At 51.8% G+C, this 50,571-nt stretch overlaps 7 protein-coding genes across 21 annotated transcripts; 4 read left to right on the top strand and 3 right to left on the bottom strand.

Annotated features, from left to right (window-relative positions):
* Nucleotides 1–2,019: 2,019 nt before the first annotated feature.
* LOC114784449 (catechol O-methyltransferase domain-containing protein 1-like) lies at nt 2,020–4,944 on the top strand. Of its 2 annotated transcripts, XM_028969864.1 has the most exons (8): nt 2,020–2,044; nt 2,377–2,472; nt 2,556–2,680; nt 2,758–2,863; nt 2,991–3,109; nt 4,302–4,356; nt 4,436–4,569; nt 4,632–4,944. In XM_028969864.1, exons 3-8 carry the CDS (start codon nt 2,582–2,584, stop codon nt 4,782–4,784), a joined length of 666 nt encoding a protein of 221 aa, XP_028825697.1. In that variant the 5' UTR covers nt 2,020–2,044; nt 2,377–2,472; nt 2,556–2,581; the 3' UTR covers nt 4,785–4,944. The 2 variants fall into 2 exon arrangements, with proteins under 2 accessions (XP_028825697.1, XP_028825698.1); XM_028969865.1 differs by lacking the exon at nt 2,020–2,044 and having other exon boundaries at nt 2,392–2,488.
* Nucleotides 4,945–5,667: 723 nt separating this feature from the next.
* LOC114784947 (voltage-dependent anion-selective channel protein 2-like) lies at nt 5,668–9,695 on the bottom strand. The gene is made up of 9 exons (XM_028970851.1): nt 9,555–9,695; nt 8,935–9,006; nt 8,784–8,833; nt 8,283–8,435; nt 8,147–8,199; nt 7,830–8,057; nt 7,590–7,740; nt 7,448–7,505; nt 5,668–6,299 (listed from the first exon to the last, which is right to left on the bottom strand). Exons 2-9 carry the CDS (start codon nt 8,999–9,001, stop codon nt 6,208–6,210), a joined length of 852 nt encoding a protein of 283 aa, XP_028826684.1. The 5' UTR covers nt 9,002–9,006; nt 9,555–9,695; the 3' UTR covers nt 5,668–6,207.
* A 442-nt stretch (nt 9,696–10,137) lies between these two features.
* On the bottom strand, nt 10,138–17,715 carry LOC114784946 (sphingomyelin synthase-related protein 1-like). 4 transcript variants are annotated; one of them, XM_028970847.1, is made up of 6 exons: nt 17,594–17,715; nt 14,725–15,300; nt 13,461–13,556; nt 12,402–12,519; nt 12,166–12,316; nt 10,138–11,277 (listed from the first exon to the last, which is right to left on the bottom strand). In XM_028970847.1, exons 1-6 carry the CDS (start codon nt 17,698–17,700, stop codon nt 10,973–10,975), a joined length of 1,353 nt encoding a protein of 450 aa, XP_028826680.1. In that variant the 5' UTR covers nt 17,701–17,715; the 3' UTR covers nt 10,138–10,972. The 4 variants fall into 4 exon arrangements, with proteins under 4 accessions (XP_028826680.1, XP_028826681.1, XP_028826682.1 ...); XM_028970848.1 differs by lacking the exon at nt 17,594–17,715 and adding an exon at nt 16,718–16,881; XM_028970849.1 differs by lacking the exon at nt 17,594–17,715 and adding an exon at nt 16,057–16,507.
* LOC114784948 (dual specificity protein phosphatase 13-like) lies at nt 17,388–20,127 on the top strand. The gene is made up of 3 exons (XM_028970852.1): nt 17,388–18,361; nt 18,741–18,958; nt 19,713–20,127. Exons 1-3 carry the CDS (start codon nt 18,234–18,236, stop codon nt 19,922–19,924), a joined length of 558 nt encoding a protein of 185 aa, XP_028826685.1. The 5' UTR covers nt 17,388–18,233; the 3' UTR covers nt 19,925–20,127.
* A 154-nt stretch (nt 20,128–20,281) lies between these two features.
* LOC114784949 (dual specificity phosphatase DUPD1) lies at nt 20,282–26,313 on the top strand. Of its 5 annotated transcripts, XR_003748968.1 has the most exons (7): nt 20,282–20,444; nt 22,328–22,465; nt 23,199–23,416; nt 23,870–24,071; nt 25,069–25,238; nt 25,308–25,440; nt 25,767–26,313. XR_003748968.1 is itself a non-coding variant. In XM_028970854.1 (5 exons), the coding sequence occupies exons 2-4, from the start codon at nt 22,344–22,346 to the stop codon at nt 24,052–24,054; spliced, it is 525 nt and encodes a 174-aa protein (XP_028826687.1). In that variant the 5' UTR covers nt 20,282–20,444; nt 22,328–22,343; the 3' UTR covers nt 24,055–24,071; nt 25,069–26,313. The 5 variants fall into 5 exon arrangements, 2 of the variants coding, with proteins under 2 accessions (XP_028826687.1, XP_028826688.1); XR_003748969.1 differs by having other exon boundaries at nt 20,282–20,440; nt 25,308–26,313; XR_003748967.1 differs by having other exon boundaries at nt 25,308–26,313.
* A 1,006-nt stretch (nt 26,314–27,319) lies between these two features.
* LOC114773216 (dual specificity phosphatase DUPD1-like) lies at nt 27,320–30,087 on the top strand. The gene is made up of 4 exons (XM_028965725.1): nt 27,320–27,401; nt 27,784–27,998; nt 28,799–29,022; nt 29,137–30,087. The coding sequence occupies exons 2-4, from the start codon at nt 27,814–27,816 to the stop codon at nt 29,379–29,381; spliced, it is 654 nt and encodes a 217-aa protein (XP_028821558.1). The 5' UTR covers nt 27,320–27,401; nt 27,784–27,813; the 3' UTR covers nt 29,382–30,087.
* Nucleotides 29,470–49,285, bottom strand: LOC114773162 (histone acetyltransferase KAT6B-like). 7 transcript variants are annotated; one of them, XM_028965712.1, is made up of 17 exons: nt 49,095–49,285; nt 46,164–46,945; nt 44,809–44,917; nt 42,474–42,589; nt 42,287–42,368; nt 42,064–42,193; nt 41,042–41,979; nt 40,361–40,482; nt 39,590–39,705; nt 39,366–39,507; nt 39,117–39,278; nt 38,942–39,035; nt 37,793–38,024; nt 36,127–36,286; nt 35,412–35,642; nt 34,544–34,814; nt 29,470–33,506 (listed from the first exon to the last, which is right to left on the bottom strand). In XM_028965712.1, the coding sequence occupies exons 2-17, from the start codon at nt 46,770–46,772 to the stop codon at nt 30,724–30,726; spliced, it is 6,297 nt and encodes a 2,098-aa protein (XP_028821545.1). In that variant the 5' UTR covers nt 46,773–46,945; nt 49,095–49,285; the 3' UTR covers nt 29,470–30,723. The 7 variants fall into 7 exon arrangements, with proteins under 7 accessions (XP_028821545.1, XP_028821543.1, XP_028821546.1 ...); XM_028965710.1 differs by lacking the exon at nt 49,095–49,285 and adding an exon at nt 48,750–49,065; XM_028965713.1 differs by lacking the exon at nt 49,095–49,285 and adding an exon at nt 48,176–48,196.
* Between the last annotated feature and the right edge of the window lie 1,286 nt (nt 49,286–50,571).

The following is a 50,571-nucleotide window of genomic DNA, read 5'->3' as shown; positions in this document are numbered from 1 at the left end:
TGTGTAATCGGTGTTATAGCTCATATCATAACTCTGTGTGCCTGTGTTATTAAGCTGCGTGAAAACGATTTAAGGGATTTTATGGTTAGCGCGTTCGAGCGTTTAAAAAACTATTAAAGGCAGGATGTGGCAGTATCTGACATCGGTCAATTCTGAAAAGTATATGGACGTACTCCCAGAGTTAATAAAATCGCTAGTTACCAACCAACGTATTAGGATGAGACCTGCAGACCTGAAAATTCCAGTATTTTCGACCAGAAATATAAGCGGCCAGTCAATACGTGTGGGTTATTACAAGTGGTGTTGAAATTAATCGTATAGTCGATGCATCGCGATGCAGACATGGACGATATTCCATCCATGCAGAACATGATGGATTACATCATAATGATGTTGCTCTGTGGTATAAAAATTCCCGTTAAAAAGTAGTGCCGGTAGCGACTGTGGCAGCCTGATCTGAGTACAGTTGAGTTGAAATTTGTTGAACCGTTGTGAGGGAAATGTTTTAATGTAAAAGAAAAGTGTTCCTTTAATGTGCTTCATCCAGCTTGAATCCTGAGGAATGTGTAAGATCCTGCTCCATGCAGATACCCCCAGGCACAAAGATAAACATCAGTGCTTCACTGACTATATATACCATCACTGTGTTTCAACCTAGGAGGGGTCTGTGTTCAGTCCACGCTCACCTGACGCCAGGGACGTCTGAACCTGTCCCTGTAACTACTGATTGTAAGACGCTGGATAAGGCCGTCTGGTAAATGCTGTAAATGTACATGAATCTGTATTGTACAATAAATAACACTGGAAAATTGGAGAGCGAGCATGAGACATTATCCCCCTGGACTACGTGTACCTTTGTGGAGCTCTTGACCAGTGTCCGGCCTACACTGCATATATAGCAGGCCCCGCTGATCAATACAATGTTGGTGGAAAACCTCCATGTTCTCAAACACATCGGCTTGAAGATCTCCTTCCTCAGGGCATTTCGCTCATCTGAAGTAAAGATGGCTCTTTAAACTACTCCAGTCTAGTTTAACTAGGCTTTAACCCAGTCTACAGCCAGAAGGAGATGGTGAGCTCCTCCTTCAACAAAGTAAAATCCATGATGCTGATATGACCATAAGCTCAACTGGGGAGGAAGATTTGGCCGCTGCTGACCTGAGCAGTCGTGTCCTTTTAAGACACTTTCAGCAATGCCTTCGGTGGTGTTTTCAAAGACCTCTGTCTGGGCAGACAAATTATTATTGGACAAACCATCACCAGCCCTGCACTGACACCACTTGCAGGCTCACTCTACCCAGGAAGGGCGTCCCTCTCTATTTCACTCCTTCCCAACGTTTCTTCCGACCTTTTTTCTCTCTCCTACAGGTTTTTTGTGTGGAGTTTTTCCTTGTGTGCAGAAGGGTCAAGTGTGTTGGGTGTCAACTGTAGGGCCCGTCAAAGTCCATTGAGACGTACTGTATGTGATTATGGGCTTTATAAGAAATAAATGTACTAATGTACTAAATGTACTTGACAAGATTAGTACGTGCTCAGCCTCGCCCGCTGTTTAGGGCTCTAACAGGCTCCAGGCCTCTGCACCAGCCATAGTTGAGCAGTGGAGCGAGATGGACCGACGATGAAAGCAGTTAACGGCCTTCCTGTCCTGTTCGGCGGCTGCTCCAGGCCAGACACCAATCCAGCCGTCACATGCTTGGACGCCGGGGGATAAAGATCATGTGACCGATATCACCAGTTCTGTGAATGTGAATGCATTCATCCCACTTATCAGCTGCAGTCACGCCTCTCTTCAGCCTTTTTTACAGAATTGGAACTTTTCTTGCTTTATGAAACCCCCTTTTTTTTAAACCTACTGCCACATTTGTTCTTCATCTACGAAACGCCCACTTTATCAGCCTACTTGACCGCGATAACGTGAGAGTCCCTGCCCACCGTGTGCATGTAGAGTACCCGGCCAGGCGGGAGTTAAATACGCGCGTCTCCGCCCACCGAGCGCCGCTTAAAAGCGGGATCGGCCACCGGCGCCGAACCAGGACGCAGCGCGGTGAGTTCCGATCCGCTTTTATCCGCCATCGCGCCGCTTTTCTGCGAACGACGCTACTTGTGCGCACATGCTGCTGTGTGTGGGATCGCATCGCTGGATTTAACTATACGCGTACATCTATATAAGCATTTTATATAAATGCACGCACTAATTGTTACTTTTAAAAGCCCAAAACGAGTTACGTTGCCTGTGCTTGTTACGTCCGTAATCATAAAAAGCAGATATCATTTTGTATCGTGTCGCTTTGTGATTGTAATATGGTCGTTGTGTCATTAACCGTAATCCACCTACTACTGCACCCCCTTAAACGTACGTTTACCGTAATAACCCAGATTGGTGCGCCGCGCGGTCGAGCCGGTCCTATGTCGCTGAGGGGTGTCAGTAAGGACGCGCTGGTCGCCAGTGCCACCATCGGCCTGCTCCTCACGGTGGGGTATTACGTGGGTAAATGCGTTAACGTCATTACTAACTCGAATTTCATGCACGTTATCATAATGCACTGTGTCAACAGGCAAGAGAAGATCTAAAGCCTTAAGGATGGATATTTTTAAGAGCCACGTTGGGTCCAGTGCCTTGATGCAGTATGTCCTGGACAACTCCATGAGGGAGCATCCGGTCCTCAAGAAGCTCAGACTTGTAAGTCATCGGTCACCATAAATGGCTTTTGCGTGTCTGGTTGGACCCAGAGTTTGAGGAGACTGTGTGTGTTGCAGAGGACGATGGAGGACGAACTGAACAGGATCATGGTGGCCTGTGAACAGTCGCAGTTCATGGCGAACCTGGCCCGACTGATCAGAGCCGAGAAGGCCATAGAGATCGGTGAGGGTCACCATCACCTGTAACCATCTGCGTTATGCATTTAAATGATGGAGTACAGGGTGCCGTTGCCTCCAGTACGTCAGATGAAGAACTCTGGTTCTGATCAGTGTCGGGTTTTATGCCCCAGGGGTGTACACTGGGTACAACGCCCTGAGCATTGCCCTCGCACTGCCACAAGACGGCCGGCTGGTGGCCTGTGATGTCAGCGAGGAGTTCACCAACATCGGCAAGCCCTTCTGGAAGGAGGTGAGAACCCGGTGGGAGCGGCAAACGTTGCGTTTTAAAGGTCCCCTATCATGAAATGTATTATTTATCGTTCCCCGAGCCTGTCTATAGTCCTGCAGGGGCTAGAAATGGCGATGGTTTGGTCATTCTGCTTCACCATTCAGAGAGAGGCAGCTCTTGAATTTGTCCCCTTATGATGTCATAAGGGGAAATTCTTTTTCCCACCCCTCCCCTAAAACATAATCTCCACCTTCCGTCATGGCTTCCAAACGTGTGCAGCACTGCAGTTGCTCTGTGGTTGGATGTAAAAATGAGCACCAACGTATTTTTTAGTTCAGTCACGCGAGACGGCGACACGACTTCCTGTCTGTACCAGACATTGTGGTTGGTGGACGGTGTTGATGACGTCATATCCGCGAATGTCCCCTCAACTTCTATAGGCCGCTCTCCTCCTCGTCCCGCTCTCTCCTCCTCATTAGCATATAAAGCCACAGACGGTGAAGCGGCGCGTCCCGGGAAACTGGGTGTGATCCTAGTTTCGTAATTCTTGCCCAGACTTGACAACTCGATGCAGCAGCCTGACATGAAATTCAAGAAGTACAAAAATGGAGGTTCATGGTTTTTTTTCCCTCATCTTTCGTGAAGTGATTGTTGCTGCGGGTAATCGATGTTTTATTCTCCCCCCTTTTCTGAATGCTGAGTGCAACGCGCCTTCGCCGCTCCAAAGTTCGCCGATTAGGTTAATCATTGATCTGCTAATGGCACCGCAAATAACGAGCCATTAAAATAAAATGGCAGCCAGGCCGCCCCTCTCACCGCGCCCACGTGTCCTACGCCCAATCAGCTCTGGTCTTTTTACTCACCTGCGTGTTGCTCATCGAAACGGGAATATTTAACTCGTTCAAGCAACATCCCTCTGAAAGTGAAGTGAACGTCACTTGTGATACACAGCGGCACAGCACACGGTGCACACAGTGAAATTTGTCCTCTGCATTTAACCCGTCACCCTTGGTGAACAGTGGGCGGCCATGACAGGCGCCCGGGGAGCAGTGTGTGGGGACGGTGCTTTGCTCAGTGGCACCTTGGCGGATCGGGATTCGAACCGGCAACCTTCTGATTACGGGGCCTCTTAATTAAGCACCAGGCCACCCCTCTGAGAAGAAAGGTCATTTCCTGCTGACAACCCTTCTTTGAAATTCTTCTCTGTCCATAGGCCGGCGTTGCCCATAAAGTGGACCTTCGGCTCCAGCCGGCGCTGAGGACCCTGGGTAATCCCCCGCTCCGCTCCGCGGTGCGCGCCGGGCATCCGGGCGCCAGACGTTTCACTTCTCTCTCCCCAACGCGCAGACGAGCTCCTGGCCGCCGGCGAGGCGGAGACGTACGACTTCGTCTTCATCGACGCGGACAAGGAGAACTACGACGGCTACTACGAGAGGTCCCTGCGGCTGCTGAGGAAGGGCGGCATCATCGCCATCGACAACGTGAGCGCTTTCAGGACTCTTTCAACAGCCTGTTAGTTATTGATATGTGTGTGTATATATAGGTCCTGTGGAGCGGCAGGGTGATCCGTCCCGCTGAAGACGACCTCGAGACCAAGTCCATCGACCAGCTGAATAAGAAGCTGCACAAGGACGCGCGGATCAGCCTCAGCATGCTGACCGTGGGGGACGGACTGACGTTGGCCTTCAAGCTGTGAGACACGAAGAGGCGCAGCGGCACGTCTGATTCAGGGTCACCGTTAAACCAGCCCCGCGTCGCTCATTATGCACAAGCAGAGAAGCAGTGGACCAATCACAGAGCTACATTTACTGGCATGTATTAGCTTACATGCTAATAAAGTTGCCCAAATAATCGAATCTGCAGTTTACAAGTAGTCATTTATAAGCAAGACTTTTAATAAAGGCCACGTTTCAAGTATGTATGTGTGTGCATGTACAGTAGAAGCCAAAAGTTTGGACACCTTCTCATTCAATGTGTTTTCTTTATCTTCATGACCATTTACGTTGGTAGATTCTTATGTACTTAACAAAAAGTGGAGACCTGACCTCCACAGTCACCGGACCTGAACCCAGTCCAGATGGTTTGGGGTGAGCTGGACCAACAAGTGCTAAACACCTCTGGGAACTCCTTCAAGACTGTTGGAGAAGCATTTCAGGTGACGACCTCTTGAAGCTCATCGAGAGAATGCCAAGAGTGTGCAAAGCAGTAATCAGAGCAAAGAAACTAGAATATAAAACATGTTTTCACTTATTTCACCTTTTTTTGTTAAGTCCAGAACTCCACATGTGTTCATTCATAGTTTTGATGCCTTCAGTGAGAATCTACCAACGTAAATGGTCATGAAGATAAAGAAAACGCGCTGAATGAGAAGGTGTCCAAACTTTTGGCCTGTACTGTATATATATATATAAATATATAATCTAGTCACACCCCTCCAAGGTTGTAGGTTGGAGTCCCGCCCTGCTGTTTTGTGGGTGGGGTTTACATACTGTCGCTGTATTTCCTCCAACGGTACGGCACAAGGCAGGTGGGTGTGGGTGGTGTGACGGGACCCAGATTAGGAATAAGAAGTGATGGAATTCGAGTGGGACAAATGTAAAGAACTTTATTTTCAAGCTGAACAGCACAAGGTTAACTAGCAACATCCCTGTCGGCCACGTACACACGCAGAGGTCCGCGCTGGCCGAAAATCCGCTTTTTTTGGCATATAAAAAAAAAAAAAAAAAAAACACACACAGACGGGACTGACTGGAATTACAATATGGAGGGAGGAGCAGAAAAAAAAAAGAAAGAAAAAGAAACAGACACCTTAAACGAGCAGAATAAGAGGCGTAAGTGAGGATGCTTGAATGTGTGCAAAACGGGTCGAGGTACAACAGGAAGTACTGCAGTGCAGGACAGCTGAGGTTCAGGGAGGAGGACGCCACGACACACACCCCGGGACAACAAGAGGTCACTCGCAGCCACCGAACCGAAGCGTCCCTTTCTCTTTTACTTTGGGAGGGGCTAAAATCTCGGATCAATGCACAGCGAATAACTAACAAGGAGTGAACAACACGGACGGCGCCGGGTGTCGCGTGGCTTCGTCCCAGAATTCCCAGAAAGTGTGGCGGCGGGCGTTAGGCTTCCAGTTCCAGCCCCAGGCCCAGCTTGTGCCCGCCGGCGTTGATGCTTTTCCCGTCCACCAGCGCCGACAGAGTGAGCTTCACGCCTGCGGCAGACAGGAAGTCAACGTTAGCGGCACGACTACAAGTTAAATAAATGAAATTTATTAAATTCTTCAAATCTGTGTGATTATTCAGTAAAACTATAATGAGCAGACCAGCGTCACCCCGACCCCACGTGACCCGATGGGTCGGGTCGAGGCTTCATTTCCACGTTTTTAAACCAGCACTCAGGTGATATGGTGAAACAGCGGCTGGTCCCCGGCGAGGCGTGGGAAAATATATCACCAATAAATAAAATCAATCAGGGACTCGTTCTGGACAACGTGAAAGAGCTGTGCAGGATTTGTAGATATTTTTAGAAAAGAATTTACTTTTCTTTTTTTTAATAAAAAAAAAAGTGAAATTTACCAGAAAATTGTTCAACTAAATCTATGCCGACCCCAAAAAGCTGAAGCGTATCGGCAGCGTTTCTTCCTCCGAGCTGCAGTACCAGGGACCCAGTCGGGTCACCAGCTGTAATGTACGCTGTGGAATACGGAAGCAGCGCAGCACGCGCCGCGCCTCGCTACGTACATCCAGCGAAGGTACCGCAGACCTGCGCTGCTTTTAAACGTCGTACAGGAGAAGCGTGCGCTCCACGGCGTACGTTCATGAACTTTAATTGCTCGTTTCGTATTCAAAAATATTCCATCATTTTCCAGGTTTTTAAATGGCCGTAGGAACGCTGGCTGCGTGCGTGCGGACATTTGAATAAAGTGGCGAGTTTTTGGCGAACCGGGAGGAAGAAACGTTCGCCACTCATCTTAGCTGGAACAAGAGCTTTTCATTGGTAGAAGCTGGTGGGCGGAGTCAGCAGTATAACCCGCCCACCTATGTTAAACTGTCTTTGACCCCCATGTGACACCCGAGCCGCTTCAGCCTCGTAAGTCTGGCGCCCGTTGCGCTTGCAAGTGAAAAAGTGATAAAATTACGTGATTGTCATTGCGAGACACAGCAGCACAGCACACGGTGCACACAGTGAAACGTGTCCTCTGCATTTAACAATCACCCTGAGTGAGCAGTGGGCACCATGACAGGGGCCCGGGGAGCAGTGTGTTGGTCCATGCCTCCTCCGCCGCAGTGATACCGGCTGTAAATAGAAGCTTCTGGAGAGACGCCGCGTTTCGTTTTAAAGAGCGCGTACGGTACGTACCCGGCCTGAGAGTCTGAGTGTAGCCGACTCCGACCAGGCTGGTGTTGTTCACTTTCGCCTGTCGAATTAACACAAAAACACAGAGAGATTCATTCCGGAAGCCAGAACTCGGAGACACGCCGCGCGTCTCACAGTCACTCACGCTAATGGCGGCGCTGGCGTCCAGCTGGTACTTGGCGGCGATGCCGAAGTGCGTGCCGTTACTTCCTGCCGTCCACGCCAGGTTAACCGCCGTCTCCAGCTTGTCGTTCACTTTCTGGTAGATGGAGCCGCCGAACGCGGTGCCGTCGTTGCTGCCGAAGCAAAACGCGCCATTCGTTAGTCGTGCGAGTAACAGCTCGTGCGCGGCGTGACGCGGCGGGGGAGGAACGGGGGCGCTCACACGTTGGTGTGCAGCTGGAAGTCGCTGGTCTTGTAGCCGATGGCGAAGTTGTTCTGGGTCATCTTGGACTTGGCCGTGTCGAAGGACATCTGGTAGCCGGCCAGCCAGCCCTCGTACCCGAGCACGGCGGCGCCGTGGATGGTGGGCCCGGCGAAGTCGAAGTCCACGTCGCAGCCGAGGTTCACGAACTCGCGCTTGTAGGCCGTCTTCACCTTACCGCTCTTCTTCCTGTCGAACACGAACAAAAAAAAACTACCAGTTCGGACCCTTCTTACTTGGAGCGAGGGGCTAAACACCACAATCGCGGTGACGTTTACCCAGTATTTGGTGAGAAGGTCGTGTCAAACGTAAGTTTGAGGCCTTTGGTAATCTGGAAAGCATAAGAAGTCGTCAAAAGCCACCCCAAAATCAGCTCCACTGGACATTTTACCAGCTTTTCACCGCTCGTCACACCTGATCCTCGACGGTGATCTCGGTGCCCAGGGTGTTGTCCGTGTTCCACTTCTCGGTGAAGGTCAGCCCGTACTCCGCCCACTTGTACTTGGTCTCCAAGTTCCCGGTGACTTTGCTGGTGTCGGTGTTGGACGAACCGGATGTTTTGAACTCCTGACGATGAGACAGACAAAAAAGGTCACGAAAGGTACGAGGAAGACGCTCATCTAGACTCTTCTCCGTCTTGGCCCCTCGGTGGTGGAATGAACTTCCAGCTCAGTCACTGAGCACCTTCACACGGCAGCTCAAGACCTTCCTCTTTAGAGAAGATTTAGATGAACTTGTAACCTTCTTCTGTATAGAAACTAGAACAGAGTGAATAAAAAGATTGTGTTCATAGTTGGGGGTCCTGGTGAACCAGAACTGACCACTTCATCCATGGTGACACGGAAGCACGTTGTAAGTCGCTCTGGATACGGCCGTCTGGTAAACGGCGTAAATGTTAATGTAAGACGGACGTACCACGCCATTGGCAGACTTGGTCTTGACGTCGAGTTTGACCAAACCAAAGCCTTGGGATTAGAAAAAAAAAGAATGCATATTAAAAAATAAATAAATAAATAAATAAATAAAGGATATTTGTGAGCGATAGAAAATCGTTCGGGTGTCGTACCGTAGCCTTTGTTGAAGACGTCCTTTGCCGATTTGCCAAGGTCGCTGAATGCTGGAGGGACAGCCATTTTACCTGCAACACAGGTGTAGGACACGGTCACGCAGAAGGGGACACACCCACGGCCACACCCTCGACAATGCGTGCAAAAAACCCACAATCTATGTCAGTGTTAACTTTCCAGATTTTAATTCTGAAGTTCCGGTTCCAGTCTGGGTAAATGGAGCTGCCAGGTAATTAACTTTATTTCCACTAGAGGTAGAGGTACCGACTAAAATGGTTAAACACAGCAGCGCAGCACACGGTGACACGGTGAAACGTGTCCTCTGTATTTAACCATCACCCTTGGTGACAGTGGACACCATGACAGGCGCCCGGGGAACAGTGTGTGGGGACGGGACCATCATCAAGTGGACCTCGGTGGCACCTTCCGATTACTGGCGCTTCCTCGCCCGCCGGGACACCCCTGAGGAAGTTCTGTTTTTTTTAAACGACTGTAAACGACTCCTGAGACGAACCCCGAACCGGCGCGGGTCTCCCGGCTCAGGTAGCTTAGCACGCTAGGCTAACGGAGAAGGGCGGCCGGACGAGAGCGGAGTTTCCGCGGGGCGGCCGGGTCCTACCTGGACGCGGGGGTGAAATAAGTCCTTCTTGTGCCCGGCTGACGAGGAGCGGCTGCGGCCGGAGGGCGACGAGAGGGCGGCGTGAAGGAGACGCGTCAGAGTCGCGGAGAACTCTCGTAACCCCGCTAGGACCCCAGCTGGGAGGCGAGGTGCCCCGAGTCTCGCCGGACTAAAACTCAAATATGCAGCATTTTAACACGATAAACACTTCGTTTTTATAGCTGCGTGTGCGTGTATATATACATACACACTTTTAAAAATGTTCTTTTTTAAATTGTTTGCTAACCGAAAGTGTTTTTCAGTTTTTCCTCACCATTAACTATGTTCATCAAATATACACAATGAATGAATAATTTCCTTTTTTTTTTACGCGATCGTTGTCGAATTATTAAAATCTCTGTCTGGACAAGTACAATTATTCTGTTCCCTTACAGATTTCCATGGGCTCAGTTGATTTCTTCTGAACATTAACAACAAAAACCCATAAAAGAATGTAGGCTGATGCACATGTTCAGGTTTAATGATGACGTTTGACTGAAATAATATTTACATTTTTACTTTGTATTCATTGGAGGAGATCAGCTTGATGGTCAAACATACTTTTATTCATTCGGAAACGGTTTGATAATGGCAGATATTCCGTTTTTTTTTTTAATACATTAGAGACCTACAATACAAACGATAACCAGAAGAGGTTAGCTTAGTTATTGCTACTTTATACATTATAAAGGTAAATTCTACAACAAACCCGAATCCTGCCCCGCAATAAACTAGTACCAGACATCACTATTAAAACAGTTAAAAGACAGCAAAAGGGTTACGATAGCAAAGGATTCGCTTCTTACAAAAACCCAGACGGGATCCAGCAGAATAGAATCTACCTGTACAGTGTAAACACGACGACCACGCCCGGAAATGTGAGACGACAGCAGCAGCAGCAGCACAACAAAGTTATTACAAGTTAAAAGAACACTGTGCCACTCGAATCAAACGTCATTGGCAAACAGAATGACCATTAAGACAACGACTCGCCGCTTTCATTCCGCTGTTTGGCGTCGTTCGGCCTTCAGACACGTTGGTAAAACTATAAAGCAGCAGGAACGCGGCTCAGCAGGTCCGCAGAACGGGATTTCTTTGTCTCTTGGCAACTGGGTCCCTGCTTTGACGCGTTTCGGACGAGGTGCGGCGAACCGGAGGCCGGTGCCGGGTCCATGAGATGCTACTGTACAGTAAAAAGGCCCTCGATACGCTAATACTGGTACGGTCTGCGGCTGAGCAAGCTGTCGGGAGAAGAGGGAAGTAATAAACGCATGCACGTCCCCTTTCTAACGACCATCCCAAAGAGAGAAGACTCCGCGCTCGGCGTTCTCAGTCCGTCTTATGGCAAGTGAAGGGTCTAGTGAAGGTGTCGCCGGGTTCTAGCCGATCAGCCTCCTGAGGAAGGCCGGTTTGGAGAAGGGCCAGCCGTACTCGTTGGGGACGGGCCCGTTCACGTTGCACTCGAAGAAGGAGAACATGGGGAACCAGATGCGCGCCCGGCGGCTCTGCTGGTAGGCGCGGGTGTTGGCCAGGGTGTGGTAGTAGAGGAAGAGTCTGGTGGTGATGTAGAACGCGATGAAGACGTCGATGGAGTAGTGTTCGTGCGCGGCCAGGATGAAGAAGATGCCGAACAGGTTCAGCACCCAGGAGAGGGTGTGGATGAAGTTCCAGCTCCTCGGGGTGTCTGCGGGCAAAACAAGCGGGCTGTCAACATACAGGTTCCACAACCAGAGGACGAGAACTCATTCCCACTACGGGGAACCGAAAGTATGAAAGAAAGTGAGGTGATTGTCATTGTGAAACACAGCACAGTGAAATTTGTCCTCTGCATTTATCCCATCACCCTGAGTGAGCAGTGGGCGGCCATGACAGGCGCCCGGGGAGCAGTGTGTGGGGACGGTGCTTTGCTCAACGGCACCTTGGCGGATCGGGATTCGAACCGGCAACCTTCTGATTACGGGGCTGCTACCCTTACACTAGACTGATGATACGTCACAGGCCACGCCCACTACGTCGTAATAGAAAACGCTTGGTCCCTCCTTTTAGTCCCTGTTGTCTTTCTACTTGCCACCTGCCACTTTACGTTCTTCTCCCGTTTCTTCGTACGCTTTCTTCTGGTGCACTTTTTAATTTTTTACAATTTCGTCCATATAGCAGCGGGTCAGTAGTGGCCTAGCGGTTAAGGAAGCGGCCCCGTAATCAGATCCGCCAAGGTGCCACTGAGCAAAGTATCGTCCCCACACACTGCTCCCCGGGCGCCTGTCATGGCCGCCCACTGCTCACTCAGGGTGATGGTTAAATGCAGAGGACACATTTCACTGTGTGCACCGCGTGCTGTGCATCACAATGACAATCACTTTCACTTTTTACACTGTAGCTACTGGACCGGCACCACGCTTCGTTCCACGGGAACCGGCTCAGGGTTTTAAAACAGCAATAATTCCTCTTCGGTTGCATAATTCGGCGAGAAGAAACGTCCCCGCGTCCTGGTTACAAAATGAGTGGCGGATTTGCAGCAATCTGAAAAGTTTAATCTAAAACGATCCTCATAATCATCGGCGGGGACATTCACATTCGGTGACGAAGAAGTTGAGCATGGTGAGGACCACGGTGTGGCCGCTGAACATGTAGTCTCCGCAGGTCTGCACGCCGGTGAGGGTCATGCCGAAGCCGCTCCAGATGGCCACGGCGCGCTGCAGCTTGGACCACATGTCCCCGTAGGTCTGGAAGAGGAGGACAGACGGTCAGGCGTCCTTCAGAAGGACAGCGGGCCGGGCTTCCTGCGTTAAATGTACGTGGAGGAGGTACCTTCCCGGAACACTGCAGGTGCTGCCCCGGCACGGAGAGCGAGGTGACGAACATGGTGATGCAGCGCAGCATGAAGACCGTCCCCATCAGGCTGCACAGCCGGCGCAGCAGGATGGACCTGCGGGAGAAAACGTCCTTCAGGGCTCTGCTCTGGACGTCCGCACGAACCGAGGCCAAAGGTCACGTCTGCGGTCCAGACGGCAACAGCTGAACCTCAGGAAGTTACTCAACAATGCGAGATCCAAGTGTCCTGCTGCCCTCTCCCAGCGGGACAAGAACTTTCCAAACAGCGAGGACGCCATTTCACCGAAATAACGGCAGAGGACCACAAATACTGACCCTTAGCATCATTCCGGGGCGGTAGTAGCCTAGCGGGTAACACGCTCGCCTGTGAACCAGAAGACCCAGGTTCAAACCCCACTTACTACCATCGTGTCCCTGAGCAGGACACTTAACCCTGAGTGTCTCCAGGGGGGGACTGTCCCTGTAACTACTGACTAAGTCGCTCTGGATAAGGACGTCTGGTAAACGCCGTAAATTTAAATGTTGTGGGTGTTAAAAACGTTATATGGAACAATCGTGGTGGTTTTAACGGCTTCCTTTGACCTCTGGCCCTTAATCCACTGCTGTGGCCCTGGTGACCCTGGTGACCGTCACCCCTTCAACCTCCGGCCCTTAATCCACTGCTGTGACCCTGGTGACCCTGTTTACCTGTGAACGTCACCCCTTCACCTCCGGCCCTTAATCCACTGCTGTGACCCTGGTGACCCTGTTTACCTGTGAACGTCACCCCTTCATCTCTGGCCCTTAATCCACTGCTGTGACCCTGGTGACCCTGTTTACCAGTGAACGTCACCCCTTCACCTCTGGCCCTTAATCCACTGCTGTGACCCTGGTGACCCTGTTTACCTGTGAACGTCACCCCTTCACCTCGGGCCCTTAATCCACTGCTGTGGCCCTGGTGACCCTGGTGACCCTGTTTACCTGTGAACGTCACCCCTTCACCTCTGGCCCTTAATCCACTGCTGTGACCCTGGTGACCCTGGTGACCCTGTTTACCTGTGTCTGTGGAGGAGCAGCACCAGCAGCCAAATGTTGCACAGGATGACGCCGCACGCCTCGGCCATGGCGAAAGCCCACGGGATTCTGGGAACGCTGTGGGAGAGAGGGGCGGCCCTGGAGTTTAATCGTCGGAGACATTCGGTGAGGACGCTGCCTGGTCTCGACCACACGTGGGGCGGGGCTACACGAAGCCAGACTTGTGGACAGGATGGCGGCGAGGCAAGGACTATTGGAGTTGGGGTATAAGAATGGGAGGGGGTGGGATCCACAGGATGTGTGGGGCGGGATTACATATAGATGTGTAGAGCGTCTGGGGGCGGGGTTACAGAGAGAGTTACGCAGAAGGGTGGGGTTAACCATGTGAAGAGAGGGGCAGGGTTACACAGATGTATAGTAATGGTGGGGGCGTGGTTACACAGGGACGTGTAGAGATGTTGGGGGGGCGGGGTTACAGATACACGTGTATAGCAGGTGGGGGCACGGTTATATAAAGATGTCTAGATGGAGCAGGGTTTCACATACACATGGAGAGGGTGGGGCAGGGTTATATCCAGACATGTAGGGTGGGCGGGGTTCCACACAGACGTGTAGAGAGAGTGGGGGCGGGGTTACAGATACATGTGTAGTGTGGGGGTGTGGTTGCACAGGTACATGTAGAGAGGGTGGGGCCGGGTTACAGATACACGTGTGGACTGTGGGGGCGTGGTTGCACAGGTACATGTAGAGAGGGTGGGGGCGGGGTTACAGATACATGTGTAGTGTGGGGGCGTGGTTGCACAGGGACGTGTTGAGATGTTGGGGGCGGGGTTACAGATACACGTGTAGTGTGGGGGCGTGGTTGCACAGGGACGTGTTGAGATGCTGGCGGGCAGAGTTAAATATACACGTGTAGAGTGTGAGGTGCGGTTAGACAGGGACATGCTGAGATGCTGGTGGGCGGGGTTACATATACACGCGTATAGCAGGTGGGGGCGCGGTTACATAGAGATGTCTAGATGGAGCAGGGTTTCACACACACATGGAGAGGGTGGGGCAGGGTTATATCCAGACATGTAGGGTGGGCGGGGTTCCACACAGTGTGCAGAGAGAGTGGCGGTAGGGTTACACAAGGACACCACGTAAGTGAAGGTGGCGTTACACATGGACAAACACCGAGTGAAGGGTGTGGTTACATCTAGACACAGGAGCTAAGTGCAGGGCGGGGTTACTCACAGACAGGGCAAGGTTACACTTACGAGGCTGAGGGCGGGGTTATGCTCACCTGTCCAGGAAGATGTCCGGCAGGGGCGGATAGGTGCGCATGTCCGGCACCCTCTCGTGCACGATCACCATGACGAAGGAGGTGAAGCCGAAGACGAACACCACGTAGACGGAGCTCACCACCGTCTTCCAGTACTCGGGGTCCAGGCGCCGGGCGTGCTGCTTGTACTTGCCGTTGGTGTACTGGTGGTACTGGTCCATTCCGGACCCGTTCCCCACAGCGTCACAGTCCCTCCCCGGGTCGCCGTTACAGAGCCAGTCGGCCCCGCCCCCGGGCAGCGGCGGGTGTCCGTCGAACGAGAGGCCCAGCTCCTCCAGCACGTCCGCATTCTGCTTCTGCAGCTTCCGGAGGGACACCATGAGACGCTTGATGTCCCCGAGCACCTTCAGCTCCAGCGGCGGGGACCGCAGGTCGTACTCGCCGAGCGTCAGCAGGCTGGTGCCGTCCAGGCGGTGCTTGTTGCACAGGAGGTCCACGTAGTCGCAGAAGCCCTCGTCCCTCAGCCACTTGGCCACGTGCTTGGTGGTCCAGCGGCGGACGCTTAACTGGGAACCGGCCATGTCCCATTCACTCCGACTGTCCAAACACACAGAAGACGCGGCATGAACGTGGTGCGGCGATGGAGAGTCGGGCTGCCGGTGGACTTTGTGTCAGACAGCAAGTTCCATTTCATCATCCTCAGAGATACGAGCTTATCAACGCAACCGACACGCCTCTACAATACGCAAGTATAATGCTCGTGGGATCGTGTGGGACGGGGAACTGTCCCCTCCGTTACGCGTACGCAGGACGTTAATGCACAAGCTAGCACGGCCCGGAGGGAGCGCCGGATAAACCGATGTTGCGCGGCTCCGGGTTCGAACCCCACTTACCACCATCGTGTCCCTGAGCAGGACAACCCCGAGTGTCCCTACGTCAACACAGGTGGGTGGTTGTAGCCTAGTGGGTAACACACTCGCCTATGAACCAGAAGACCTGGGTTCGAACCCCACTTACCACCATCGTGTCCCTGAGCAGGACAACCCCGAGTGTCCCTACGTCAACACGACAGAGTGTCCTTTTATAAGACATCTTCATATTTTACTTCTAAAACAGCGGTATCATCGGACCCCAGGAAGCTGGAAGCCGGACCCCGTGCCTCACCGTTGGGAAGAACCGACACCAACAACATTTACAGTCAGTAGTTACAGGGACAGTCCCCCCCTGGAGACACTCAGGGTTACGTGTCTTGCTCGGGGACACGATGGTAGTAAGTGGGGTTTGAACCCGGGACTACTGGTTCACAGGCGAGTGTGTTACTCGCCAGGCAACAACGGACATGTCCATACTCACAAGATCCACTAAATGTCCAACAGGGTCAGAACGCACGTAGGTTCCAGGACGGTGAGGTCACACGACGACCAGGGAACGACACGTCCGCGCTCCTTTCGACGCGGAGAGGAAAGTCCCGCGATTAGAACATGATGATGATGATGATGGTGACGGGGGTGTTCCTGCTGTTATAATCGGTGTAATTACGAGGCGCGTCTCGGTACGTCACCGTGTCGTGATTCGTCGGACGCCGTCGTTGCTGGCCGCGGTGAGTCGGTTCTTGGTTCGGACCGTCCGCGGCCCCGCGTTACATTTCCCAGGATTCGCAGCGGGGGCGACGTCGCCCGACGTCGCGTTCAAGGCTGACGAGGTTAATGAATCGTTCGTGTGAACGAATCGGCTCCGTTCGACATCTAAACCGCCGCGCAGGCGCCATAGAGACAAACACGTCCCTATCAGGGTAGTAGCCTAGTGGGGTAACACACTCTACTACAAACCAGAAGACCCGGGTTCAAACCCCACTTACTACCATCGTGTCCCTGAGCAGGACACTTAACCCTGAGTGTCTCCAGGGGGGGACTGTCCCTGTCACTACTGACTGTAAGTCGCTCTGGATAAGGGCGTCTGGTAAACGCTGGAAATGTTTCACGCGTTTAGCTGGTTAAGCCGCGGGGAGCCTCACCTGAGCCTCATGCGTGGCCAGCGGTCGCCCGGTGCGGCTTTATGTCGGGATTCTGTTCGGCGTCGCCGCCGCCGCCGCGTCTAGCGGGAACCATCGCGCCGTGGCCGCGCTCAGGACAAGCGGAGCGTCCGGGCCCCGCGGCCTGCGGAGACTCGCGACACTGACACCTGGCGGCCACGGCTGGGATATTACAGCAAAAACTATATATACAGTACGGGCCAAAAGTGTGGACAACTTCTCATTCAACGCGTTTTCTTTATCTTCACGACCATTTACGTTGGTAGATTCTCACTGAAGGCATCAAAACTATGAATGAACACATGTGGAGTTCTGTACTTAACAAAAAAAAGGTGAAATAAGTGAAAACATGTTTTATATTCTAGTTTCTTTGCTCTGATTACTGCTTTACACACTCTTGGTATTCTCTCGATGAGCTTCAAGAGGTCGTCACCTGAAATGCTTCTCCGACAGTCTTGAAGGAGTTCCCAGAGGTGTTTAGCACTTGTTGGTCCAGCTCACCCCAAACCATCTGGACTGGGTTCAGGTCCGGTGACTGTGGAGGTCAGGTCTCCACTTTTTGTTAAGTACAGAACTCCACATGTGTTCATTCATAGTTTTGATGCCTTCAGTGAGAATCTACCAATGTAAATGGTCATGAAGATAAACACATTGAACGAGAAGGTGTGTCCAAATTTTGACCTGTACTGTACATTATTAAGAACAAATATCTTCCAAACCAGTTCATTTAAAACAAGTAAAGTCAGTTATGCAAAACACGTAATTTGTAGAATTTAGATCTCGGGTTTTAGCAAGATAAAAGCTCATTTTAGTGCATTGCTAATGGTAATGACTGGTGAAATCAGAACAAAGTCTCACCCGCATTCGTCCGGCATGGGCCGATGCATTGTGACGGGTCTAAGTGCTGAATTGCTGGTGGAAATGTGTTGAGTCGAGCATGTTGTAGAATAGACACCGCTAAGCATGGCTGCTCCCCGCCCCAGAGCAAAATCCGGTTTTAGATCAGGGACGCACCTGCTGTTTTTGCCTCACTCAGACCTCGCCAAGACACAATGGAAAAGGAAAACGAGGAAAAGCCACCATCCACTGGTCCCTTCGTTCTGTCAGTATGTTTAATTCATGAGATTAGAATGAAGAAATCCCGCCTCTCTGGACCCTGGGGTCCATCATGTTGGTCTAATGCTCTGCATGTAGGAATTTGAGACTCGCAGGCCTCATGTTTGCTTTGGGATTGCGGCTCAGAACAGCAGGGCGTTAAATGTAAAGAAGCGTAATTCATTTCTGCATCAAATGTTCTACTGCCGAGGACATGGAGAAGCTCCTGGGGGCCGCAGAGGGACGGTGGCCCTGTGAGAGCGGCCACATGCTGGGGTAATCGCGTTCCAGCCGGCCACTAAATCGGGTAACTGGCCAGCGGCTGTAAACAAACACCTGTCGAGACTGATCAGCACGGCGCGGTACAGCGCTGCCCCGCCCGCCAAATACAACAAGCGGGGACATGGCCGCTCACAAGGACCCCAGGAAGGAGTACCTGTCCGTCAAGGACCTGGAGAAAGTCCTGGATTCCTGCAAACTGGATCTGCACCAGATAGATGAAGTCTGGCCCAATATCTACATAGGAAACGTGTGAGTGTCGTGTTGACGTACTTACAGTTGTAAGTACAGTAACGGTCGAGTACAGGGTCTGAGTGCAGTACGGATTATAACGCATGCAATCATTTTATGTCTAATTCTGATGTTTTTTTTTTTTTTTTTAATGTAATTTTGAACCTGTAAATGTGAATATTAAATGTCAAAAACATGAATATCCAATACAAATACAAACAGTACTACAAGTAACAACAAAAATAATCCGTTTTACTTGAACATTATGGCAGTGATTAAAAAGAAAAAAGTAAATAACAATAAATAGAAACCAGACACAAACACGGATAAATTGAATAAACTAACAGTAACAAATAATAATGATAATGAGTCCCTAACTTTCCTTTTTGTCTTCTATAAGGGGAATTGCCCAGAACAGGACGGCCCTGCAGAAGCTGGGCATCACTCACATTCTAAACGCGGCCCACTCAAAGCGCGGCAGCATAGGGGACCAGCGTTTCTATGGCAACAGCTTTGTGTACTGCGGCATTCCAGCAGAAGACTCCACCTACTTCGACCTGGACGTCTACTTCAGACCGGCGGCTGACTTCATCCACAAAGCACTGAAGTCGTCTGACGGTGAGTCCAATTAAACAAACAGAAAGTGTATTGATGTTTCCAGCTACTTCCTTTTTCCCCATAATGCACCTACCCACTCTTGTCTGTACATACAGTAGAGGCAAAACGTTTGGACACCTTCTCATTCGATGTGTTTTCTTTATCTTCATGACCATTTACGTTGGTAGATACTCACTGAAGGCATCAAAACTATGAATTAACACATGTGGAGTTCTGTACTTAACAAAAAAATAAGTGAAATAAGTGAAAACATGTTTTATATTCTAGTTTCTTTGCTCTGGTTACTGCTTTACACACTCTTGGCATTCTCTCGATGAGCTTCAAGAGGTCGTCACCTGAAATGCTTCTCCAACAGTCTTGAAGGAGTTCCCAGAGGTGTTTAGCACTTGTTGGTCCAGCTCACCCCAAACCATCTGGATTGGGTTCAGGTCCGGTGACTGTGGAGGTCAGGTCTCCACTTTTTGTTAAGTACAGAACTCCACATGTGTTAATTCATAGTTTTGATGCCTTTAGTGAGAATCTACCAACATAAATGGTCATGAAGATAAAGAAAACATTAAATGAGAAGGTGTCCAAAACTTGTGGCCTGTACTGTATATACAGTATATATTTCTGAACATGAAAGGTCCGTTGGGGATTCATTTGAAGGAGATGGTCTGGGCCGCATGCAGACCCCATTGGGATAGAGTATTTCCATCCTGGAGCCCGTCCATGTTGCCTGTCATTAACAAGATGACTGTCCTCTCCACTTCAGGGAAGGTTCTGGTGCACTGCATCATGGGAATGAGCCGTTCATCCACCCTTGTGCTGGCCTATCTGATGCTCTACCACCACATGCCCCTGCGCTACGCCATTCAGAAAGTCATTAAGAAGAGAGCCATCTACCCAAACAGGAACTTCCTGGCTCTGCTGCTGGACCTCGACCTTCAGCTGAAGACCAAGCGGAAGACGTGCTCCATCCTGTGAGGCCGGACGGACATGCTGTAACGAACTGGCACCTGGTTTTGCCCATGACCGGGTGTCTGGGACACACACACACACACACCCAGCCACTTTCAAAATTGCCAGTTTATACTTTATCATACGAGTGCTTATTTTGTTATTACTAGATTCACTGTGGACCAAAGAAATCAAATAAAAAGAAAACATGCGAGTCGTGTCTGAGATTAATCACGGAATGAGAAAGTACACAACGCGTATGAATATGTTGAGTAAAAGTCGACGAGGAGCACATTAAAAAAAGCTGCGGCCTTATTTCTAAACTGGGCTCCTTAAGAATGAGGTCGGCTATTTTGGGACATGTGGCATGCAGCGCAGCGCAGCGCAGCCCGCGAGAGGGCCGGACGTCAACTGCAGCCGCTTTTATTCACTCACGAAGACGCAAAAAACGCCCTGCAGCCAGTGGCCGACGGGTTGAACCAGAGGGAACGTTCCAGAGGAACGTTCCGCTAACTGCCACATCTCCACAAGCAGCGTTCTAAGGCAGGTGAGCGTGTGTTCAGGAGTCTAGGAGGGTTCGGTTCTGTTTGTTACCAATAACTGTAATGTTGATATCTGGAAGAACTCATTGCCCATAATTTACATTTTACGCCATTTACCAGACGGCCGTATCCAGAGCGACTTACAACGTGCTTCCATGTCACCATGGACGAAGTGGTCAGTTCTGGTTCACCAGGACCCCCAACTATGAATACAATCTTTTTATTCACTCTGTTCTAGTTTCTATACAGAAGTCAGACAAGAAGAAGGTTACAAGTTCATCTAAATCTTCTCTAAAGAGGAAGGTCTTGAGCTGCCGTGTGAAGGTGCTCAGTGACTGAGCTGTTCTGACCTCGAGGGGAAGTTCATTCCACTTCCTAGGGGACAAGACAGAAGAGTCTAGAAGAGTGTCTTCCTCATAGATAGCAAGATCCTGATGTGGTGAAGAATCTGCTGGAATCTATATTAGTTTGGTTTTGGTGGGGGTGGTAGTAGCCTAGGGGTAACACACTCACCTATGAACCAGAAGACACAGGTTCAAACCCCACTTACTACCATCGTGTCCCTGAGCAGGACACTTAACCCTGAATGTCTCCAAGGGGGGGGCTGTCCCTGTAACTACTGATTGTAAGTCGCTCTGGATAAGGGCGTCTGGTAAATGCTGTAAATGTAAATGTAGATGATGGGCTGCCAGCCAAGATGAAATGCAGAGATCTTGGAGGAAGCATGTACATCTGAGGGAGGAAACGAGAAGATGAGTTTTGTCAGCATAGAAGTGGTAGGATAACCAATGTTAGGAAATGGCCTCACCAAGTGATCTTGTGTAGAGGGAGAAAAGGAGGGGACCGAGTATTGAGGCCTGAGGGACACCAGTGGAGAGTCTGTGTGAAGCAGGTCTTGATCCTTTCCAAGTCACTTGTTAAGACCGCTCATCAAGGTAGGAAGCAAGCCACTGCCATGCTGAGCCCCAAATTCCAAGCCTCTTCAGGACAGACAGGAGAGTCTTGTGGTTAACTGTGTCAAATGCTGCAGAGAGGTCGTGGAGAGTAAGAACAGATGAGAGTTTTGCTGATCTGGCCCCATGTAGCTTCTCAGAAACAGCCAGAAGGGCCGTCTCAGTAGAATGACCTGCTCTACAGCCAGACTGGTTGGGATCTAGGACACAGCGCTCAAGGGCCTTAGAAAGAAACAAGAGAAGAGACACTGGTCGGTAGTTGTTGATGTCTGCAGGATCAGCCGTGGGATTCTTTAGAATTAGAAGAACCCTTGCTGTTTTAAAGACAGATGGTACATGACCAGATGTAATGCAGTTCCAGAGACGATTTAAACTGGTTGAGATGTCTTATAAGAGGACTGCGAAGGTGCACACAGAACAGGAAGTGGGAGGGAAGGACAGGGAGGAAACGGGGACGAGAAGAGGGCGTCGCCTCAGGAAATGTGACGAGAGCAGCAGCCCCTGCACAATGTCTCGGGAGAGGAGAAGATCTCGGGTCCCTGCTCCGGCGCAGAAGGAACCAAGATGCTGCGGGGCTATAATTCATAAACAGCTGATGGTAGAAAGAGAGAGAGGACTGTGGGTAGTAAAGTTGACATGAACCCTTTTTCAAACTGTAAATTATGAAACGTGTGACATTTCTAACATAGGTCATCTTGAAAGTGAAGCAGAAGTGATTATTTTGTCATTTGAACCCGCAACCTTCTGATTATGAGTCCACTTCCTTATCCGCCAGGCCACCACTGTCGTCAGTTAAAACTCAGGTTTGCAACTCTTCACGATGTACTTTTAAGGAAGGTCGGTCTGAATTGTTGTGATTGAACAAGTTGGAAGGGTTTTTTTGGGTTTGGGACTGATGGACACTGTGTCTAAATTAAATGACCTGTTGCCTGCAGTCGGAGATGCACAGAGATGAGTGACGAAGGTCCCTACAAAACCCCGCCAGCCTGCGAGCTGCAGAGACTGCTGTGGGTGAAGAAGGTGGGACGCGAGCACATGGACGAGGTCTGGCCCCGCATCTACATTGGAGACATGTGAGAGCGTTGGAATAATATTCCATTTTAATATTCACGTTTAAAAAAAAAAAAAAAAAAAAAAAAAAAAAAAAAAAAAGTGTGTGGGGACGGCACTTCCTTAACCACCAAGCCACCACTACATACAGTCCAAGTCTGGACACCTTCTCATTCAACGTGTTTTCTTTATTTTCATGACTATTTACGTTGGTAGATTCTCACTGAAGGCACCAAAACTATGAATGAACACATGTGGAGTTCTGTACTTAACAAAAAGTGGAGACCTGACCTCCACAGTCACCGGACCTGAACCCAGTCCAGATGGTTTGGGGTGAGCTGGACCAACAAGTGCTAAACACCTCTGGGAACTCCTTCAAGACTGTTGGAGAAGCATTTCAGGTGACGACCTCTTGAAGCTCATCGAGAGAATGCCAAGAGTGTGTAAAGCAGGAATCAGAGCAAAGAAACTAGAATATAAAACATGTTAATCTTTTTTTGTTAAGTACATAAAATGTAAATGGTCATGAACATAAAGAAAACACGTTGAATGAGAAGGGGTGTCCACAATTTTGGCCTGTACTGTAACATACATTTAACATTTATTCATGTGTAAAAATGAAAAGAAAATTTTTAAAAATTAGTATATAAAATGTAAAGGTACAATAACACTAATATTTCTTCTTCTGCCGTCTTGAGATGTTCAGACATGGGGATTTTCCATCAGTAACTGGGTGAGGTTGTGTTACCTGGGCAGGTACGCCGCTAAAGACAAGCGGGCACTGCAGAGTAACGGAATCAGCCACGTCCTGAACGCCGCGCACGGCAAGTACAACGTCAACACGGGAGCCGAGTTCTACGGTGACACCGACATCACGTACCACGGCGTGGAGGCCTGTGACGCGCCCTCGTTCGACATGAGCCCCTTCTTCCACTCAGCGGCCGATTTCATCAAGAGCTGCGTGGACGGCGGAGGTATTTACCCACGTCATGGAAGGACACCTGCAAGCATTTTATTGGAATAGTCAACCTGAAGGAAAAGACAGACACTCCATTCAACTCTCAGTTTGTTCCCCCACTTATTTATATTGATAATATTATATAGTATTGTGATTATAATTTAGTTTGAAACTGGGTCTATGTTGATCAGTTCGGCCATGAAAATTGCCCGTAAACATCCACAAATTCTCAAATTTCCGTTCTTTTCGAACCTTTAAAAGTGTGTATGGTAAGAACCAGGCTGGACGGGGTCGTGCGGAAGCTGATGTTTGAGGCGGAGGGCTGAGCTGAGACCTCAGCTGACCTGCTCAGACGGATTTATTACTGAGAAACGTTACACTTCCCTCTCTTGTTCAGCCGGATGCCAGGAACTGTGCGTGTCATGAATTGCGGAGTACACAGTTTGACCCTTGACCTTTCTGTTGACAGGTAAGGTGCTGGTCCACTGCGCGATGGGCCTCAGCCGCTCGTCCACGCTGGTCCTGGCCTACCTGATGCTTCATGAGGGCGTGACCCTGGTGGACGCCATCAAGGCCGTGGCGGTGAACCGGAACATCTGCCCCAACGACGGATTTCTGGAGCAGCTCCGCCACCTCGACCAGAAACTCCACTGATATGGATATACTGCAAGGTTGTTATTACTTTTAATTCACAGTAAAACCAGAACAATAAAACAATTTCTTTATGAGCTCCTACCACTATAAAGTACAATTATCTCATTACGGCTTCACTGCACCAGACGCTCCTCAGCCAGTCCTCCCGGCGCCTGGACGTGATTTTGTGACTCTCACAGCAATCTATAATTATCTGACAGCCAACGAGGGACGCACCGTCCAAAAATAACTCTTCCGCTGGCAAGGGCACAGCACGAGTGCCCAGGAAAGCAGGAAGGGAGAAAAGGAGGACGGGTGAAGTGGCCGAAAACGACCTTTGTGCAGAACTAACACGAGCGGCTACACAGCCTTTTTAGAGGTCAGAGGTCAGGTTGCATTAGCGAACAAGGTTTAACTAAGTCTTATTGGTGAGTTTATTGGTGATACTAAAACACCGCACCAAATGTATTTTAAAAGAATGATGCAGAGAATGGTGGATTCGAACAAAAAGCCCAGCACCTCGGAACTTCTCCATCTTCTTCAGAAGAACCGCCAGCCAAAGGCTGGCCCACTAGCAAAAGCTAGATAGAAAGTGCATTTTTTGTTGTTCTATACAAGACAGTGAATCTCGCAAATGTTCTTCAGTTCTGATCAGCGAAAGTATTACTAGAACAAGGCACATTAAAAGCAAAGAAGGGGAGGGGGAACACCGGAGGAAGACATGAGGCAGGACGTTGCAATCAGGGTTGGGGGGGGGGGGGGGGGGGGGGGGGGGGGGGGGGGGGGGGGGGGTGGTGGGTTGAGGGGGGTGTTAAAAACTGACTTGTCCAGGAGTGGTACCCAAAACTCATTTAAAGTATGACGAGTGTTCATGGTGGTAAAATATTTATCAGATGGTTTCAGCACTTTTTTTTTTACATTTTTGTCAAAAAAAAACACTGCTTGCCAGATTTTGACCTACATAGAGACTTTTTTTTTTTTTTTTAAAACATCAATTCTGAAAACACCATTAAAAGTTAATCTTCTGGTCTTCAGAAATAATTACAAACCAACAAAAATAACCAGCAAGCAGACTGGGTTCTCGGACCTGGGTTCTCCTCAGACATGGAGGTCCAGTACTGCAGAGCAGAAGCACCATACAACAAGGACTTTGACCTCCTTCCTCCCAACTGCAGAGTTCATCCATGAAGGAATCTCCCCAAAAGGTCAGTTCCTCTGTACGCATCTTCATGTGAGAAGACCCATCGTGCTAATTGTTCGTTTCCACACCGTAGCTGTGTGCACTGGCAGGTCGGGTCTTGGTTGCTCGGTCTACCTCATGATCGGGGAGGGGCTGGCGCTCCGGGAGGCCCAACTCCACTGATTGGACGCTGCCCTGGAACGGCCGACTGTTCGGTTTTAAAGAACGTTAGTAAAAGTGTGAAATGCTGCCACCACAGCAATGCTCACTGTTTTTTACGCATTTGTTAAATGGACTAGATAACTTCATGCACGTTATTTCATAGTTTGGAGACCCATAAATGAGTCGGGGGCGATTTGTTTGCTAGTGTAAAGTTAAAGGCGCACTCGGAATCTGTAAAATCAAGACACGTACCGCTCAGTAGTTATCTTGGTGTGGAATTATTTCCTAATGATGTTTGCACATGTGAAGTTAAAATCATTCCAAGGAAGATGTCAAATTCCCGTTATCTTCTCAATTATCTTGTACATTTCTCCCATTTAAAATCTCCCAGATTTGTCATAGTTCGGAGGCCTTGTTGAAAATAAGATGGTTACAGGAGAGGAGGGCTGAGGACCTTGTGAAGGGAAAGAGATGTAAAGTCTCTTATACCCAGAACAGAGAACGCGGGTAAGATATGAATATATGGCTGTGAAATGATCCCTTGCTTTGAATTAAAGACAATGGACATCTGGCTCTCAAGTAGTCACTGACACTCTTAAATACATTTTGTCGTAGTGAATTAATCAAATTAACATTAGTAAGAAAGTGCTGGTTCACTGATCTACAGTTAGTGTCTAAACAAAGGATAGTGATGTAGCTGCTTGCAACAACAAAAAAAAAAAAGAAGCCTGTACTGAGCGCGCATACACGACATTCTTTGTCAGATTCAGGAGTTTTTCCCTCATAGTTTGACGACGAGGAACGCAGAACCAGTCAAAGATCTGACTTTTCATGGTGCCTGGTCCACGCAGACATTGTCCCACCTGAATGGACTCGATCCTTCCAGAATCCTTGTTTTACTTTTTACTTTGACTTCACTCATTTGCACACCTTCACCCTACCACATATACACATATTTTATGTTAAAGACATAAAAGTGTAATATTTGGTTATGTTTGCAATATATTTGCATTTTGGTTCACTGTATACTTGCAATATTTGCAATACTGTGGTCTGTACAGTCGCTAAAGCATCTCACTGCATATCGTACCATGTATGACTGTGTACGTGACAAATAAAGTTTGAATCTGAGCTGTCAGTCAAGGCGATACAGCAGAATATTTGTGGACGTTTCCTTTCTGACTTGTGAGTCCGTTGAGAAATCGTTTTTGGGGGGAGAGAAAAAAATAAATAAAAAATTGAGGCACGTAATAAATAATGATGATGATGTGAGGACGCGCTCATTCTCTCCTTTTTTCTTAATCCCATCGAGACCAAGACCGCAAAAAGCTCAACTTCAAAACCAGTTTGAAGAACAGAGCCCAGTGTGTTCAGAACCTTTTACAATCTAGACTGAAAAATCTCTGATTTTACGGAGGTCACCGGACGGCGGAGGTCGCGCTCGCCACGGCGACGGCTTCCTAACCCATGAAGATCTCACACCAGGAGCTGTCAGTACAACATCCATCCTGCCCACGAATCTGCCTCGCCGAGCGTCGGTCTTTGAAGGGAGATGAAACGGCCGCCGGCGGCGCCGACGGGGGCCCGGCCCTCCGGGGCCGTAATGAAAGGAATGGGATATCACAGGTTTAAGGATTTCTCCGTCGGGCCGGATGACTGCAGAAGTGAAGGATGAGAGGGAGGTGGAGGGGATGAAAAGCGGCCCTTTTCACCGACCGGATTGATGAAGGGTTCGGCGGATAATCACCGCGACGTTTGCGCGGAGATCGGGCTCTCGTTTCAGGACGACGGGAGATCCGCGATTACATCAGACAAAATGATGAAGATGAGCTTTCCAGAAGCTCATCTTTAATCAGTCACTCGTCCGCACACCCGCCGGCGAGTGTCCTACCTCCGTCACGAGCGGGGCGGGCGGGGCCCCGAGCCATCTAAAAATACCCGCAGGCAAGATTCCGGCCGCCACCGTGTCACACACTGGCGTCCCGCGCCCAGGAAACGGACCCGTTCCGCTCAGCTCGGAGTCCAGGTAATAATCCCTGCACTTTCCTTCAATGGCTCCTTCTGACCAAGTTTCTGACTCAAGATACCGACCGATGCGGTATTAGAACCGTAATTAGAGCCGGAACCCCACTTCTTCTCCACCCAAACACAACATGGAGGCGCAGGAGAAGATACACACACACACACACACACACACACACGTTCATTACAACGCCACTGGAGGCATGTTTCACACAGCATATCATATCTACACAAGCTTCTTACAGAGGACAACTCACAGGGACCTTCAACCTTGGCAGTTCCAGAGCAGACAAATTATTTCCATCTAAATGAACACGGCATTACCAACATCACAAAACTCCTTACAAAAGCAGCGGCGAATTTAACTGGTGAAACCTGCTTTAAAGGAAGCCTCTCTGGACCAGCAGTGGCCGAACATGATGGCTTCTCGCAGCAGAACGCCAGGCAAAAGAATAAAGGTCCCAAAGAAAGCAGCGCCTGAAAAGGAGGCGGAGGAGTACGTCACGCCAGGCGGCTACGAGCTGGAGAAGCTCCTGAACCGCGGGTGTGTGGAGTACACCCGGGTCAACGAGGTGTGGCCCAACGTCTTCATCGGAGACGAGTAAGTCTCAACCGAAAGGTCGGGCAGGCTTCAAAAAAATTTAAACTAAAAATTCCAACAAGAAGATTATGGATGTTATTCTTGGAATACCTGTATGTTCTGGAAAAGCTCTGGCAATCATGCATGTTGATAGAAAGGACAGGATTAAAAAAAAAATTGTCATGTTTTCCAGGAGGAATAGATATTTCGATTCTGAAAAGCCCACCGGTGATCTGCCAAAATAAACACACATTAAACCCATGAATTACAATCAAAAAGACCCAATTAGCAGTGAATTACGTGACACTAAGTTAGTCTGGTCAATAAATGTTAACTATTTTGAATGAAATAACTAGATATAATATCATTATTATATGGTTCACACACTAGTTAGCTACAGTCGCCTTGAACCGCTAATATTCAGCAGCGCCTTAAGACTTTTCATTAAGACTCAAATTATATAAAAAATTCTTATAAAATTTTTTAAAAGTAACTTGAACTTGGCTTAAAAACCAAACGGAAAATGGTAAATGTCGCTACTTAAGCTAAATGCTAAAATGCTCATAAAGTCTTGAGCGAGGGGACTTACAGTCAGTAGATACAGGGACAGTCCCCCTGGAGACGCTCAGGGTTAACTGTCCTACTCGGGGACGTGATGGTGGTAAGTGGGGACGAACCTGGGACTTTGTGGTCTTCTGGTTCGTGGGCGAGCGTCTCACCCACTTTTACCCACTAGACAGTACACAGCACTCGTGCTCTCAAGTTACATTCTGGAACGTTCCCAACCGGAGTGCAGCAGGTATAATATTACATCTCTGTAGGGAAACCGCCAGGAGCCGCCACGGCCTGGAGAGGATGGGCGTAACCCACGTCCTGAACGCCGCGGAGGGGACGTGGAACTGTGTGGACACCGGCGCGGATTACTACAGCGGCATGGGCGTCGCCTACTACGGGGTGGCGGCAGAGGACGTGCCGGGCTTCGATATCAGCCAGTACTTCTACCCGGCCGGACTCTTCATTGACCAGACCCTCAGCAGACCAGAGAGTAAGACTGGACTCGATTTAAAACCAGTAGTTACAGGGACAGTCCCCCCCTGGAGACACCCAGTGTCCTGCTCAGGGAAACGATGGTAGTAATGTGTCTCTGTTGGCGCTGCAGATAAGCTGCTGGTGCACTGCGTGCTGGGCCGGAGCCGCTCGGCCACGCTGGTCCTGGCCTACCTCATGATCTACAAGGAAATGACCCTGGTCGACGCCATCGAGCACGTGAAGCGGCGCAGGCGGATCGTCCCCAACTGGGGCTTCCTGAAGCAGCTGCGACGACTGGACACCTGCCTGCTGGAACAGAGACGAGCCGGGGCGGCTTCTGGAAAAGTCCCACAAGCGGAAGCCAAGGACCGATGAGTCCGGTTAAGAGCGAAATACGGAACTTGGCACTCGGCAGCGGCTGCGACCCAACTGGGAGGATTCAGAGAAGCAGGAGAATTTTGCACATGGTTGATCATAATTTATTTTTTCCGCTAGAAATGTACAGCATTTGTATTTGAACTAAGTGGTACCTCATAAATACATGACTTGTCATTTCCTCCTATCTGTACAAATGAGCGGGTGTGGCCCGTTCCGTCTCCCCTCTCCTACGGTACCAGCCACTCTGGTACGAAGGCTACAAAAGAGCGATAAGAACAGAACACAGAAGTACAGGTAGCTTTTTACATGCAGAGCATTAGCGCCGTTTGGTCTATTCACAGGCTGGACACCACATTTATGTAAAATATAAATCCAACATTTTATAAAGATAGAAAAGAAATCTACACATGGAATGAACGTGTAAATTCAAAGGCCCCCCCTCTTTTGTAAAATAATAACTCTGGACCAGTTATTAAGTTTCTATATTTATAATCTTTTGCTCCCCCCCCCCCATTTCCGCTTTGAAATGTCTCTGAACTGAATTGGGTACAAACTGCGATATAAGTTTTTATTATTATTATTATTCTGACACATCAGTCTGCAATATAAAACAGAAAGCTGCCATGAAGAAATTTGTTACAAAGAGTTCAGAATTATACATACAATTCAGATCAATAAAACTTTTAAATGCAAAAAGAACAAAAAAAAACAAAAAAAAAAAAAAACAAATGAAAGACTAAGTTTACGTTTTTTTTTTGTTTTTTTTTTGTTTTTTTTAACAGTATCAGAATTTAACAAAATATAATTTCATTTCTCTCCCATTACAGGGAAACTCAGTGAAGGCCAGACATTTTTAAAATGGCTTGCTATTCACCACGACACTAGTACAGTACTACTTAAATGCACTGTCACTAACATAGAGACTCTGTAGCATGCTAAGTTGTCACTTTACAAAATAAGTAGAATAATTTATATGTACAAAGGCATGAGTATGGTACAAACTTTCAGCACTGTTAGACAGATAGACTGAAAAGGCTCTGGCATCTGATTGCTCCGTCTGTAGCAGGCACGCTTCATGGCTTCTTTAGAAAGACTGCTACGAGACGGCCGTCCCCTTCTCTTCCGGAGGGAACAAGAACGCTAAATTGACTCTTTAGTTTCGTTATAAAATCAGTAAGGCTTCAGTAAGGAAAGAAAACGTATAAAATAAGTCGCGCGATTCGCTCTCGTCCAATCGTCGTTGAGAGATTTTTGCATTCTTGCCAAGTGCTGGTTTCAGTAACGTTTTCGGATGAAAGTAACATTTACGTAAAAAGAACGGAAAGAGAGACGCGTGGAGCTACCGCCTCATGAAAGGGCCTTTGAGGGGTTGCTTGGACATGCCCGTGTTCATGTACCCGTGGTGGCCAGCGGGCGGGTACATCATGTTGCCGTGGGGCGGAGCCTGCATGGGCTGCTGGGGGTATGGCTGGCCGCCCACCATTCCCATTTGCATAGAGTACTGCGGCGACTGGTTGATGTAGGCGTGGTTGCCGTGGTAGCCGCTGTTCATCATGGACTGGCTCACGCGGTAGCCGTTCATGCCGTTGAGGGCGGGGACGTTCATGTTCATGGAGTTGACGTTGTACGCCGGCGCCGGCATGATGTTGACCGCGCCCATGTTCATGCGCGACATGGCCAGCGTCCTGCCCGGGGCCTGCATGGGCACGGACTGGGGAGCCCCGCGGGCGTACATCTGCTGCTGCTGGTGGGCGTGGCTGGGGTGCGTCGAGTGGTGCGTGTGGGCGTGGTGGTGGTGGTGGTGGTGAGGATGGGCGTGAGGCAGCACTGCTGCAGACTTGGAGCGGATGGCCACGTGACCTTTTGAGGAGGAGCCCACCTGCGCCTGGATCCGCTGGGACGGCGGGATGGCCATGTTGGACGCCGCCATGTTTCGCTGGAGCATCATGGGCGGAGGAGGAGGAGAGGAAAGGTTCGGTGGAGCCGGGGTCATGGACCCCTGCACCTGGGGCCCCCCCGGGACCGCGTGGGCGGACTGCGCCAGGGGGACCAGGTTGGGAGTGTTGAGCTGGGAGGACATGGAGGCGCTGTTGGCGTAGGAGGTCATGGGGTGCGGCGCCGCGGAGTGGTTGAAGGGCAGCGGGTGGTCCATCAGCGTGTTGGTGAGCTGCTGGAGCTTCGCCAGGCTGAAGGTCGCCGACGGTTGGGGGTAATGACCCCCTCCGTACTCGCCCTGGTTAAAGCGCTCGTAGAGGCTGAGGTTGGCCCCGCCCGACTCCGAGATGTCGGCCAGCTGCACCGGGGCGGAGAAGTTGCCGGGCAGCGCGCACTGCTGCTGCTGGGGGAAGTGGAGGCCGTGCTGGGCGTGGCCGTGTAGCGCGTGTTGGTGGTGCAGGTGCGGCGCGTGCTGGGACTGCGAGACGTGCTGCCGGTGTTGGGGTTGAGGGGCGTGCTGCGACGGAGGGCCGTGTTGGGGGCGTGGCCCGTGCGGGACGAGCTGGCTGTGCTGGCTGGTGCTGGGCGGCCGCTCGGCGACGCAGGCCTGCGGCGATTTGACGTTGCAGTGCTGCGGCGAGCTCAGGGCGTTGGGCTGGATCAGGCCGCACCCTCCGCCCACGCTGGCCATCTGCTGGGTGACGGCGCAGCTGCTCTGGGCGAGGCCGCTCTGGGCGAGGCCGCTCTGGGCGAGGCCGCTGTAGGAGCAGCTGCTCTGAGTGGAAGCCACGCCGCAGATGCCCCCGCCGCCGCTGCCACCCAGCGTGGAGTCGTAGCTGCTGGGGTTCTCGTAGTTCTCGGTGGTGCTCTCGATGCTGCCCAGGTCGCTGAAGCCGCTGTCCACCACCTGCTGGGAGTGGTCCGACACGGACGGGACGTCCATCATGGGGCTGGTCTCCATGTTGTGCAGGGACGGGACGGAAATGGCGCCGCCCTGGTGTTCGGGGCTGATCTGCGTGTAGCCCCCTTCCAGCGCCGTGATGGCGGGACTGCTGACGGAGCGCACCGACTGGCTCGGGTGGGAGTGGACGGACGAGATGGGGCTGCTGTGAGCCGACTGGCCAAAATCCTCCATCGGCGGCGCAACCTGGGGGCTCTGCTCCACCTGGGCGTACCCCCCCTCCAGCGCCGTCTGCAGGCTCCGGCAGGCTTCGCGGGTCTCCGCACAGTCCTGGTAGCCGGCGTCCTGCTGCTCGGCCTCGTGGGTAAGGGACTGAACCGCTTGTGCCGTCTCGGAGTCGATCTCCTGGCACAAGGGGGGGTCTTTGAGCGAAGAGCGAGCCGCTGGCGTCTGGAGCTCTTGAGGAGCAGGACTGGTAATGTTGTTCTCCTCCTCCTCTTCGTCCTCGTCCTCCTCCTCAACCTCCGAGCTGGCAGTGGGGCCGAACTCCGCTGCCATCTCTTCCCGGTTGCCAGGCGTCCTTGGCGACGGAGCCAGGCTGCTGGGTACCGCCTGGTTATCTGGAGCCAGTGGTGCATTGTTGTGGTCCCCAGAGCCTAAAAAAGCGCCGGGCGGCTCATTCGTCCCTTCGCCGGGCGGGTCTCTCTCAGTGACGGCAGAGTCGTTGTGGCTGTCGTCCTCGTCGTCCGCGTCCTGGTCGTCCAAGATACGAGGCTGCTCGTCCTCCTCTTCGTCCTCATCCTCCGCCATTGTTCTGGGGTCCTCCGATTCCTCGCGGTCGTTCTCAGCATCCTCCTGTTCATGGTCAACCAAGGCAGGGGCTTTCAGGCTCTCCTCTGGAGTGGGGGAGTGTCCCGGCGACGCCGCGGGCGAGCCCTCGGGTGACGCCGCAGGCGAGCCGGGTTTACAGGAGGCCAGGTCTGGACTCGGGGGCTCGGAGGGAAGCGGCTCCATGTCCGCGGCGCTGGAACCAGGGGCGGAGCCGGCCTCGCAGCGCTCCTCGGCGGTGGCCCGCTGCTCGTCCGGGTCCTCTCTCGGCTCCTCGGCCGGGATGTGGTGATCGGCCTCCATCGGCGTCTCCGGGGGGGTGTAGAGGTTGAGCTTGAAGCCCAGCTTCCTCTCTTTCTTCAGCCTCCACTTCGGGGGACCTCGCTTCACACCCTTGGGCCAGCCCTTCTTGCGTTTGACTGGACGAGGGTTTCCTGCCTTCTCTGGAAGGCCAGAACCTAAATTAAGAACAAGAGGTTACGCTCTGACACCCACCATTTTAATAATGTCTAAGAAAATAAAACTGATCTGTATGATTAGTACCCCTCTCCATGTTTCATTTCACACTTCTACTATTTATTGGTCAAATTTTTGGCCAAGTTTGCGGTGAGGAGACAAAGTTGTAAGGTCATGCAGAATTCATTGGGGTCGGTTGAATGTGTTAATTTACATTCAAATCATTTACCAGTCGCCCTTATCCAGAGCGACGCCCTTATCTGGAGACACTCAGGGTTAAGTGTCCTGCTCGGGGACTCAATGGTAGTAAGTGGGGTTTGAACCTGGGTTTTCTGGGTCATAGTTGAGTGTGTTACCCGCTAGGTTACTACCAACCCTACTTTCAGTACTCCACCCCCCTTACAATCAGTAGTTACAGGGGACAGTCCCCCTCTGGAGACACTCAGGGTTAAGTGTCCTGCTCGGGGACACGATGGTAGTAAGTGGGGTTTGAACCTGGGTTTTCTGGGTCATAGTTGAGTGTGTTACCCGCTAGGTTACTACCAACCCTACTTTCAGTACTCCACCCCCCTTACAATCAGTAGTTACAGGGGACAGTCTCCCCCTGGAGACACTCAGGGTTAAGTGTCTTGCTCAGGGACATGATGGTAGTAAGTGGGGTTTGAACCTGGGTTGAGTGTGTTACCCGCTAGGTTACTACCAACCCTACTTTCAGTACTCCACCCCCCTTACAATCAGTAGTTACAGGGATAGTCCCCCCCTGGAGACACTCAGGGTTAAGTGTCCTGCTCAGGGACACGATGGTAGTAAGTGGGGTTTGAACCTGGGTCTTCTGGTTCGTTACCTGCTAGGCTACTAGCACCCTGTAACTGCTGAGATCGGGACTGGAGAGACTGATAAATGGTTAGAAAAGCGATACGAAACATCGGTTCTCTCAGACCACAGCGCGGTGGTTTGTGGGGTCGGTAATAATTCCAGGTCAGCTGAAGCACTGACTCATCGAGTCTAATGTTACAGAACAAAAAAAAGTTGGCGTTGCCTTCGCTCCGACGTTTCTGGCCAGCGTCCTCGCCGGTTTGTATGCGCCTCGGCCGACCCCGGCGGCTCTTGGCTGGCCTCGTGAGCTTCTCCTCGTCGCTCATTTCGCCCAATCTGCTGGAACGTTCCAGAAGAGGCATGGGCCTCTCGTCCTCAGAGTTCTCGAACGGTTCGTCGAGAACCTCGGTCGTCTCGGAGATGGTCTCGGTGGTGACGCTGCTATTGATCCTTTTCCGCTTGCGACCCCTCTTCCGCTTGAGGTTGATTGTTCTCTGAAATATGAACAGTCATGGTTGGAGCTTAAGTGTACACACACACACACACACACACACGCAGTAACAGACAGCTTTCTTTCCACCAAATGTTTTTAAAAGCGCATAATTATGGTTTAAATGGAGCCTTCAGAATGCGGCCTCATTACAAAAGCTTAAGCTTCGGGGGGGAAGCCAAAAAAATCCCCACATACACCAAGAGGAGGAAAGAGCATCAGAGGCTCCATGCAGAACCGCAAATCCTGGGCAAGCTTGTCCTCAGCAGACTTTTGAAAGCCACAAATGAGCCATGAAGCACAACCGAACCCATAAGTCATTTGAACCACTCAAAATAAATAAATAAAATTTAAAAAATTACATTTGCTTGTCAAAAAATATAAAAAAAAAGTCATTTGACTTTTTTTTCTTTCTTTTTTAAGCTTTAAAAGAAGAGCACGTCCTGGGTTGTAATACAGCGTCCGACAGCAGGGGGCAGCGCTGCAACTCGGCAGACGCCTCTGCCCGGACGTGAACGGTGAAGAGAGAAACCTACAAATATTTGGTCTGGTGAAACTTATCTTCAGTCAAAAGGACACGGGGTTCAGGAAACACCCTCACCTTCCTCTTGACCCCGAGCATGGCCTGCGCCTTGGTGAGGATGGGCGGCGCGCCCTCGTAGTCCTCGTCGTCGTCGCTCCCGCTGCTGTCGCCGCCGCTGCTCTGCCGGCTCGCCCGGCGGTACGGGTTCCGGCAGTGGACCTTGGTGAGCGGCTGCCGGCTGCTGTGGCTGACGTAGAGCTCCCGCTCCTCCTTCTCCCAGCAGCTGGCCTGTTCAGTCAGTCGCTCGGCCTGATCACACACAGAATCATCATCGTCGTCGTCATCAGACCGGCGGTAATTATATTTTGAAAAGACGAACGCATTAATAAACGGCGGCGGGAGGTTCTGATCAGGTGTTTGTCGCAGCGCGCTATTTACAGTTCATTACCAGCCACACCGATTCAGCTCATTTTGCACGTCATTACGTGTTTGCCGACAGCGAACGCATTTAGACCTCTAACGTACTTAAACTGAACAAACCGGACTGCGGTTCTCTATTAGCACCGGAAACATAAAATTATTATCATTTTTTTTTTTTTTTTTACATTTAAAAGCACTACAGAGTGCTTTTAAATGTATGCAAATGTTTTTTTAAAAAAAGCACAAAAACATTCACATATACATACTATTAATCAATTAACAGCATGTTTACATATTATAAAATGGGCTAAATGAAAATAGTTAAAACTATTAAATATTCAGAGTCACGTTATGGTGGCATCATCACACGTACGTCCATTTCGGCCTCGCGCTCCTCCTCGGACAGCATGGCGTTGAGCGACACCGCAGGTGACCACCGCAGCGAGTCCGGGTCGACTTCGTACTGCCGAGGCCGCGCCCGCAGCTGCTCCACGTGCTTCAGGATCAGCCGGAGCCGTCGGACGATCACCACCCTGCCCACGGGAGAAGCAGAGTTCGAACGAGATTAGACCGTTTATGCCACAACTTCATTAGAAGCTGCTCTGCCGAGGCCATAGGGCACGTCGGTATAAACGGGATCATTAAGAGCAGGAATACAAGGCTGGGTTTCGGTTAACAAACCGCCTCGTAGTGTGCCAGTGGTGGCCTAGAGGTTAAGGAAGCGAACCCGGTGATCAGAAGATTGCCGGTTCAAATCCTGAGCCGCCAAGGTGCCACTGGCACAATAAGCAGCGTTGTTTAACTTGAGCGTCCCGACACGCTGCTCCCCGGGTGCCTGTCATGGCTTCCGACTGCTCACCAAGGGTGATTGTTGAAAGCAGAGGACACATTTCACCGTGTGACAATGACAAAGCGCAAAAAAAACAAAACACAAAAATATATAGAACCACAATTTACACTGGAGTGCTGCAAATTCAGCTGGTATCAAGGGTTCTTCAGCTTTGATTGTGCAAAAGACCTTGACATTGAAGATTAGTCATTGAATTCACGTCAGATTTTTCTAACAAATTAAACAAATTAAAAACCGCAACATTTGAAGCTCGAATAGTCTTTCTTGGTCCGTTTTGGGGGAATAATTCTTCATTTTGGAGTCAATTTCACTCAAAGTGAAGTGATTGTCACTTGTGATACACAGCAGCACAGCACACGATGCACACAGTGAAATTTGTCCTCTGCATTTAACCGACCACCCTGAGTGAGCAGTGGGCGCCATGACAGGCGCCCGGGGAGCAGTGTGTGGGGACGGGACCATCATCAAGGGGACCTCAGTGGCACCTTGGCGGGTCGGGATTCGAACCGGCAACCTTCTGATTACGGGGCTGCTTCCTTAACCGCTAGGCCACCACTGCCCCTTAAAGTTCAGACTCATCTTGTAATGTCCCATAAGACTAGTGTGGTTTTTGTCAACAAAACATGTTAGTCAATGAACCTTCATGACGTGACAAACATGCTGAACATGTGACTAACTGTAACGAAATATTTCCTGTAATGTTGCTGACGACTCCCTCTCGATTAATCGCGTTATTATTATTTTGCAGTATTTCTGTCGCAGATGAGGTCACTTCCTCAAGTCCTGTTCTATTCTTGCATTATTAAAATTTCAGAATGCTTATATGGTGGCTGGGCGAAAAAGACGAAGCAACCGTTCGGGCACTTTCTTCACAATAAAGTGTAAAAGAAAACCGAATGCGGGTCACAGGGAGAAATGCAGCCACTGGAATGGATGTCTAGTATGCGTGTCCTGAGTCTATAAGGTAGCAGTAAAATACTAAAATATAACCTTGTTTTAGTTATGTAATGTTGTTTTTGTCTGTTCTACTCTGTTAGAAAAAAGAAAGAAATAAAGAAACAAAAATACTTAAAATACTAAAAACTAGACTAAAATTTTCACGGATAATTGACTAAAAGGCTCAGACTGAAAAGTGACTAGACTAAAACGAGCCTGCCGGTGAAATGAAGGCCGGCCTACGGCGGCCCACCTGCCGTCCTGCCGGTCGATCATGTTGAGGTGCTGCAGCGTGGTGGCGATGTCGTGCGGGCACATCCCCGTGGCCCTGCTGATGCCTTTCACGCTGACGCGCCGCTCCGCCTGCTCGTACAGATGCTCCAGGACCACGCTTTTCCAGTACGCCAGGTAGGACAGGCGGCCCAGATCTGACAGCGGCTTCTCCGGGGAGCCGGCTTGTCCTTCTTGCCTCGAGAGAAGGTAACCTTCAAAAAAAAGGAGACATTAAAGTAAAAAAAAAAATTCATTCCTGACACGCCCTGTTCCCAAACAAGGAATAATGAGGTGCGTTTTGGGAAGAAATCACGTCACGTGCCAATTAGTTGATTAAAGAACGGTTAAAAACCCTCTACAAGAGTTAAATAAAGGGATCTAATCACATTCCCCAATAAAGCTCTCATGTAGTGGAGAGCGGCGAGCCTTCAATCTCCCCCTAATCTCCTCCTTTGTCATCAGAACGCTCTCATATCTCCCCACGGCGCAACCAAAACCAAACCGTCTCATTACACCTCTTACAAAAGACACACACACGATACTCCAGATCCCATCAAAGACAGAGCCTTGAGCTAACAAAAGACCACGGGACAAGAGCGTCTCAATCACTCCGCTAAATGCTGCAAAGCGTTCCGGCCGTCGCCTGGGGCTCCGAGAAGATCCGTCACGATGCTGCAGGTTCCGCGACGCTCGCCAGGCCTTCACCCTCTCAAATTCCAAAAGCAGCCATTTAAAAATGCTAAATTTGTACCATCGCAGACACCGATTCGGACCTCCAACTGGAAGTTATTTCCGTTCGGTAATCAATAACGAGGGGCAGTGACGGCCTAGCGGGCCCGTACGCAGTCCCGGTCCACCAAGGCGCCACTGGGGTCCCCTTGATGGTCCCGTCCCCACACACTGCTCCCCGGGCGCCTGTCATGGTGTCCACTGCTCACCAAGGGTGATGGTTAAATACAGAGGACACGTTTCACCGTGTGCTGTGCTGCAGTGCATCACAACACTTTCACTCAAGTGAGAATTATGCAGTTATGAGAAGTTGTATTTGTATTTAGGCAAAATAACTAGACCGACAACATGTTTAATGGAGATGGAGAGACTTGTTTGAAGGAGGTCCAGAGGAACCTACTGAAATCGATCAGGAACCTGCCGAATCCCTGCTTCTGGTGTTGGGGCAGCACCATGATACAGGAGACGTTGTACTTCTGCTGGCAGAGCTTCTCCTGCGGGGAGGAGGAGGAAGAGCGGAGATGAAGCTCGCCGTCTGACACGCCCACACCCACCCGGGGCCTTGCTCAGCTCACCTTGGAGAAGTAGCCGACGAGGTGACAGCCCTTCTCGTCGTTCTGGGTGAGGATGTAGAAGAGGAACGGCTCCACGTCGTAGTACAGGGTCTTGTGGTCCAGGAACAGCTTGGCCAGGAGGCAGAGGTTCTGGCAGAATATTTTGCTGATGTTGCCGTCCACCTGCTCAGCAAAAACAGGACAACTGAGAACAAGCGGAACACCACGCTGACACGGAGGAAGGATCCATGACGCGCCAACGAGGCTGACCTCAAACACAGACAGATCGTCCTTTCGGTAAATCTCATTGGCCGGCGGGTGGAACCATCCGCACTTCTTCATGTGTCTCAGCAGGATGTTCTTACTTCTCATGTACTTTAGGCAGAACTCGCACAAGTAAAGCTTATGCAACCTGTTGAAGAGCGACAAGAGTTCATTTTCCTCGTCCCTTTGTCAGGAAACGGTGCAGAAAGGCCCTGCCGCGATCACCGTACCTGGAGAACTCGGGCGGGTACGGCGACGAGTACCACGTCTGAATCTCATACGCGCCAAACTCGATGACCGCAGGGTACGGCCCACCGGTGTCTGGGTTCAGAGGGCTCCCGGATCTCTACATACACACAACCAGAGAATAAGAATTAAATTCTCATAAAGCAGTCTAGTCACAAGTAGGAGTTGGCTGCTAGATCATTAGTGAACTCGCTGGTTCTTCAGAGTCTCGCGTGAATGAACACATGTGGAGTTCTGTACTTAACAAAAAGTAGAGACCTGATCTCCACAGTCACCGGACCTGAACCCAGTCCAGATGGTTTGGGGTGAGCTGGACCAACAAGTGCTAAACACCTCTGGGAACTCCTTCAAGACTGTTGGAGAAGCATTTCAGGTGACGACCTCTTGAAGCTCATCGAGAGAATGCCAAGAGTGTGCAAAGCAGTAATCAGAGCAAAGAAACTAGAATATAAAACATGTTTTCACTTATTTCACCATTTTTTGTTAAGTACAGAACTCCACATGTTCATTCATAGTTTTGATGCCTTCAGTGAGAATCTACCAACGTAAATGGTCATGAAGATAAAGAACACACACATCGAATGAGAAGGTGTCCAAACTTTGGTTAAATGCACTGTGTATGACACGTGACAATCACTTCACTTTCAACTTTCTTTTCACTTATTACCTATAAAAGTATAAAATATGCTATAAAAAAAAAAAAAGGTATTTTCTGGTGCCACGATCCCTCCAAACATCACACCGCTGCTCCTCACCTGGGCGGAGATCTCCTGCACCCGTCGGAACAGCTCCACATCCTCCTCAGTCACGTGCTCCTTAGCAACGGCCACGAATCCCGCCTGGGCGTCGGGCCGCCTCTGGCACTGGCCCTCGCTGCCTGTTTCGGCGGAAGGAACGGCGTTATTCACCCGCACATTAACTCCACACAGAGCCGAGCAACGCTACCCGTCCTCGGGTCCACCGCACAGACACTTTAACTCCACTTCCTTCCCGTTTCTCGCCCGGTGAGTAAACCACACCCCCTCATTAGTTATGAGGGATACCGGGGTTTTAATTAGCAAACCGAATTGAGATTAATGATGAAATGTTGAGTCAGGCTGCCGAGGTGACTGATGATATCTGCGTGGTTAAGGATGGGCGGGGCATGGGAGGAGGAGCACATACACAGCGATGCGTGAGGAAGAGGCGGAGTCTCTCGGCCATGCACTACGAGAAGCACAGTGAGAAAGTAAACCAAGAACGTAAACCTGGGGTTAGTCGAGCGGTTGATGAGAGTAGAGGACGGTAAAAAGCAGAAGGAGGGGGGGGCGGGGAAGGCAGCTCCCGCCGGGTGGGTCGGAGAGGGTTAATGAGAGAAGAGTCGCGAGCGGCGGCAGCAAGCCGCCCGCTCTCGAGGACGTGCAGCCCGGGGCCGGGGGCGCCCGGCCGTTTCTTACCATCGTCGCCGCGCCCGCTGGTCTTGGCGCCCGTTTCCGGAGGGGGGCTCCCTTTCGGAGCGGAGAAGGGCCTATATTTTAACCTGCCTAGCAGCCGGTGCTTTTTCAGGAAGGGGCTACGCAGGAAGTGGGCGACCGTCTTAAAGGGCCGGCCCCTGGGCGCGCCCCACCCGGATGCAGACGGAGGGAGGGCCAGCAGCCTGCTCTTAACAGGCTTCTTTCCCAGCAGCTTAGGGGCGGAGCTGTCGGCGGGGGTCCGCGGCGACTGCCCTGCGCGGCGGTGCCCCCGCTTGGGCGGGGCGTAACTTGGGAGTCCCTTTTTCCGAGATTGTCCCTGAGTGGTAAAGATATGCGAGAGTCCGTCGAAGAGCCCCTTCAGCTGGCTGTTGGTGGAGACGCTGCCTATGGACGGGGCGCTAGACTGACTGGACGAGCTGTTGGGGGACGTGGCGGGGGCGGACTGGGAGGTCGGGGGGCTACGCTCGGCCGGTGGGGGGGCGAGGGACAGGCTATAGCACGGGGAGGCAGACTCGTGGCTGGACGGAAGCTTCGGGAGGCGTGGCTTCCTGGGTCGGCCGGGCCGGGCGGGGCCGGACTCGTCTCCCCGCGACCTGCGGCCCACCGGCGACGGCGTGAAGAACTTGGAGAGGCCGTCGATGAGCCCTTTGGTTTTCCTGTTAACCGTGTGTGCGGCCGGGACGGAGGCGGGTGCGGGCGTGAAGGGGGGGGGTGTGGGAAGTGGGGGTGGAGTTGGGGGGGGGAGGGGTGTGAAACGGGCCGCCCAACCGGGGTCTGCGGCAGCCAATCTGCTTCGGACATCCTTCACAGATGCGGCATGAGCAGATGAGAGTGTGGTACAGACTGTGATTGATTGACCCCTACCAGGTGACCCCCTTCCTGCCAGTGCAATCATGGAGCCGTCACCCCTGGATATAGACCTACGGGCAGATCACAAGCGTGAGAACACACCTCCCGGAAGCCGGCGTTCATCGCACACGCACCGTTTGCCGGGAGCCACCTACATTCTTTGCTTGAGCTTCTTGCAGGCTTTCCCCATTGGCTTGGCGTAGCGCCGCTTGATCTGATTGGCCTTCTTATGCAGCAGGGACAGCCCCCTCTCCCTCGGCCTGCAGACTTGGCAGATCCACGTGCCTGGAGAAAGAAAAACAACACCGACCATGGCTTCGTCAACGCCGAGGTCGCCGTGACAAGCCCCGCCCACACCAGGGAACCCGGAACGCTCACCTTTAGGCATCCGCGAGATGGGAGGGTCACAGCACTCCATGTGGAACCCGCGGTCGCAGGAATCGCAAAACAGCATGTCCTCCTGAAGCGGAAGAGTGGGCTTGAGAACGCGCGGCGCTGGATTGACCGTGGGGTCAGCGGACCGCTACGCGGCGACCCCCACGGGTCAAGATGGAGGCGGACTTACCGCGTTCTTGCCCTGTATTCGACAGGAGCTGCAGGTCTTGCACTCGATGCACTGCCACCTGAGCGCCTTCACGTTCGCCGACAGCTCGGGGGAGAACTTCAGACACGACGGGTGCCCTTCGGGAGAGACGGGAAGGTTCAGGCTCACACTGGCAGACATTTGCTTAACCCACTAAGGGCAGTAGTGGGGTGGCGGTGCCCCGTAATCAGAAGGTCGCCGGTTCGAATCCCGATCCGTCGAGGTGCCACCGAGCAAAGCACCGTCCCCACACGCTGCTCCCCGGCGCCTGTCATGGCCGCCCACTGCTCACCAGGGGTGATGGTTAAATGCAGAGGACACGTTTCACTGTGTGCACCGTGTGCTGTGCATCACAATCACTTCACTAAGATATAATAAGCACACACACACACACACACACACAAAAATACATAATACTACAGGGTGTGAAGAGAGTTCAATAAACTGCAACCGGACAAACCGCAAGGCCACCGAGCGCATCAGCCGAACCCACCGGCCGCGGCTAAAAGCGGCACAACGAGCGCGCGCACGAGCGGCTAATTAAAGATAATTTCATCTTAATGAGGCAGAAATGCGTTGGCGGTGAAAAACGCGCGCAAATAAAAAGCACGACAGCTGTCTTCCAGCGGGGAGGCGAACCGAACGCGTAACCCGGCTCGCCGCCGCCGCCGCTCCGCGTGCCATTTACAATAACTGGGCCGCACGAGAGAGGGAGAGAGAGAGAGAGAGGGGGAGAGGGGGGAGAGAGAGAGAGAGGGACGGGGGACGGTAGTTTAAACGGAGAGGTGGGCAATTTGGTCGGCAACAAAAACAAAAATGGCACCGATCCGGCGAGGCGAAGGGACGCCCGGTCCACCCCTCGAAAAACAAAAAGACCCCACGTCCAACCGGCAAAGCGCCGCGGAGAACAAAAGGGCGGGATCATTAAAACGGAATATCGGTCGCGGCGCAAAAAACAAACCGGTGCCGTGCCTCACTAGCGCCGGCGGATTAGCAGACCGTTACCCGCGATGGTTTTACGAGGCCTCTGATACAGACGGGACAGGCGCGACCCGTCACCGTCGGCGACTATCGAGCCCGGCGACCCGGGACGTGCGTCGTAGGATGTCCCGGAGGGGGACGCGGACCCTCCGCTGGTCTCACCGCACGGTTACGATTATTAATGCCTCGGTTATCGACGCGTCCCACAAACCGTCCACATTACTTGTCGTGACGTTTGCTTGGCGCCGTTCAGCCCGTCACGCTTTGGTTTAATCCGGCGAGCGGGAAAAAGCGGTCGGCGTTCAGTCCGCGCACACCTGACACCACAAACGGCCGAAAAACTGCCGAAAAACGGCCGGTTCGGACGCCCGCGGCGCCAGGCGAGCGAGGACGGAACGCCGGCAATTTCTTCTGCTCACTGGAGAAAAACCCGAACAGAATTTACGTACCGAGCAGCGCGATCGCGGCATAATCAATTACGATCTGCACCGAATCCGTACGGAATCATACACATCAACATCGAACCGCGGAATCCGCTAGAAACATGCGGAATGGTGGACGATTCGCGTTTCTGGGTGTGCGTGTCCGGTCGAGACGGGACTTTCGTACGGCAACGCAGCGTCCACGCGAAGACGCCGACCGCGGCGAGTCTGGACCGCTCGGCCCGATCGGTTCCGAGCACGCGCGCACATACGCTCGCGTAAGAACCAACGCGCCGACCAACTTGACTCGCAGTCAACAACTCGCGTCAGGGACAAGGGTGGTAGTGTCCTAGCGGGTGAGACACTCGTCCACGAACCCTAAGACCCGGGTTCAGATACCACTTACTACCATCGTGTCCCTGAGCAGGACACTTAACCCTGAGTGTCTCCAGGGGGGGACTGTCCCTGTAACTACTGACTGTAAGACGCTCTGGACGTCTGGTAAATGCCGTAAATGTAAATGGAGAAAAGCAGCGAACAAATCAGCCGATTCAAAGCGTGCGTTTATCACCATCGTTCCAGTCGTCCTGGACACATTCCCGGCCGCACGATGTTTATTTATTTAATAAGTTTATGCTGAGGTCAACCGTGAAGTTATTTGCATGAAATGCGCATTTTATTTACGTGTAAATGCCGAAGCGCTTTGTTGGACGTCATATTGCAGGTTTTTTTTTTTGGTGAATAAACATGTTTTTAAATACGTTTTTACGGTAAAACGTGGAGTTCAGAGGACACCAATCAAACACAACGTTCCGGGAACCGCGGCCGGTGATGCAGCAGACGGCGGCGCTTTATCACAGTTGCTTTGACTACTTGAACAGGAGAAGAGAGGGGTCAGGGGTCGGAGTGCTTACCACTGCTCCCACAGTCGGCGCAGGACAGGAGGTCCTCTGGTCTCCTGTCCCGGTTGGACTCCTTTGTTCCCAGACAGAAACTGCATATCGGAATCGGGTCGGCCCGGGTCTACAGAGAGAGAGAGAGAGAGAGAGAGAGAGAGCATTAAAACTAAAATCCATAAGAACGCGCATCTATGATCCACTCTTCGGACAATCCGCTACGGACAGGCGCCGTAATGGCAGAGAGGTTCCGCCGCGGCGGAGCACCAATTAAATTAATTCCGTGCTGTAGTCCCCGCTTCATTCGTTAAATCGACGGATGGGCCCAATAATCACAGTTTAAGGACGCGGTAATATTTCCGAACCGCTCTGGACGCTTCACGAAGAACCGGGTTTACGACGGACTGGTGGGGGGCCGAGGAGAAAAGAGAACGAGGGCCCGGGACGCCCTGCCCCGCTGCCACCGGCCAATCGATCGGCCACCACGAGAAGGCACTTCAGGGGCCGATCAATAAGCGCTCCATTTCCCCAAACAGCCTTATCAATAGCACTCAAACGGCGAGTCTACGGCCAATTAACGTACGAAGAGGAGCCGCGGTCCTACGGCACCTTCCCGACGCAGCGGGCGAATACGGAAACCAAAATGCGTCTAGAAGTTCGAGTACGGAGTGTGTAAACCTACAAAAAACACGCCGGGAAATGTACCGCGGAACGTTCCGGAGACCAGCATTATGGCCACTGAAAAGTCTCATAACGTTACAAACGAAAGCGCGGTGGAATATATTACCAGCCTACGCCGCCTCCCATCAGGACCCTCGGCGGGGTCAAAAAGGTCAAGTGGGCCGATGGACACGATAATAAGGCCCGGACCGTCCCGCTCAGGTAGAGGCCTGGTTTTTGCCGGGGTGGCCGGTACCGACCGCGGAATGAAAGGGGACACCTGGTAAAAACCAGGCCGCCGCTCCGGTTACGTAACCCGTTCCTCTCCGAAGCGCCCGGCGGTCCTCCAAACGAGCGAGCGGTGCCACCGTCCAGGAATTTTCCACTCCGCCCGACTTCCGCAGCGGCCCCGGGGTCACGTGAGCCGACTGGACGACCTCCGACCCCCCTGCCGAGGCAAGGGCGAAGACTAAACGGAGTTATTTACGCCGGGCGAAGCTTCTCGGCCACGCAGACACCGGACCGGCAGGAAACCGGATCGGCGTCACGGAAAAGTCGATCCCAGCAGCTGCTCACAGTTCACACCTCTAAAACGGGCGCGCGGCCCCGCCGAGGGACACGTCCGGGGGGGTGACGTCAGGCGCCAGGGAAAAAAAAGCTGGCGTGTTTTCGGGGGTGGGAGGGGTCAAAGGTCAGGGGTCGGGAAGGCCTACCTGGTCGCGCTCGTGCGGAAGCAGCGTGACGGACGTCGGCGCCAGGCTCAGTCCCCTCAGCCCCCTGTCCTCGCCGCCGGCGCCGCTCATCCGGTACCGCGGGCCCAGCTTCACCAGGCGGCCGCTGCTGACGGCCCGCTTGGCGGCCAGCCGCAGCCGGTGCCGGAACGCCGGGTTCTCCATGACGCCCGACAGGTCGTCCTGGGTCCGCAGGAACCTCTCGATGTTCTTCAGGGAGGAGCCGTGACAGTCGTCCAGGCCCTCGATGGCCCGCCTGAGGACCCTATTCCAGTCCACGTGCCGCAGGTCGCTGGGATTCCACGTAGACTCCCTGGACGGCGCGGCGGCCGCCCCGTGATTGTGCGACGCGATCCGCCCGGCGTGGCCCGGGTCTTTGTACGACGCGCTGCCCTTGTTGGTAACCTTGAGGACGGCGCCGTCCAGGACGCTTAATTCCAACTGCTCCAGGACGGCGCTCTTGTCCAGGCCGCGCAGCGCGGACACGGCGTGGCATATCCGCTCGTCCGACGGGCGCTGCTTCTGCCGCTTGATCTTCTGTATTGCTTCCAAGATCCACTCCGTGTACAGAGGGTTCGCGAGTTTCACCATGATTGGAGGGCGTGAAGCAGGACAAGGCGATCCATAAATAACCCCTCCTCCCGGCCGTCAATACATCCCCATCCGAAACATGCGCTTAATCCCACAACGTGTTGCACAAGGACGATAAATTCCTCCGCGGTCGGGATGCTCATCTACACAAGACACCAGCGTGCATGTTCAACCTGCAAAAAGAAGGAAACGCGACAGATATTACAACCAGCAGTCACACAATACAACAAATATAAAGTCAAAAAATACTTATGTTCGGTTCCAACCGAACACAGAGAGTAAACGACACTTTAATGCTCGACAGAGTGGCACAGAGAGGCCGAGGAAGGTGCCCGTCGGACCGCGATCCGGCAGGTGACCCGCAGACCCAGTACACACACCTGATCAACCCCCGAAAAGCACCCGTACCGCGGCCGGAGGGTTCGGGTCGGTTCGGGTCCACAGTGGCCGACCGCGGGTATGTAGCAGTCGGCTAGCTAGCGTTAGCCTGGGCTCGGGAGAGCCGGACTCGCTCGGCGGCCGCCGCCGACACCTGGCCGCTCCCGACCGGAGCTGGCTGCGGCGCCTGCCGCCAACGGAACCGGGCTGACCCGCGGACTTGCGCCGACGGGTCGGCCGCTCGGGTGCAGTTTCGCCAGCTAGCTGCTAGCTACGTGCCGCTAGCGAGCGAACGGCTCTTTTTGGCGAGCGAGCTGAACCGACTCCTTCAAACGAACGAGCGCGCTCCCCCAACGCCGCTTCATTTCGACGTGCAAAACAGCATCGCCGGAAAGTTCTCGATGTTTACAAAGTTCACGTAACCATTTACATAACCAGTCAACTAACAGCAGCCAACTAAGTATGAAATTTAATATTTAGTTTGACTAAAGACAACATGAAATCGTAAAAAAGCAGAATTGACAGCAGGACGTCTAAACGCTCTGTGCATGTGTGTATTTGCACGTGCATTGGCAAAACGTTGATCATTAGTGTTGTAACGTAATTAAAATAGCGGAAACTGCAGAAATGTAAACTTCTGGAGACCTTTGGTATTCAAACGATTCAAATCTGTAAAGTGATCCGAGTCGAAAGATTCGACTCCCGGAGCAGAGCCGGAATGCACAGCACCGCTAGCCGTTAGCATAAATGCTAACGCCAGTTAAACAAGCGACGCTTAGTTTTAGCGGCGGACGTCAAACTCGTTTTTTTTAACTAAACGGAGCGATTTAGCACGTCTACGTCCACGCTGCGACTAAATGTTGCAAAATAAGAGGAAAACCGACCGAACCTTGTGGCGCCGTCAGCAGCCCGGCTGCGCCGAGTCGCCGCTGCCCGACACCGTCGCCATTTTGTTACAATGTTGTAGTTTACGTGAATCCGACATGACACTGATTACAATCCAATGGAGCCTCATTAAAGCTCACCTACACGCCGACGCGCCCTGCCCACCGACTTTAATACTGGCTGTAAAAGAGCCACATCAGATTCCTGGTTTGATAAACGGCGCGTCAATCAGCGAGCGGGCGGGGATTGGCTGCGCGGCCTGTCACTTCCTGCCGACGCCCCGCCCCCCGAAGCCGCCAGCGCGCGTAATGGAGACACTTTGTCGCGCTAATCGTATTTTGACAGCGCGGCGGGGAAAAGACGCCAAAAGAACGACAGAAACGAAACGCGACGAAACGCCGCGACGTTTCGGCGCCGCGAGTTTAACCGGTTAGTCGCTGGTCGCCGATTAAAAAAAGGCCCGAAAGCGGCTCGGCGCGAAACCGGCCCAAGTCGGAGCGATCGCAGTGATTCCGAGGTTAAATAAAGCAGTAAAATGCGGTTATAAAGCACCACGCACAGCCACACACGCACGTCCACATATGGACGCTGGTATTAAGAACGGAACCGCGCAGGCTCTTCGCAACTTGCACCGGGGTGGGAAAAAAAAGAAAGAAAGACAGAAAGAAAGAAAGGAATCCGCTCAGCCGGACCGTAACCGTATTAAAAACCTACCAGCGATTTCGGCATTTACGATTTATCAATCTGAATATTTCCTGGGGGAGAAACGAGCCCCCGTCGGGGCGAGAGAGGAGGAGGAGGGGGGTAATAATCCATATCCGTCCGCCGCCGAACGCGCATAATCCACTTCTGCCGCTGCTGATATCCGTCTTTCCCGCGAACGCGTGTCGTTCTCGGGGTGAATTGTTAAAAAAAAGAAAAAGAAAAAAGAAACGCAGACATGCAGCATGCACGAAAACAGAAGTGGCGTGCGGCCGCGGAGCTGCTAGTTTTCCTCCTCTCTCTCTCTCTCTCTCTCTCTCTCTCTCTCTCTTCACTCTCTCTCCTTTTTTTTTTTACCTTCTGCAAGTTTTCCCTGAGATCCGTTCTTCGTTTCAGGGGATAAACCCCCCCCCCCTTCCACGACATCGGTCCTGTCTGGCGGACCTGATTGAGACGAACTAATTGAAGGGGTGATCTACGTGGCGACAGAGTGGGTCCCCGGGTTATTGTCGCAGATCAGAGGGACGCGGCGTCTTGAGAGGGTTCATCATGCAAGCCGCACGAATGTGACCCCCCCCCCCCTCTTCACTCTCTCTCTCTCTCTCTCTGTCTGTCGTGCGCCGTCGCTGATCGATTTTTTTGGGCAGTAAAATAATCGGAACTCCTATAATCGGCTCGGCGTGGAGACAGGTGGAGCGTTTTTTTGTCTGTGTCACTTATCTGCGCCCTCGAGAGGCACGACAGTGACATCCAACGTACTACAAGGGGTCACTAAACCACGCTGCCCCCCCCCCCCCCCCCCCCCCCAAAAAAAGGGACATTTCACCAAATTAATACATGTTCCAGAAGCTTAACCTTTTTATTATAATTAATAAACATATAATGACCCAGGCGAGACTCCATCAGTCGTTATCAGACCAACGCTGGGCCACCATCACAGATTTGATGAGAGGGTTCACGTCCACCTGCCACCTGCTCACACTTCAAAAGTTCACATTTTCTCGCATTATAATAATAAAGACCCTGGTGTTTAATGAAACGTACTGAGACTTTGGCGTCAGACGATGTTCACTTGCCAGCTGAGGTCCTGCTGGACGATGACGGTGGTGGCGGTGTCATCGTCGTCACCACAACGCTGATTGACAAGCCCACGTCGGTCATATGCAGTTAGGATTCATGTCAGGAGTGACAAAAGACATCTGTGTCCAGATATAATGAATGTCACCCGGGCCCCAGCAGGGCCCATCCCCCACGCCTCCCTCTGCCAAATGCCACACCGCGGATGCCACCCCCCATCTGCAGGGGCCAGCGGCGCCGCCCGCGCCCCGTCCACGCGCCGAGCCGAGCCGGAGGGAGGCTGCAGAATTGGGGAATCGGGGTGAAAGGCAGCGGCGGCGCTCCGGCTTTCTCAGGAAATAAAGCCGGGGAGCCGTCCAGCTTTTCCCTGTTTGTGTTCCGCCATCTGTCACCTTGAGCGGAAAATGAACCAGCTGCCACGGAGCCCGGGCTCGTCCAATCAGAAGTGCGGCCCTTTTCAAACCGGATCCGTGCGCGACGCCACAAAAAAAAGGAAGAAAGAAAGAAATGCAGCTGAGAAAAATAAAAGCCACTAAGCTGATAATTACAATTTGGCCGCCACACCCACCGGCATTAGCATACGCGCATTAATTCGTTTCCGGAAGGATCCGGCTCACGGGGACCAGTTCGGACCCCTGCTCCCGACCGCACCCCTTCACCCCTGTGCTCGTGTTCTGGTGCAGACGCCTCGTTTTAATGTGAAGTGGAAGTGATCGTCATTGTGATACGCAGCAGCACTGCACACAGTGAAATTTGT

Source organism: Denticeps clupeoides, chromosome 2 (genome assembly GCF_900700375.1).
Source record: "Denticeps clupeoides chromosome 2, fDenClu1.1, whole genome shotgun sequence".
In the NCBI taxonomy this organism is placed as follows: Eukaryota; Metazoa; Chordata; class Actinopteri; order Clupeiformes; family Denticipitidae; genus Denticeps; species Denticeps clupeoides.
This window is presented reverse-complemented; position numbering and strand designations above follow the sequence as displayed.

What these genes read in the sequence shown, in the direction of transcription:
- LOC114784449 (XM_028969865.1), top strand. Translation starts at nt 2,407, where the DNA reads ATGTCGCTGAGGGGTGTCAGTAAGGACGCGCTGGTCGCCAGTGCCACC. An exon ending in GCCGGCGCTGAGGACCCTGG is followed by an intron (nt 4,357 to 4,435) that starts GTAATCCCCCGC and finishes CCCAACGCGCAG; the next exon opens with ACGAGCTCCTGGCCGCCGGC. An exon ending in GCATCATCGCCATCGACAAC is followed by an intron (nt 4,570 to 4,631) that starts GTGAGCGCTTTC and finishes GTGTATATATAG; the next exon opens with GTCCTGTGGAGCGGCAGGGT.
- LOC114784947 (XM_028970851.1), bottom strand. Translation starts at nt 9,001, where the DNA reads ATGGCTGTCCCTCCAGCATTCAGCGACCTTGGCAAATCGGCAAAGGAC. An exon ending in AGATCACCGTCGAGGATCAG is followed by an intron (nt 8,200 to 8,282) that starts GTGTGACGAGCG and finishes TATGCTTTCCAG; the next exon opens with ATTACCAAAGGCCTCAAACT. An exon ending in CACTCAGACTCTCAGGCCGG is followed by an intron (nt 6,300 to 7,447) that starts GTACGTACCGTA and finishes TGTCTGCCGCAG; the next exon opens with GCGTGAAGCTCACTCTGTCG.
- LOC114784946 (XM_028970847.1), bottom strand. Translation starts at nt 17,700, where the DNA reads ATGCTTAGCGGTGTCTATTCTACAACATGCTCGACTCAACACATTTCC. An exon ending in CCCATGCCGGACGAATGCGG is followed by an intron (nt 15,301 to 17,593) that starts GTGAGACTTTGT and finishes GTGTTTGGACAG; the next exon opens with TCGGAGTGAATGGGACATGG. An exon ending in CCGGACATCTTCCTGGACAG is followed by an intron (nt 13,557 to 14,724) that starts GTGAGCATAACC and finishes TCTCTCCCACAG; the next exon opens with CGTTCCCAGAATCCCGTGGG.
- LOC114784948 (XM_028970852.1), top strand. Translation starts at nt 18,234, where the DNA reads ATGGCCGCTCACAAGGACCCCAGGAAGGAGTACCTGTCCGTCAAGGAC. An exon ending in AATATCTACATAGGAAACGT is followed by an intron (nt 18,362 to 18,740) that starts GTGAGTGTCGTG and finishes GTCTTCTATAAG; the next exon opens with GGGAATTGCCCAGAACAGGA. An exon ending in AGCACTGAAGTCGTCTGACG is followed by an intron (nt 18,959 to 19,712) that starts GTGAGTCCAATT and finishes TCTCCACTTCAG; the next exon opens with GGAAGGTTCTGGTGCACTGC.
- LOC114784949 (XM_028970854.1), top strand. Translation starts at nt 22,344, where the DNA reads ATGAGTGACGAAGGTCCCTACAAAACCCCGCCAGCCTGCGAGCTGCAG. An exon ending in CGCATCTACATTGGAGACAT is followed by an intron (nt 22,466 to 23,198) that starts GTGAGAGCGTTG and finishes TTACCTGGGCAG; the next exon opens with GTACGCCGCTAAAGACAAGC. An exon ending in GAGCTGCGTGGACGGCGGAG is followed by an intron (nt 23,417 to 23,869) that starts GTATTTACCCAC and finishes TTCTGTTGACAG; the next exon opens with GTAAGGTGCTGGTCCACTGC.
- LOC114773216 (XM_028965725.1), top strand. Translation starts at nt 27,814, where the DNA reads ATGATGGCTTCTCGCAGCAGAACGCCAGGCAAAAGAATAAAGGTCCCA. An exon ending in AACGTCTTCATCGGAGACGA is followed by an intron (nt 27,999 to 28,798) that starts GTAAGTCTCAAC and finishes ACATCTCTGTAG; the next exon opens with GGAAACCGCCAGGAGCCGCC. An exon ending in GACCCTCAGCAGACCAGAGA is followed by an intron (nt 29,023 to 29,136) that starts GTAAGACTGGAC and finishes TTGGCGCTGCAG; the next exon opens with ATAAGCTGCTGGTGCACTGC.
- LOC114773162 (XM_028965712.1), bottom strand. Translation starts at nt 46,772, where the DNA reads ATGGTGAAACTCGCGAACCCTCTGTACACGGAGTGGATCTTGGAAGCA. An exon ending in ACGATCTGTCTGTGTTTGAG is followed by an intron (nt 39,279 to 39,365) that starts GTCAGCCTCGTT and finishes TTTGCTGAGCAG; the next exon opens with GTGGACGGCAACATCAGCAA. An exon ending in CCAGAAACGTCGGAGCGAAG is followed by an intron (nt 33,507 to 34,543) that starts GCAACGCCAACT and finishes TTCTTAATTTAG; the next exon opens with GTTCTGGCCTTCCAGAGAAG.